The sequence below is a fragment of the Melitaea cinxia genome, chromosome 4 (assembly GCF_905220565.1).
Source record: "Melitaea cinxia chromosome 4, ilMelCinx1.1, whole genome shotgun sequence".
Lineage (NCBI taxonomy): Eukaryota > Metazoa > Arthropoda > Insecta > Lepidoptera > Nymphalidae > Melitaea > Melitaea cinxia.
This window is the reverse complement of record NC_059397.1, coordinates 5722127-5794215: the sequence shown is the minus strand read 5'-3', so window position 1 is coordinate 5794215 and position 72089 is coordinate 5722127. Positions and strand designations below refer to the sequence as shown.

Here is a 72089-nt window from a genome sequence, read left to right as displayed (position 1 = left end):
GCGACGTTTCGATCCTTTATTGGACCATCATCAGGCATCTATAAAATATAAAATCATTGAAGAAAGCTGTATACATAAACTAATCCACAACAACAACCAAACAAAAAGAAACCAAATCCTCAGTACCTTTACATACGGTAGTCAAAAGACATCTCCCCGTCAAAGTTCTTTAAGTAAGATTCTAAATTCCAATACATTATATATTATTTTTTTATTTTAAGTTATATTCTAAACTGTAATCTCTAAATTTTGAAAATTTAAACTACAACATTTGAATTTAATAGGTAACAATATGCACACTTTTAAGTTATTAAGTTTTTGATTTTACAATTTCAAGGCATCAAATTCTCCGAACTTGACTATTGAACTGCATCTAAAACACCAATCATATATGTACACACAAAACCATCAAAGACTGACAATATCTACACAACGATCAACAACCAACATTTTATATTACCTTTACATATGTTAATTAAATTTATAATTTTTTTTTCCTCCTATTTTGGTTCCTTTAATTTATATTATTTCTACCCACATGTATTTTTCTTCAATTTTATATATTAATTTTTATTATTCATTATTTAAATTGTTAAGATTTAAAAAATATTAGTCATTTCCTATCAAATTGTCATTAAAATTATGTCATTTAAAATTGGCTAGTTACAAAATTTACATTACAATTTATATTTTGTAGTTATTGCTCTTTACATTTACATTTTGTTCTCCAATTTCTTGTATTTTCTTGTCTAAAACAACAAATTATACATAAGCCATAGCCGAACACGTTACATTGTACAAGAAACAAACTACCCACTACCAGTGTACTAAATACGGATTTTGAACTATAATCATTGTAATATAAGCTTTTACTCACATATAGTCGCATCAATACATCTTTGTGATTATTAAATTACATCCTTCAATTTGTTTTTTAATTTTAGTTTTTTGTTAACGGCCGAAAACACGTCACTCCACAAGGATGTCACAACTGTCAAAAAACCCCTCGTTATGTCTGATTGAACACAGATGTTACATGCAAATAATCATCAAAATGCCAAATGTTGCCACTTACAATTCAAAATTATTAATTTTCAAAATTATTACTTATTTTCAGGAAAATTCCATACATTTACTTATATTATATTTCAGATTTATACTTTTTTAAAATATCGTTATACAAAATGCTCAAATTATTTGTGTCTGTTCTTTTATTCACTGTGTTATTTACTTTGATAAAAAACATTTCACTAATATTTCTTTTAAACCAATTTCTTTCGTTGTCTAATATACTTGTATTTTCAAAATTAAAATTATGATGTTGGTCAAAATGATGGGATGCTAAAGCAGTCTTATTATCTTTTGCGGCGTTAACATTTTTACAATCATTCACATGTTGCTTGACTCTCGACACAAGAAATTGTTTAGTTTGTCCTATATAACAACGGTTACACTCACAAGTAATTTTATATACCAACCCACTACGTTCTTCTTTTTTTAAAGGATCTTTTAATTTAGTATAAACACTATTTATCTTCAATAAATTATAGAAAGCTAATCTTACATTTGTGCCTATAAAACATCTGTTAATTTCATATGACAGTCCTCTAATAAAGGGAAACCGACAATATGTGAAGGAGTTTGCGACTCTAATGTTATTATTCAAACGATTACTTACTTCCTGTCTAAATTTTCCTACAATCGCGTTAATGAAAGACTTATTATATCCATTTTTTAACAACAAGTTACTAATAATTTTATAATTTTTTTCCCAATGTGCTTCATTACTTAATTTAATCATTCTATCCAATAACCCAGTAATCATTCCTATCTTTTGTGCACGTGGATGGTTTGATTCGAAATTCAACAGTCTACCAGAACTTATCGGTTTGATAAACCAGTCAGTAATTAAACACCCTTCTCTTCTTTCTATCAAAATATCAAGGAAAGAGATGCGATTGTTTTGTTCTATTTCTAAAGTAAACTGTATGTCTTCATTAAACCTGTTAAATAAATTTAGAATATTATCAACTTCACTCTCGGGCACCGCTGCCATTGTGTCATCTACATATAATTTAATAAACGGAACTTCAAATGGTAATGATTCTAAGATTTTACTAATTGCATAATTCATAACCATATTTGCAATAACGGGGCTAGCCGGATTACCCATACTACTACCTTCTATTTGTGAATAATACTGACCTTCAAACACAAAGTAACTCGACATATAACAAAAATTAATCAATTCAATTAATATATCTTTAGGAATTTTGACAAATTGTTTGATACTATTCCAAGTTTCATTAACTACTTCTAATATTAATTTCTGTTTTACATTGGTGAATAATGACACTACATCTAATGATACCAAAACATAATTACTTTCTAATTTTACGGATTTACTAAATTCTACAAATTCAAACGAGTTCCTAACATTAAACTGATATGTATCTACCAATGGAGCTAGTTGTTCATGCAAATAATGTGCTAACTTGTAACTGGGTGAGTTTATGCAGCTAACTACTGGTCTCAATTTACATGTATTCTTATGTGTTTTCCTCAAACCGTAGATCCGCGGAGCAACCGTGTACCTCGACGTCAACCTTTCAGCACGTGGTTTATCAATTAATTTTAATCCCATCATCTTCTTGACTATATTGTTACCTATACGCTCGAACTTGTTAGTGGGGTCTTTATCCATTTTCCTGTAAGTTTTCTCATCATTAATTAAATTAAACATTTCCTTCCTATATTCTTCCCTCCACATTATTACAGTGTTATTACCTTTATCTGATCGTGCAACAATCAAATCTTGTCTATCTTTGAGGAACCGTCGTGTATACGTTAAATTTTTTCTAATTATCTGATGTTTTTCATTCAATTTATTCTTTTTATAAAAATTTGAAATGACATTAACTACTCTGGATCTTAAATTATTTTTAATATTTTCTTCAGTGGTTTCACAATTTTCTACCTTTACCGATGCAATACCATACTCAACGTCCTTGATAACCGTAGGTAGATACTTCATATTATTTTTTGTCTCTACCCCAAATTTAGGTTCCAATTTCAGGATACTTTCTACTTCTGTTGGTAACCCTATATTTGTAAAATTAAACACCTTGTTATTTGTATTGTCCAAATTATTTCTATTCAATTTTTCTTTTACTAAGTTCGATAATTTTTTAATGTTATTTTTCTTTATTTTGTCAAAAAGTTTATCAAATCTATTGTTATTCATATTTATACACTTATCCAAGACGTCTCGCGGTACCACTTCGCCAATTAATTCTTTTAAATTTTGTATTTTTATCAGTAGTTGTTCAATGTCCCATATTGTTACCTTTATTTCAATATTTAAAAAAGAACGATGAAAATTCTTTATTAATTTATCTACTTGTTTATTGTAAGGGTGTTTTTCTAAAAGTAACGGGTATGTGCATTTAAAGTTTTGAATAATATGTTTCGGTATAACCTTATTGAGTCTACATTGTAATAAAAAAATTCGTCTATTCTTTAGTGAAGCTAATTTTACTGTGCTATTGGCCCAAACCTTAATATGTTTTACAACTTTTTCTCCATAATTTTGTTTGATGTTATTAAAAAATCCCCTCGGTAAATTTTCATTATTTATCGTTGTGTCCATTTATTATAAATATTCTTTGACGATTAGCAGGAAAGTGGACATAGGGTGCCAATCAAACCACCAATTGCAAATTCATGCGACGTTTCGATCCTTTATTGGACCATCATCAGGCATCTATAAAATATAAAATCATTGAAGAAAGCTGTATACATAAACTAATCCACAACAACAACCAAACAAAAAGAAACCAAATCCTCAGTACCTTTACATACGGTAGTCAAAAGACATCTCCCCGTCAAAGTTCTTTAAGTAAGATTCTAAATTCCAATACATTATATATTATTTTTTTATTTTAAGTTATATTCTAAACTGTAATCTCTAAATTTTGAAAATTTAAACTACAACATTTGAATTTAATAGGTAACAATATGCACACTTTTAAGTTATTAAGTTTTTGATTTTACAATTTCAAGGCATCAAATTCTCCGAACTTGACTATTGAACTGCATCTAAAACACCAATCATATATGTACACACAAAACCATCAAAGACTGACAATATCTACACAACGATCAACAACCAACATTTTATATTACCTTTACATATGTTAATTAAATTTATAATTTTTTTTTTTTCCTCCTATTTTGGTTCCTTTAATTTATATTATTTCTACCCACATGTATTTTTCTTCAATTTTATATATTAATTTTTATTATTCATTATTTAAATTGTTAAGATTTAAAAAATATTAGTCATTTCCTATCAAATTGTCATTAAAATTATGTCATTTAAAATTGGCTAGTTACAAAATTTACATTACAATTTATATTTTGTAGTTATTGCTCTTTACATTTACATTTTGTTCTCCAATTTCTTGTATTTTCTTGTCTAAAACAACAAATTATACATAAGCCATAGCCGAACACGTTACATTGTACAAGAAACAAACTACCCTTATTATTATAAACTTACTATTTATAAACTACTTATTATTATAAATTTTATTAAATAATAAATGTTTTAAATTTTATTTATTGTTTTAAAATATTTTGAGCAAAAACTACGAAGAGAATTATTTCGTTAGAAAATATACCATATATTAGATACGTGGAATATCAAGCCACAGTCTCATGTGTTATTATGGAAAGATTAAAATGTAAAAGAAATGATTACTGGTATAAGGCTGCTTGAAAATATATTAACTTTTTTTTTCGGTTTTAACTTCTTATTGTTTTTACAAAACATTTCATACATTCAAACATTTCAGACATTTGATTACGTACCTACATACACAAAATGTGTAATGTCATGTATATATATGTAACTGTATCTATGTGTATATATTAATCTGTCTCGTCTGATCGCTACTCAGTTAGGAAACCTCCGTTGCCGTTCCATGATCGTTAGTGCTTGACATCAAAGGAATAGTTCCTTTTATATGTGATAGGTAGCGTCAGATCATTTGTCAGCCCTTATAGACGTTCGAAGGCTTTGCTTGCAGTACGCAAAGCCGTAATTAAGTGCATTGCATTGATATTAGTAGCTGTTGCAGGACAAATATATAATAGATCTTTTATAAAATATTTCAAGAACCCATAGATCTTCTTAATACAGCCTTGTCGAAAAATTGGTTCTTAGGACTTTCATACAAACTTGCAAGAGTCCTTAGACACCTTTAATCCGGCTCTTAAAATCCGTTCTTAGCGAACGATTACTAACTATAAACTGCCTCCCTACCAAATTTCATCTTCATACGTCGCAAGGGATTTTTGAGATTTCGTGATGAGTGGAATGATCTAACGATTTCATATAAATAGGTCCATGTATCAATATTTTGATTTCCGAAAATCCATATCAAAGATATATATTTCCGTCGAAAGGCAATAAAATTTTTGATTTGATTTAAAAATATTTTAAGTTTAAATCGTGAATTGTTTATCATAAGTATGATCATAAGTACTTAAGTATTTTACAATATATGATTTTTCGAAACTATAAACACAAAACACTAATTTATCTTGATATCAACAATTTAAATTTATTTCGAAACACTTTTCGAAATTGATATATATACATTACTTTAGTGTCAAAGTATTTTAAAGTGTCCTTTTCAAATATATTTATTAGACTATGAACTACTATTGTATAAATGAACAAGTATTGTAAAGTATAATAGTGCACTTGACAAATAAAAATGTCCTTTACGTGCATCGACATAGAGAAACTTTTTACTTATCAGCCTTTTAATTAAAAAAGCAGTGTTTTTTAAAAATAAAACCAACTCTTCGTAATTAAAAAGACCGCTTTTCACTGTCAACCCTAACCTGATTTCCGGCTCTTAGTCTGAAGCCACGTGACACCTTTTTTATAACACTGAGAAATGCATTTAGTCAACCCGGCAAAAGAATTCAGACGGATATGTCAGATTCGCTGGCCTGAAAGATGCGTCTGGAAACCCAATAAAATCCTGCGGTACCCTCATCCTCGCTAAGGAGCGTCACGAGATCGCTTAAACCAGTCTATGATATACCACAGTTGAGATGCCTTCCAAGGTTTCCTTCGCCTAAATAACTCTCAGCCATTTAGAGTACCCTCCCGCTATTGTGGCAAGTGTAATAATGTAACGTTTTTGCATCAGTAACTCTTAAAATATAATTTACTTCTTAGGTAATCAAAAAGCTACTTTCGGTAACAATTTTTTTTTACTTTTAACAAACTATTCGTATGACTTATTATCCGTTATAACCTTACAATATACAAAGAGAAAAACTCTATAAATAGCAATGATAAATAATGAAAACTTTTATTATTGATTTTCTACTCTAATATTGACACAATAAAAGTAAACTAAATTCAAACTTAGCATGATTGCATGTGGGCATTATTTTGTAAAGGAATCTAAAATGTGTTTATTTATGCTACTAGAAAGGAATCATTTCCTTTGAGCTGAAAATAGCAATCGTTAAAGGTTAATTTTATTATTCAAGAATATATTTAATGTAGTAAATTATAAATTTCAATTTACGTACAAATACCACTTAAAACTTAGCGTGGGCCTGTACCAAGCTTCCCACCCTGAAGCGATGAGATCCGCTTAGATTAGCAATTGAAATGTATTCAAGTTTACAAGTTCATAAGTAAAATCTCTTACCTCATTTTAAATTGGAAAATTAGGCTTCTTTACGAATAAGTTTGTTCCCGTACCGTTGATTTAACATGTTTACCTCCTATAAACTAATTTCTCGTTCATTCGTAATCGTAATGCGGAGCTATCAATTTCTAATTCAATGTTTGTTGAAATGGAAATATTTATTTATGTATAATGATTAATATTTGGTTTATATAGTTGCTAATTATAATTATAACTGTGTTTTTCTGGTTTGGATTCATGAAAATCTCTAAATGCTTAGTTTACTGTGCTATTTAAGCTTCTAGGGAGATGTTTACTCTTACCCTCCTCTCTACTAAAATGATTGAAGCTTTGTTCTTTACGTTGTTTTAAAGGTTGGAGATCTTTTCATCGTATTTTTCTTGACTGCTAAGTATGAAATGAATTTTAAAAACTAATTTAACGCTAGAAGTCTCTGCTCTGGGAGTTAACCGTACATCTCTAGTGATTTAAGGGTCAGAAAATAATATAATTTTAAGGTTTCATTCCTTGATAATATGAAATTAGAATATCGTGTACAGATTTTTTTATTATCTGATTGACTGTAGAATCTCGCAATAGTAGAATTTATTGCAATATTATATATATATATATATATATATATATATATATAACACCTCTACCCGTTTCCGAGATTAATCTTTTATGTATCTGTATCGAATTGATTTCCATAAAAATGTTCATAATCAACGGATTCATATAAAAATTGATATATCAGTCATATTAAATTATTAGAAGGTTTTCATTTCAAAAGAAATTTCAAACTAAGATCCATTAAACCTTGCACATAAAACCATTTCAGTATTATTCAGTACAAAGTGACCTGATTTCGTATTGAATGGGATGTATTGATTTACCATCACTGAGAATATTTAGCCGTCATTGTGCCTCAGTTTGTGATCAAAACGTCAGCGAATTTCTCGCATAATAGAAATTATTATGTGATTTAATAAATCAGATTTTAGGCTTAGTGTTTTGCGTTAAATTGGATCCATTCCAATTGTTGCGTTCATAATTCTCTGTTGTAATGTTAGTTTTTGATTTTATTGCTTCTGAGAAATAGCATACAATATATATTTTGTGATAAATATGTGTAACTGTGTGCAATAGTGTAGGTCTGAAATTTTCTCATTTCTTTTTACTCTTTCACATACCTTGAAAACTAGTCACTTTTATACTTGTTATATTGCCAAATTATAAGTAATATGAATTACGAGAAGAGTATATATACTTGGTATCAATCAACTACATACGTACTAACTGCAAAAATCAACTTTCCTGGGAGACTGACGTTCGCTGAGGCTATGATTACCGCTAACGTTTATCTGCTGCCTTAAGCCGTAAAACTCTAACATGGCGTATTAAAATATTTACTCACACATAACTGAAAGTTAATTTTAAAGATAAGTTTCAGATAGATGTTTATAGGTATTGCTAATAGGCATTACAACACCGCGAAAATACTATTATACGATTTTACAGGGAAGACAAAAACATCATATCTTTTCTTATAAAAGATTTGAAAGTCAAATTTTAAAGTACAAACAGACTAGCGCAACTGACGAAGATTTAAACTATTTATACAAAAACATAAATTACCATAAAAGTCAATCATCTTATATAAAATTCTCGTGTCACATTGTTAGTTACTACAATACTCCTCCGGAATGGCTGGGCCGATTTTTATGAAATTTTGTGTTCATATCGGGTAGGTCTGAGAATCGGCCAAAATTTATTTTTCATACCCCTAAGTTAGAAGGAGGAGGGAGTTAAGGGGTTAATAATATGTTAATAGATTTCTTATAAGAGACGTATTGACTATCCCCTTAGATTGTCCACCCCTAGATATAACAACGCTCAGTATTATACATACGGAAATTGCTCGTTAATTAGACAATACCCTTTCCTCTATCAATACAAAGCACTTTAAGGTAGACATTTATTGATATCACTCATCTAAACCGTATGTATAATGAGGAAAATCCTCCATAGTTGGAAGCATTTGCCTCATTACCTCGAGCGAAATCCGTCGTGAACGGTGCCGACCGTTCTTCATCTCATTCCACCGGTATTACCTTTAAGTGTGATCCTTTGAGCTGTTAAGACGCTTATTAGCACCCAACGTCTAGATGTAGCGTATAGCTAGGTCATCTTACTGTAGTTTAACCCAACACTTTAGGAAACTTACGAAATTATGATGAATTAAATGAGGGCCTAAATTAAGACGCTTAACACTAATTAATTTTCTATTACAATGTCATTATTTAACCCAGGTTATTTCTATGGCTTCAATTACATGTTATTTACAGTCCAATTGGACTATACACCCATTGAAATAAAAGGAAGATACGAAAAACATTTACATTCATACTACTCGTTCGATTGATACGAAAGTGTATTCTCATCTGCATTTTAATACCCGAGTATCAATGTTTTAATCGTTCGCCGAGTATTTATCTGTAAATACTCGACAATTGATTGAAACGTGGAGATATAGAAATAAGATGAGAACAGCTTAACCTGTTCTCCGTGGCACAGTAGGGATATTCTCAAGGACAGACCAGAAATAAATATTTGTATAAATATTAATATTTACTCCGGGGGATCGAACGCACGACCTCAGGTGTGTAGGCGCTAACACGGCACGCCCACCACTTAACCAAAGCGCTCGTATGTCTCTACACTTCTATAAAATATAAATTACAGACTGAAACGAAACGTACACGAAAAGTTTTCCTTACAACATGTAGAGCGTGAAATTTTTGTAAATGTAATTATATATAATTTTGATTAACTTTATGTTCGTATACTACAAAAGTAAAAGCTTAAATTAGGACGAATTGTATAATTTCGGTCCGTAGGAAGTTTTCAATTCCAAGAATAATAATAAAATGTTTATCTTGTATATATTATAATTTGAACAATAACATATACATACAAATATATTCTGATTCGTAAGTTTTAATCTACAAATAATTGGTAATGGGGACATTTGTGTCTGTCTTATAAATTTATTCACTTTTAAACGCCCAAAAATGTACTTCCTATTTTAAGGGATATTGAATTGAAATGGGAGGGATAAGGTCGTCCATTTGAGTTTAGCATGCCTTATTTTTACTTGTTAAATAAGTTTAAATATTCATCTCATGGAAATTCGTGTGGTAAGTAAAATTAGTAACATTTCGTGCTAATCACAGATCTGATGGATTGAACTCGAATACTTCTCCAAGTAAGAGACCGTTACTGTATAATAAATCTCAATATAAACATACATATGTATGTAATGAAAATTTTATTTCTCATTTTGACATAAATAAGTAGTAAGCAAACTTTTAAATGGCAATGCTGAATTATTTATTTAGTCATTATTTTACAATTCAAGCAGGTCACTAAGTTAGCAGATATGTAGAGACCGTATTCCATTTAGCTTTCCCGGTAGCTAATTAATAATACAGTTCACGACGACTAAAGTTCAACTAACACTTTTTGTAATAACTTTCATAAAAATTATGGTTTGAAAGCTTGCCACATTAAGAAATACTAAATATAACAAAAATTTTTGACCACACTACTTTCAAACAGACTTTTCGACTACATTAAATCACATAATTCTTATAAGTAGTTTCTACATAATTATAATATTATCTAACAGATTAATTAAAGAGATATGGAAGTGTTTAAGAAATATTTACTCTTGACATAATTATGTCAATGAAGAAAACTCGATAAAGTTGGGAAGACGCATTGTAGCAACTGTCATAGCACTGACTTTTACGTTATTGGTCTTGGTTTTAATACCCGCTCGTGATTAATATGTATATAGGTATATACAGAAGTGTCTAATAGTCTGGTCGTTTGACTTTGCATCAGGTTTATGCAGACACAGTTTTAGCTGCTACAACAACAGTCGACAAATAAAATTTATGTAATTTATTTGAGAATTTATTTATATTACTCGGTCGGTCTCCCCACCGTGCCTCAGAGAGAACGTTAAACCGTCGGTCCCGGTTGTTATCATGTACCTGATAGCGATCGTTACTCATAGTAGGGAATATATCCGCCAAACCGCATTGGAGCAGCGTGGTGGATTAAGCTCTGATCCTTCTCCTACATGGGGAAAGAGGTCTATGCCCAGTAGTGGGATATTACAGACTGAAGCGTAAGCGTATTTATATTACATTTTATCCACAAAATATTATCTATATGAACTTAATATAAAATAACTTATCATTATATTTTGTTGTAATGAATAAAATCTGAAACCACAGACTTTTTCAATCATTCTTTAACAAATATTAACGTAAAGTAAAAAATAGCACGTGTAATATTGTTTCAGAAATGAAATAATGAAAAGTACGAAACTTTACTTAACACATTCAATTAAGAATGTAATGATTTTTTATTACATTTATTACACTTTAAATTGAGCCCAACAATAATACAAATAATAATTTTATGAGGTGTCTTAAATATACTAAACAATCTGACACTAACAAACTAATTAATATTTCATTGTGATTTACTTTAATATAACTTAATTTGACTAGCCCAAAAATTAGCTATACAAGTCGGCTGCTACCTATAACACAAACATTGTTTACTTTAGGAACAGATGACCGTATGTATACGTTGTAAAAAGAAAAAGTTAAATAATTATAATTTATTTAGAATTGTTTTATTTAATAAATTGATGGATAGAGAAACCTATCCAGCGATAATTAAAAAGTAAAAAAGAAATCAAAGAAAAAAATCGTAAATTCTAGTTTATCTTTTAAATTCACCAAATGGAACAAAATAAATTTTTACTATCAACATATAACGTAATTTACACAATTTTTATGATATAAAAGCTTGTCGTACAAGTAATAATAAATATAAAATACAAGTAAATTAAATAACATGATCATTTTGATTTTAAGTTTAAAGATTCAACACATAATGTACTCGTATATGCGATGTGCTCAGAGATAAACGTACAATTAGAAAGATAGAGAAGCTACCCGACCTACATCGAGAACAATAAAACTATAATTTAGACCCACATAGATATGATCTCAATCTATTTTCCCTTGCGAATTGCGAAATATTAGAAACGTTCTGTTTAGTCTTATCTAACGTTATTTACAGTTCTAATTAACAACAAAAATGGTTCTTCTCTTATCGATAGCTACCATTCTTTTCTATGGGGATAATTAGAGCTGGCTTTACGTCTTTTCATTGTGCTTAGTTTATACCTCAATTAACTCTGCGAGCGTATGGTCTGATACGCCCAGACTAAGATAAATTGATTAATATCTTAACACCGAATTGTTACTGTGTTTCTAAATACTACCGCGGAGGAAGGTAAGAAAGCATGGATTGCTATCGCTTTTTACGAAGCTAAAGCCAGTTCTTCTGACGAATCAGATAGTAATAACGATATTGACATACAACTTTCCTCGTTTCGTTGCCGTTGCAGTTTTCGCCAGTAACTGCAATTCCAACGAGCGGTGCTTAATGGTTTATAATTTCGCTTTAGTGGATTGGAAGTCCTTTTACTTTATCAATCTTGTAATTTACCCGGGAAAAAATCTAACAAGTCCGTATGCACTCAGCAATAAAGCAATCGACGCTGTATACAAACTTAACTCAAATTTTTAGGACTAATCGTAACAGAATTTTTGATAACTGGCTTATCAGCGATCCACTATCGTTAGATTAACAAAAAAAGTAAATATACTGTCAGTTTCTCCTCGAAATCCAATATAGACCAGAAAAGAATCCAATAATATTTTGACATTATGTTATGTCTATTAGAAGAAAAAATATTTATGTCGACATTGTTTTCCTATTTTTGGTCAAAAAGTGACGAGCATGTGCTACGGCAATAACTTTAATTTTAAATTGTTAATTTACTTAACTCCATTAAAAAGTAGCATTATAAATTATCAATTAATTTCAACCTTAAATATAATTCAAAATAAAAGTAAATATCAATATAATATTCAATCAATTGCTGGGCGGCGTTTGGCAGGCTTCTTCGAGGCTTTACTTCGCCAGAGAACTAAAGTAACCGACATAGCCCACAGAATTAGCAAGTTGTAGTGGTAGTGGTAGTGGCTGGTCGGTCACATGTGTCGCAGGGCCGATGACCGTTAGAGCAGACGTGTCCTGGAGTGGAAACCGCGTCTTTGCAAACGCAGTGTAGGACGTCCTCCGGCCCGCCGGACCGGACAACCTGTGTAAGATTGCTGGTAGACATAATGAAGATTGCGGAAAACTGGGATGTCTGGCGCAATCTTGGGGAGGCTTATGTCCAGCAGTGGACTGCATAGGCTGAACTGACTGACTGACTGAGATATATATATTATTTGAAGATGCATTGGCGCTGTTAATTTTACAATTGGCTAAAGCGCTAGTGGTCGCAGGTTCAGACGACGCACTTAGCAAATATTTATATAAGCCATATATATGTTTGTTTTAGTCTAACAAGGATACGGAATTGACATCTTACTGCCGATGGATTACTGGATTTTAAATGTGACACGTTTATTTATTATTATTAGTTTCGATGAAAGTACAAAAAATATAACAATATTATACTTAAAATCAGCATTCTAGTACAAAAAGAAACTCTTCCTGTGAACCAGGTTTGATGTTAATGGTGTCACAACACCTTTTCCCTTTTACCTATTTTGCTGATTCAAAGATCGAACAAAATTCTCTTCAAAAGTCAACGTCAATTTTGTTTAGATAAGTAATTCGTCCCGATTTCGAAGCCTTCTCTATAATAATACCGGATTTGTCGATTGTCGAATTGATTTAGGGATAATGGGAATTCGCCTGGAACATTCGATATTACGGAGACATTTGATAACTTCTCGTTAGTGTCATTTTCATTTTTTCGATTTTTGTATATTATTTGACACATAATACATATAGACCTTAGATAAGTATAAAACATAGTCTTTTTCCCATAAAAATAGTTGGTCTTGGCTAACACTTAGGTAAGCCACGCCCCTGAACAATTAAATTGTGCTTGAGTAGAACGCCTGTCTGAAAAGCATACTTCATGTGGTCAATTTAAACACAGCTATAATGTAAATGAAATAGACTATATATTTATTTAATAACTAAGTCACAATACCACAAAAACAGTGACTGCTAAGCAACAACGTTGCATGTCAACAACAACTTAAATAGAAATAGTTTTACTATTTTTCCTTTACAAATTGAATAAAATTCTGTGTTTTAGTTCAAATGGATAAAGTTCGAATTCGTTCGACGCGCATTTCGACTTAAGGCTCTGACCATTTCCTCCTAAAATCTGATCGCTATCAGAATCATAATATCGTAAAAAGGAAAATCGCTAAGCATTTAATTTATATGCTAATTTACTGTTTTTATGATACGACCTTAATCGTTAATAGGTTCTTTCAATTAGTCTAAGTTTGAAGATAAAACCAGTGCGTATATTTGCTATAATATTATATGGTCTTTAAAACGCACTTTAAGCCTTTCTAAATACCGCTGAATTTTCAAATGCCATATTTGTTTAAAAATTATGTCGAGGGTAAAGAGATCAGTAGTGATTCTTTAAGTATTATCAATAACATTAGGATACAATAATACATAACATAAAAAAGTTATCTATTTGAACATTTTTATTTCTTCATAGTCATTAAAATATTATTCAATAATAATTTTGCGAGTAGCTACAACATAGAAATAAGAAGATGTCTTGCCCTGACCACAAATAAAGAGTTACTGTCACACGAATCAAAATTGCAAATTTAAAAGTACACGCACACATGAAATTACTCGCTAAAACAAACTTAACATCAATATATCATCGTGACCGTATTCTACCTATCATAGTAAACAAGAATAAGAGTATTTAAATCACACTTTAATAGGTAAGCAAGCCTTCCTTCAAACCATAACATCATTGAATTATGACAACGTTGTAATTACTTGAGAAAATTGACAATATTAAAACGCTATCAATATTACCATCAGTAGAACACCGTCGAGATCGTATCTCGCTCTCATCGTCGAGCTATTGATTGTGTTTCAGATGATATCCCGGCCGACGTCTCATCTGCCGCGTTAATCAATCAACTTACCTTGAAAATAACTTCGCTTATAAAAACATCCAACGAGAAATTGAATGTACTGGAAAAACTAAGTTATGCGCATAATTCATCGTCTTATCGTTCACTTTCATTTAAAATTTTAAATTTTTTATCTTCAGTTTTTCATGGAAGCTTTTGATTGGTCATGTTTACATTTTGTTTTATTTTATGGTGTATTTATTTTTGTATCACAGTACCATAGCAGGAAAAATAAATTAGCAAAAATATGTAAATAATGGACAATAATAACAATGATCTAGGTTAAGCCTGCTTATAAAAAAAATAGTGTCTATAAAATATTACTTAATATTTTTTTTTTAATAATCCATATAATATGTATATAATATGTATTTAATTTTGTCTTTCGTAATTGTTTGCAATTAGGATTGTATACAAATCGAAAATAACAACACATAAGAAGCATTCGTCGTTTTAGTGTATTTCTAATTAGAAAAAATAGGAAATCCAATTTTTTATTTCAACGTTCTTTTCAAATTTGTCTATTTATATAATAAAAAAAAGCAGACGAATCTATTTCAAAACAAAAAAAAAATACTAAATATTTAAGCGACAAATAATAAAATAATTCCAACTTCACCGGATCGTAGAAGTGGCCTACAGTTCTATGCGTTGAGCCAAAAACCTGACTTGCGCAGTGGGAGTTCAAAAACTCATTTCGGATTTATGTCCAAAGTTAAAAACGTCCTAGTTTTCTAGCACATTAGTATTTATACCCATATATGAACTTTTATACGTCCGGTATTATTCCGTACTACACTTAACTTCGAACGTAAAAAAATGATCATCAAAGTTTATGTTTGTTTTGGGGAACGTCATTAACGTAAATCCGTCAACGCGTCGATAGCTGTTAAGTTCGTACTAATATGAGCTGAAACTATAAAATTTAAAGCCTTCATATTAATGCGTTGCGTCATAACGCGCTGACGTTGGACCATTATTAATTGTGTTTTAAACACCAGAACAACGCAAACGCTAAATAGCTCAGGTCAATCAATCAATGCTGTCGCGATGTCCAAAACCCTCTGAATGCATAAACGAAAATTAATAGCACTTGTTAACGTATAAATATTATTTTAATAGCTTGTGACTGAAATGACATTTAGGTGATTTTAAAAATTTATATCTACATGTTTCGGATTTTTTTGATGCATTATATATTTTTCATTGTTATTGCAGTCTTTAAGTACTAAGAGTTACGTATCCTAATGCTGTAAGCATATTAACGCGCTACGACAAAGTTGACACAACTGCAATGAGTGGTCATCACTTCAGCATATCGCAGTCCACTGCTGGATATAGGCCTCCACAATTTCGCGTAAAAGGGCGCGAACTCATGTGTATTGCCAGGACTGGCTTTGTCGCACCAAAGACACAGTTGCCCGTCTTCGGTTTGTGTATTTCAAAGCCAGCTGTTGGATGGTTATCGCCATCGTTCGGCTTTTTAAGTTCCAAGGTGGCAGTGGAACTGTTCTATCCCTTAGTCGCCTCTTACGACACCCACGGGAAAAGAGGGGGTGGCTATATTCTTTACTACCGTAGCCACACAGCAGCAAAATACATATAGTATATATATATATATATATATATATATATATATATATATATATATATATAGACTAGCTGACCCGGCGAACTTCGTATCGCCTAACAGTCGATTCTTTAATTTTATTAATTTTTTTTTTTTAGAATTTTTCTCTCCGTAAGAACCATCCTCGTACTTCAAGGAATATTTTAAAAAAAGAATTAGCGAAATCGGTCCAACCGTTCTCGAGTTTTGCGCTTAGCAACACATTCAGCGACTCATTTTTATATATCTTTTTTATTATATATCTTTCAAGTCACTACTCTTAAACAAACAGACGGTTAGAAAAGGGTTGTCTTATGGTTGAAATACAAGTCGTAATAATAGGTTGGGGAAAAAGTATTTTCTTGTATTGTCTTGTAAAAAGTTTCAATCAAGTCTTTTTGGTTTTATTATTTGTAGCTGGCTGGTTTTGGTGCCATGAAAAGGTAACATTTTAAAAATTAAATTAAAAAGTAAAAAAGAGTTCCCCACCACTTTTTACCTGTTTTCCTGTCCGCCAAAATGGTTTAATCCAACATACACACATCTACAGTATAGGTACATGCCAAAAATAGCGTTAACTTGTGGAGGCCTATGTCCAGCAGTGGACTGTGATAGGCTGAAATGATGATGACATGTATTTGTTTATTTTCTGGGTATTTGTCCTTTTAAGTCTTCTGATTGTGCGGACTGGTTATTATCATAAGCATTGATATCGATTATTATTCTTTATGTGATAATTATTTGCTAATGTGTAATGAACCATCATGCAAAATTGAGCTTAAGACCGTATTAATAAACTTCCTTTCGAATCCCTTTGCCGTCATTTCAGTGTTAACACGCTATTGCTATTCAGTCAGTAAGCTACCTCAGAACTTTTGACTGGGTGAACTGTTTTCGAAGATTCTTATTTTAATAAAAAGGTGTCATGTGGTCTTATTTAAATTTAATCGAGATGTGAAAAGTACTTTTCGAGCTAGTGCGTATTTACTTGACTATTTTTTTCGTCGACCTAAGTTTTATTATACCTCACAACTTTACTGGGTGTAATGATTTTGATGATTCTTGTTTTAGTCGAAAGCCGATCATTGTCTTTTGATCCCATTAAAACATTTTCGAGATCTGATGACTACTTTTGAGTAATCTTTGATAACGCGTACTTGACTGCTTTTTCGTTTACCTACGTTGTCGACTACTTGTCGATATAATTGAAGTCGATATTTTTCGTTTGCGAGCAACATAATTGTATATTTAATTATTTTGCACTGATATGTATAATATAAAAATAGTGCAGATGCCGAAAACAATATTTTCATCAACACATGAAATTTTTGGCAACGCGCTTGCGATGTTTTTCGGGTTGCAGGCTTCAATACGCTACGGTAACCAGCTACCATCAACTGGCCCATACGCTCATTTATCCACCATGTCAAAAAATATCAACGTAGCGGCAGTACAACTACCATTTTATCCTGACTTGGTGCATCTAAGTTATGCAAAGTCTTTAATCAATATATGGTCGAAGTGTTTTTTTTTTTTTGGTATAGCGAATGTGAAGTATTGTCGCAACAACGTGACACGATCTTAGTATTATATTGTCGTGTAGTCGTAGCATAAGAACCGCTCATATAAATTCATCATAAAATATAATTCATATTCATCGAGCGATTTAAAGTGTCAAAGTATGAGAGAGTGAAAACGTAAAATTGAATTAAAGCCATCCATCAAAGTCTTCAAGAGAATTATTCCTGTTTTAAAAAAAACGTGACGTCGCTTATCCATGTCTCAACGTCCCTGGCGAGAGGTGGGAAGTGAGAATATTAATGTTATATTGTATTAAATTTGTTGCTTACGTACTGCAACTTGTAATCTCCGTTATATAGGTATATATATAACAAAGATTACGAGTATGTAGTAGTAGTATATATAGGTATATCTTATATATGTAAAAAACGGCTGGACCGATTTTTACGAGATTTTATGTGCATATCGGGTAGGTCTGAAAATCGGCCAACATCTATTTTTTATACCCCAAGTTATAAGGGGGGGTGATTAAGGGGGTTAACAACATATATCAAAACAACGTTTGCGGGGTCGGCTAGTGTACTTGTATATATTATAACATACACACGGTCGTCAGCTCCTATGGTAAACAAGCTAATCCTTGTGTTATAGATAACAGCCGGCTGATATAGCGATTTTATTAAAAATATACAAAAAAAAATACATATATATTCATACAAATATTTGAATGGAATACACATCCGGCGGAGCAAAAAGCACGGCCACTCTACAAACTGTGCCAACGGGCTAGTCAAACAACACAATTATTATTCATTAAAATTTATTATTTCAACTTTAATTTAAATTAAACCTTTACTTTTAACTTTTATGTAATAATATCGCTATGATTTATGTTTAAAATAAATATGTATTTTAGCGAATCCTTACAAAATTCTCTTTGATATCGACAGTAAATATATGAAAATATCGTAATGTTTATTTTAACTAAAGTAAAGAATTTTTTTTTAATTATGTAATAGTAACGATTTCTAAATTATGTCATTTTATATGTATTATTGTAATTAATTACATACTACACACGCTACACTTTAGTGCTGCCTTATTATTATTATACTGTAAAAAAAAGTAAAATAATTAAAAACATTCCTGAGTTAAATTAAGCTTGTCGTTTGGCTGGATACTTTGACAATGACAGAACACGTTCGTTAGAAAATTCCACAAGTTATTCCGACATCATAACTACGCTTGTATCACGGCGTGTTGTTCAAATGAAAAAAGTTGTGCCCTCGTCGCCACGTTCCTTCAACGGCTTTACTTGAAGATAATACAAACTTAGTATTCACTCACACGAACTTATTGAACCCTAACTCGAAAAGTAGCATACGTGTGTCTCCGTTCAGAAATATATACGTGTGTCTCCGTTCAGGAATACTTTATGTAGGTATAAAAATACGTTTTGTAGGTACAAAACTACATTTTATAGGTACAAAAACCTATTGTCACGTACAAAATTATCAAAGGGATTTTCAATTTATTTTTGTGTCACGAAATTGTTACCGATTCTTTGATGTACCCATGTTATCTATATAGTGATCCAATTTACCTAAACTTACCTCCCATCTTGGCCAGCGAAAAACTGACACATCACTACGTGACTGAACCTTTGACACAGATTATAATTTCGTATCATGAGACAAAAGGATGTTTCGAAATTTGAAATTATCAAAATAAAGTTCCAATAATAGATATTATGCAAATATAATCTGTGTCGGATTGCCACGAGTGGATTAAAATTATTAGTTATCCCTTAAAACAATGGCTATTTTGTATGATATGTCAGCGTTAATACTTCGATAATATTTTACTTTAAACAATAACATTAACGTTATTTGAATGATCTGTGTTATATACGAGATAAATTTCAATATGGAGTATTTACTACTCTCTATTGTTGTTAATTATAATTGAATAATATTTGTACAAACATATACTTAAAGCCTCTAGACTACAGAAATAAGGTGTAAATAAAAATTTGTCGATTTAAATCTGATCGGATCTGAATATATTTTGTGATTTATTTTTATTTAAAAAAAAAATCTTGAAATTTCATGAAATTCCAAATTTATTCACTTCGACTACAAACGTTTTCTTTGTTATGTCATGATATAAAAGCATTCACCCTGTTCCTATACTGTTATATATTTAGCCTTCCTCGATAAGTACTATTTGCAATACAAGCACTAAGAAAACACTAATAGCTCAAATTACCAAACAATTTTAATACATCGATAGCTCTAAAACGTTTTAAAAAGCGCAAGTTTTTTTTTTTTTTTTTTTTTGTTAAATTGATACATGTATCCATAACAGCAATACGTGCAATTGGTTTTAGTAACAATAATTCTGAACAAAGCATATGAAATCCCATCGGTTCCGAGTAGTTGAATTGCTAAAATATTTTATTTCGTCGCTGTTGTAGTTAGCCGGCAGTGCGACCGCAACTCTCGATAGCATTTGTATAACCGTTAGCCATTGTTTACAAGTGCTTTAAATTATTGCGGAATTTTACAACAAAACAACACTTTTAAAGCTTTTTCAATTACTCACCCTACAGTCGTTATCTTTGTAATTGTAACAGTGTTACTTCGCCCTATCTCGACGTATTATACAAAGATCTAAATTGCTTTTTTTCTCGTGTAATAACACAGCGACTTCGACCCCGGATTACTCAAAGGCAGCCTTTATCTCTAAGCGATTTTCCGCCTTGACTCTTTGGGGGTTGTGTCTCGAATATTTTCTTTTTCAGTTAAAAAAAATTAGTATTGGTAGCACACAACTATAATGTCTTACATACGTTCTGAAATTCAACTAGACGGTAAATACTTCTTTTTATATAATAAATATTTTATTGATAGAGCTCTAGTTAAGTTTTTACTATTAATCTAAATAAATAAATAACCAATTAACACAGTTTCAACTCGCCTTTAATATGTTTTGCGCAATACAAAATCAAAACCAAATTCTGAACATCATCAAAATATCATTTATACAGTCTCAAAATTACAAAACTTACTTCAAAGCCTAAATAGTACTAACTCTGATAATATTCACTTCACTTTCAAATTAAATACGAACACGTAATTAACGCTATCCTAATAACTCTCCCACTCCTAATATAATATTACAAAACTCTTGAAAGGGAAGGGTTACAAGAAGTACGCCCGAACACCCACGACCTTTAATGTGAATATTAGTTATTTAAATATACCGAAAATTTTAATATTCGTCGAACTAAATTTTAAGGACTTTATTATTTTGTTCAGAAACCGCTAACATGCTTAAACTTTATTAATAACCTTCAATTTTCGATTTGTTGTTATAAGAGTGCCTTTGTTATTCATATATATTCATACGATGAAAGTCACATAAAAAATCCTTTATACGATTTTCTAGTAAATAACTTGTTATTCCTCTAATTTAATATTTTGTTACTACGTCTTATTATTATTAATCTGTGACCTCTTAATTTTTCTGTTACAAATAGGTTTTTTTAAGTATAATAATAAGTTTATCAAAACTTCAGAACGTTTCAAGAGCAGTTTTTGCAAAAAAGAAATAACTAGTTTAAAGCGTTTGTGTACTCGTGTAGCATTAAAAAAATACTTTACAATTTTTACCATCACTAGTATTTTATTACTTAAAAATGTTTGCCAATACTCATTCTACTATATTATAAAGCTGAATATTTGTTTTTTTATTATTTCATCATCTACCTGAGCAACGACATCGGCTTAGGAAACCTACTTTTTGACGAAAACACATTTATTTTTATTGTTACTATGAGTATGGAAATCGTCGTACCGTATGACTAATACTGCTGCTTCATCCTTTCGATTCGTATATTTCATTAATCACCAAAGTATTAGAGTATCAGATTATCAAATTCGACAATATTGTAATTAAAATTTTGTAATAAAAAAATATCAGCAGATCTCTAAAATTTTCTCGAGTAGAAATTTTAACCCGTGTAAACTCACCTGATAACTGTTTTCTTTATGAGATTAGAGATTTGTGTGTCTCAATAATTAGATTTGTACTATAATACACTTATTTAGTATTAAGCTAGAGGACAGCTATGATTTAAATAATAGTACACGTGAATCTTTCTTTGTATGCTATAGTCCACAAACGAGCAGCTTTTCGAATGTATTTGCAATTGTTTTCATGTCGCTTTAATTTGCTGATTATAGTAAGATTATTCTTAATCGACTGTGCCCTTCTGCCACAAGTGAAAGCCATTAAATTCAAAAATTCATTATTTTTAGAAAAATTATTAAACGCCCACAAAAACTGGACTTCTGTCTCTAAAATATTTAAAAATGGCTAGCTATAGCCATTATAATTGTTTCATTAATGAATAATTAAAATAACGTTGTACATATAAATTACGTCGTTAATTATTCATACTGCTACATATCTATTAGATAATATAACTTATCTATTAGATAGATAACTTGTCATTGCTGCTTTTCTATGCTACTACATTATTATTTAATTTAAAAACGAAAGACTATGAAAATTCTAAAGCATTTTCTTATGTTGCAACAAATTTTTCCAAAAATGTAACACATCTGCTACGTTTATATTTACACTAGCTTCTGCCCGCGACTTCGTCCGCGTGGACTCCTCTTCAATTGGTTCGCAATTCGCCTATAGCCTTCCTTAATAAATAGGCTATCTAACACTAAAAGAATTTTTCAAATCGGATCAGTAGTTTCTGAGATTAGCGCGTCAAACAAACAAACGCATCAGCTTATAATATTAGTATAGATATTAACAATGTTTGATGTACAATAATTATGGCTTTGTTTATTTCAGTAACACGTAAAATGGATTTTGTTAAATGCCAATGCATATCAATTAACTGTGTTTTAAATAAATTAAATGTTTGAGTCTAAAATTGAAAACAGACATGCAAATTATTTGTTAATTTTAAATTTAGTAATAACTTTGAATTATATTTTACATATTTATAAATTATTTGAAATATTTCATGTATATTTATTTGTAAAACGAGTCTATTAACTTATTGAAACGAATTATTTAACTAAACTTAAATAATCAATTTTGAAAACAGATACTTAACAGTTATCATAAATGAATAATATGAAAACGAAATGAGATATATGTAATAAATATATATTTAAAAATTAATAAACGCTAGATCTATTATAAGCGAAGTGTTTAACTATATGTACATTAGAATAACTGCGAATTGCGAATATTGGTGCACATAAAATTATATAATGAGAGTTCCGAAGCTAAACTTTCCTATTACGATAACGTGGAATGAATTTTTCACCGAAACGGTAATAAATCAAGATGGTGTCTGCCCATTACTCGCGCTTGTTATTTTAGTGAAGACAGTCCTGACATTCATACGTTGAAATATATAATAGAAGCAAGATATTCGACTTTTTTTTATATCAAATATTCGTAACCAAATTGACGTAAACTGTCAATTATTTTACCAAATTTTATATTTTGTTTTGTATATTTAGCTTGAAGCGCTAAACACGTACATATTAGTTTAAAGCATTTGAACAACGCGTCTAGCTAAAAATATAAATACTTTATATTTTAAATTTGTTATAATAAGGTTTTAAAAAGATAGATTCTACGTCCATCTGTTTTAGGTCCGTATTGTCGTCACTCAATTCGTATTGTTACTAGTACTTAGTGACTTGATGATTGTTGATCTCTGTTATACAAAAAAAACACTAATCCATTTTGACTCATTACACTTTTTACATTTTACCTTTTTTTATTGTTAGTTTAATATTATATAGTTATCATAAAACAATGTTCGTCAAATAATGCATAGTTTTTTAAACAATTTTCATCAAAGTAACAAGACACAAATTTAGTACTTAATTTTGGCAACACTTTGACAACGTACAAAAAAACAATGACTATCATTTTTCGGTTATTATGTATACGTAATGATTGACGGCTGACCGAGTAACCCATTTGTTTGAACCGTAGAAAATATATCGGTGATACAAAAACTGTTATATGCGATAAATTTAGATCATATCAAAAATGTTGTTGAAAATGGGTTTTAAAAAGACTTTAAAAATATCAATTTATATTTTAAAATTCGCAGATTATACTATTACATAATCATTTGAAAACTTTAGTCAAAGTTGACAGAAACTTTGTTTTTTATAGTTGACAAATATTTTTCCGTCGACATCGTTAGTTCTTTTATATCTAAAAAGTTAATTAGTTGAAGTGAAATTCCGTCGGGATGGAGTAATGTACATAAACGAAAGTCAAGGAAAATTCAAACTAAGATTTTAGCTAAAGACTAAAGAGCACCTACACAAACTAAATCTATTACAATATTGCCGCAGAAATACCAGTGAACCGGCAATAAATCAGGGTGACATCCTTACCCATTCGCGCCGTGTACGAAAGACAGCGCTGACATTAATCTGTTCAGAAATTTAAGGGTCTGTCCCTTGTTTGCAGCCAAGGTAAATTAAATATGTAAAATTATAATGATTAATGCACTCGTCGTTTAATATGTTAAATCAGTTGGCTGTACTCAACGCTTAAAACAATATTAATGGTATATTTCTAGATATAGATAGCGAGAGAACGAAAGTAACCGACGTTGCCTACATAATTAGCAAGTTGAAGTGGCAGTGGGCTGGTCATCTGTGTCGCAGGACCGATGGCCGTTGGAGTAGACGGGTCCTAGAGTGGAGACCGCGTCTTGGCAAACGCAGTGTGGGACGTCCTCCGGCCCGTTGGACCGACGATCTACGTAAGATTGCCGGTGTAGGCTGGATGAGGATTGCGGAAGACCGGGATGTGTGGCGCAAACTTGGGGAGGCCTATGTCCAGCAGTGGACTGCGATAGGCTGAAGTGTGTGTGTGTCTAGATATAGGCATACACACACAGACACACACACACATACACACACACACGTGTGTGTGTTTAAAAAACCCTGTCAATAAAACAATCATTAAAATTATTTTTAACATTCTGAATGAATAAGCGCAAAACTACCTGTTTCATTATTTTACCCACCTTACCCAACCCGTTTTATTATTTCATTATTGAAACTATAGTTCTTTCTACATTTTTTCATTCCTTATTTTTAAAATTATGATATAATTTTTTTTCTTGCAATCAAAAACAATAGAAAAATAAAAATAAAATAATTTAATAACAAATATTATATAAGAGCAAAGCAACGTGCAGTGCTCCCATTGTCAAGTAATGTCGATTTTGTGAACGTCAAATGAAATAAAATAAAAGGCCAATAAAATGTCCGTTGTACTCCCCGGTGAAACAGAATTTCCTTTATAATAAAAATTAAAAGAGTAGTATAAGAATTTACCATTATATTATATTATATATATTATTATATTTAATTATTGAAATCATATGTACTTATTTAAATGAAAATGACATGGCAAAGATTTACCATCGTTTGGTTTACTAATATTTCATGCGGGACATTAAACTAAAGTTATAATTATTAAACAATGTCCATTACTTAAATAGTAAGGGAATTTACTCTCTGTTTTTTTTATTATTATTCTGAATATATCTTAAAATTAGCACATTCAAAGAAATAGCATTGCCAGCTCATTATGATAATATTGAAAAGGTATTTTTACTTAAGTCAACAACAAAATTAAACCGGTGTATTTGGTAGCGCTGGTTATATCAGAGCTTCCATTGGCAACTTGATCCAACGTGAAGCCGAAGATGTTGTCTTTGTTTGCAATTATACTAACGGGCTTACCTTCGCAGAGTAATACAATGAAAACAAAGCGTCGTCTTGGCAGGACATAATCTAGTAAACGGACGCTATATATCCAGGCTAACTTATACGGAGCTTGCTCTGTACAATATGGTATATTATCCTTAACAATGACGAAGACTTATATAAATATATTTTTTTACTTAACACGTTGAATGTTAAAGTCTTTTCAGTGTTGGTCAATATTTAGAGATGGCACAGCAATAAATAACTTGGTTAAAATATAAAGTAGTCTGACTAAAGAATACAGAAGAACACAGCTAAATAGTATTTTTTTCCTATGATGAGTAAGATACTCAATGCTCCTGAAAAGGTCGAACGTTGGCTCAGCAACATGCTTTCGATGCTTCTGATGTTTCAGGAGCCTATAGACTGCGGTAAAAGTTTACCATCAAACGGAACGTACGCGCATTTGCCCCTTTATTGGTATAAAAATAGTGTGTCGTATTATTTTGTTGTTCGTACTATAACTAGACATAAAGATAAGTTAAAGTTAAACTGAACAAGAGATTAATATCGCCGGGAAGGCACCAGCAATTAAACACGAGCCGCTCAAACAAGAATTACACGATATGAACAAAGCAAATATAGTTTTAATGTGCGCCAGGAACTATCAGACCATGACACAGCGCTACACAATAATGTACTTCCTCCTTTCCCGGTTGGCATATGTGTAAGATTACGTGGATAGTGCTATATAAAATACGTGTATGTTTAACTGGAAGTAACATTGGTCGACTGCTCAATTATATGATAAAAGTTAATAAAAGCAGCTGTAACTGCTCGTGACCTCGATAGCTCGAATTTAACTGGCCATTGAAAAACGCCGTATGTTAAATTTTTTTGTGCGAACGAATAAAATATGCAACAAAATCATATCGAGCTAACCGCTCGTAGAATCGTTACGCCGATTTATTTTAAAATAGTTACGGCTATTTTTCACATTGGTTTTTTTTTTCAGCTTTCAGCCTCAATCCTGATTAGGCTTAGCATTCGTTTGCTATTTTCAGTGTAGCTTTTTTTTACGAATCGTTGTTAAGTGTCAGTTTGTAGTTTCTGCATTATGTCCGTTTAAATACACAAAATTATTTTACTTTTTATGTATTAATGTAAAACAACTGGGACCTTTTCGAATGTCAAGTAGCTACACATTTATCTTTCCAAAGCTTTCCAAAAATATTTTTAGTCTTAGTTTTATTTTTAATTTAGGTTTTGGTAACGTACTAGAAAGATTTTATTTAAAGAACTTTAATATAACCGTTTTTATAAATCAAAATCAAAAATAGCTTTATTTAAATATGCTTTAAAAGCCTCTTCGAATCGTCCTTTTACAAATTATATTTTTAATTATTTTTAAAAGCGAAGCTACCAACGGTTGGTAATGTAGATTCTACAGGCAAAAACCGGCAAGGAATTTAACTTTTACTCTTTTTTAAAAGAAATATAAAATGTGTTTTATACAAATTTGGTATATAATATATCTTGCATGAAATACAAGCGTCACTAAGTCCACACATCTTTATCATATATGTAGGTAATCCTGCACCAAATAATAAGCTATAATAATTTATTTTTAATACATACATTAAGTTTATTGTCACATAACTTCAATATCGTTTGTGGGACTTTATTATACATGCAAATACCATTACCCAAAAAGGAGAAGTTTAGTTTGCGCAGTCGGAAAATTGGAAGCTACGATTGTGTTAGTTCTCGTGTTTATACTGCACTTATTACTATTCATATCAAAACAATCGATACTCTTGTGAATATACATAATCTATAATATAAAAATGAGTCGCTGAATGTGTTGCTAAGCGCAAAACTCGAGAACGGTTGGACCGATTTCGCTAATTCTTTTTTTAAAATATTCCTTGAAGTACGAGGATGGTTCTTACGGAGAGAAAAATTCAAAAAAAAATTTAAAATTTCCTGAAAAAGTCTAAAAACAACACTTTTCTATACTCCCATACAATAGATTTGTGATAATACTTAAAAGTAAATTTGAACTTTAATACCATACGATAAAGTTTGTGTTACGCGATACGAAGTTCGCCGGGTCAGCTAGTATTGTTATAAATCTATTGCGACGCAATTGTTAATATGTCTACCTTTTGAAAAACATCCCGTGAAGACTGATCTCGAATCGATCGTAAATGCCGCGAATAGCGCTTTTTTGCAAGATAACAGGCCGTAAGACATAACACTATGGAAATAGCTAAAATATATTAAACGCGTAGTAGCGACGTCGGTCAGTTGCCGAACTTTGCTAACAGCGAATGCTTCGGAGCTGAGTCTACCATTCAAGGATGATAAATGAGAATTCCTCTGAACATTCGAATCTAAATTTATCCCTAAGAAAACTATTGTATCACTGACGATATATCCTACGCCTATTGAAATTTATTTCTAAATTTTAATTTAGATGCTTAATATTGGGTGCCGCAAACAAAGTCATAATTTAGTTTTTTCCTATCGATTTTAAGAGTAAAGGATGTATCCATGAGCCAATAACACTATATCACAAATATCCTTAATATACGAGTAAAATGGCAGATTATTGATATATATTAAAATCCTAATCCTATAATGACCTATCATCGATCCCTTTGGTATATCAGTCTTTCCATTATAAATAGTGGAAAAAGTTCAGGAATTCAACGTTGACCATTTGTAATTTTGTAAAAAATTATATGTAGAGCCAATTTCACTATGAAAAGAATTATTGATATTTATTTTCAAATGATGTATTATTGTATTACATCTCTTACATTATTATAATTATAAACCTCTACATGTCTTCTAAAATTAGTCAAAAGACATTATTGACAGTAATAATCTTTATGCAACACTAGCTGTGCCCGCGACTTCGTGCGCGTGAAATTTAACAAAATAGTTATTGTTCAGTTCGCAGAGTTATAAAATAAAAATAAAAGTAGCCTGAATTACTTCTTATTACATCAGCTATCTGCCAGTGAAAGTCCTGTCAAAATCAGTCCAGCCGTTTCAGAGATTAGCCGGAATAAACAGACAGACAGAAAGACAGACAAAAATTATAAAAAATGTCATTTTGGTATATGTACCGTGTATAAATACATATGCATTTAGTTAAAAGCGCTTATTTTAATATTACAAACAGACACTCTGATTTGATTTTTTTGTATAGATAAATACAATGTATGAGCAATAAATAAAACTGTAGGTTTTAGGTTAACGTAATCCTTAAAATACGATTATATGTATTCATTAATAAGATTATTAGACGGTGCTTCTCACTTACCCATCACGCCCATAATTTAATTAGTACGTTAATCCAGGCTAACGGTAAAGCGCTTTTACATTGAGCGAAAATGAATACACCATTTTGTTTTTGATATACAATCACATCACAAAGATTTTTTTGTATACAACATCAAACCAAATATCTAAGTGTCCCGATATCGGAGCTTCTATTAAATTGGAATTTTTATAAAGATTTATCAGTCAATGAAGAACAATCTCACAATAATAAAAAACCTAACAGTTCGTCTCTCCGCGTAGTCTTCTATCCATTAAATACATATTACTGCTATATTATGTTCTAGAGTTGAATTGGAGACTTAATTCAAGGTGTAAAAGATTGACGAGTCACATAAAAGTGCACAGAGCGTACAGAGTTAGTTTCTGAATATGCTTAAAATGTATATTGCTTTGTAGTCTTATTACGATTATAAAACTTCTCCTAATAAACCATAAGTTTGATGGAATTCATCCCATTATTTTTTATACCAAAGGTAAAAACACAAATTAACAACACGGAATAATAAGATTGCAAGTTTGCTCAGCAGAATCACAAACATTACGTAATAAAGTTATTCTACGTAGAAAACATCTTTGTTGTATAAGCATTATGGCTTTTTTTTATATTGTGGAACATGAGGAACACAGATACAATTGTATTCTCCTTCCTCCATATCCTCAGCAACAATATATGATCGTGCCAAATGAAATAAGTCCGGCTTCCACAATGGAACGACTTCATGAAAAACTATTTTACATTTCCAAGGCTAATATTTTGTGAGAATGGACTTTATTACTTTTGTTTTATATCTTTTTATACTTATTGTATTATTTCCTTATGTATTATAATTTGATTACTGATTATGAAATCTTAAAAAAGAAGATCTGAAATCATTTTAGTTACTCTTACAACTTTTAATTTAAACTATAAATATTATTAAAAAGAAGATAAAAATTTGTTTTACTACTGACAATTATTATTGTATAAAATTTTATTTTTATTGGTTAATTGTATTTATAGACGCCTGCAACTACCTGCGTTTATGTCACTAGGTCGGCAAACAAGCGTACGGCTCACGTGATGGTAAGCGATTACCGTAGCTTATAGACACCTGCAACACCAGAAACATCGCAAGCACGTTGCCGACCCTACCCCTCAATCACCCCAGGAGCACCTCCCCCCTCACCCCCTGGTCACCTTACTCACTACAGAAACACAACACTGCTTGAAAGCACTATATTTAGCTGCGATCTTCTGTAAGGTCGAGCTACTTCCCCCTTCCGACTGCTCCAAATTTTGAGAATAAATCCCGCTGTGCCTTACCTCACTAATTACGTTAACCAATGCTGTTTAAAAACAAAACCATGTAATTTTGTAAATGAATATTGAAGACTGGAAATATACCTTTTCTTTCAGTGCACGTATAACGTATTCAAATGAGACACTTAAAGTAAAGGAAATAGAGTTCATTATCATATATATTTGCGTATGTCGGTCCACTACAAAGAATTATCGCTACGTTTAGCCCGTGCCACTTAGGAGCAAAAGGCTTGTGTATTTTTGGAAGTGCTTTTTACACTTTAAATGTCCATGCGGTGGTTCCGCCATTTTGACTTCGCTACTTATTAGGTATCATTTATTTTATAATATTGTTATTATATATTAGCATAATTGAATTTTTATAAAGTCTCTATTATTTTATGTACATTAAAGTAACGTATTTTTGTGAGATCAACATAAATATCAGCCTTTAAAAATAATAGTTAAATAACTATGCCAATAGTTAAATAACTGTGCCAATTTCTTTGAAAAGAATTTAGGAAGTAAAATGAAATGAAAAATATGTTTGAAAGTAATTTATTTCCGAAACTTTCAAACATAGGAGATATTCCTAGGTTGATGTTGTGTAAATGCGTATTTTTACTTCGTGTAATATGATATGAAATATAATTTAACTAAAATAACATGAAATAATAATTTTCACAGTAAAAAAATACATGATATAGGTACTCCAGATAAAATGACAAAGCCTAAGCCGCTTTATATTATACTGATAAAGTTCGTAAAAATGTGGGTCTTTTGTGTCAAAGTGCAGGAAATTAATTTATTTTCAGCTTAATGCAAAATTCATATATTTTATTTTAATTGACTGATTCTAATTTTCTAGTCTAGTGATACATTTTTAAATTCTATAATTATAAATATTATAATTTTGACAATATAATATGATATTTTGTATTATTGCTGTGATTTTATTATGTCTTTCTAGAAATACATTGACACAGAAAGTATATCTAATCGCCTTATTTTCAAATAAAGAAGATTTAGCAACAAAGTACTTCAATTATTATTATTATTTTATATGCTTTTATTATTCGTACTCGTTTTTTTTGTTATATATTATATTTATATGTAATATTTAAATTAAATTAATACATTTACATACATGTCTCATTATTATTAAGAATATAAAAGCAAGCAAGAGGCACTAACATAAATCAGTCTAGTTTTATGTTTTCTTAAGTCTAGCGCCGTAGGTCCACAGTTCGATAGCGTTCAGTAATTGCTTGTATGCTTGAAGCAAATGTTTGTTCCGTTCTAAGCATTGTGTGTTCATTCTACTTTAGATCAGGCAATCCTTGTTAGCATTTAAACGCTTCGAATAAAGTTTATTTGTTAATTAGATCCATGGCTTCTAAATAATTTATACGCGTAAATAAACTTTTACAATACATTATTAAGTTAATTTATAATTCGAAATATTTAATTCAGTATTTGTATTAATTATCTTAGTGTTTGTTATAAAAATCAGGAACATTATATCTTTTCTTGTATGACAACTGTTAAAGTATCGATTAATCTGACTGGCTGGAATCTTTTTTAAACACAGTTACCAACTCATACAGTCAATGCATATCTAAAATATGTAGTCTGTGCTAAAAAGTAACTTAATACAAAGTACACATAAACTTATTTTAAAACATTTTTTACCAACATGTACATGTTTCCTTTATATGACATCTAATAATATTTGTCTTAACATGCACCCCAGTAAAATATAAGGTATTATAACTTACATTTATTACAACAAGCATATTGTCGTCATGACTAATGGGTACGGTTATGGCTGCCACCTCCCACCTGACATGGTATTTCATTTAAAGAAACACCGTCATGAGCCGAATGTTTGTTAATTTTGTTCGCATGTAATTCGTTATGATAAATGTTTAACAGGCTACGTAAGCTACATTTTTGTACGTTGAATGAATAAGCGTAACATTGATTTATTATGAAAAAGCAAAGGCTTTTACAATTTTCTATTTTATAAGTAATTTTATAAAACTGAAAAGTCTGTTCTGATTTACTGTTGTAAATATAGCGTTGTGACTCATTTATTCATAGCATAAAAGTGGATAAAACTATATTCAAAAGTTGATATTGAATTATTTAACAGTAACATAAATCGTGTAGCAAGTTAAATAGCTACGATTTTTGTAGACCGTTCGTAGCACATTGAATGATCGTAAATACGACTGCAATAGCTTTTTTTTTTTCGTTTTCAGGAACAATCACATAAATCGTACCGTCCACTAACGGTACTCACTTTCCGGTGGAACTACGCGGTGCACGGCCTGCAACCAGCTGGTTACCATCTCGTCAACCTGCTACTTCATGCTCTAGTCTCACTATTGTACTATAGGTAAGTGGAACACAGTAATAAATAAACACGCCTATCATTATTTATTGTATTTTTAGGTAAATATTTTAATAAAAAATACTATCGTAATTATTGGTCAACTTTTTTAATTCGAATATTGATTAGAGTTTTTTATAAATCTTTCTATTGTTTATTTTTGTTTTTTTTAAATTCCTTAAAGTACAATTATTTGTCTTAGTTTATTTTATTTATCTAAAGTTTATTACTCAACTAAAACAATATCTTGCGCAAAAGATGGACTCAATTTTTCCAAAAACTTGTAAGTATCGCAATTTTTTTTTTTTTTTTTATTCCTTCTTGGTCGTGCCAAATGCTTTATTAAACACCAGGTAGGAACGAAGTGCCTTCGGGTAGTATAGAAGTAACACAATTTGAAAAAAAAATGTTGAATTTTATATATATTTTCTAGTTCTTGATTTTTTTTTTTTTTTTTTGTTGATTGGTGTTTAATTAAGTACATAAATGTATTTAGGAAATTTAGTATTTCAGAAAATAACAAATACCGTAAAATAAAATAAATCAAACAAAATAATAATAATAATAATTTAAACTATTAAGTATAAATAAAAAACATATGTCTTATATTTATTTTTGTCGACAGCATAAAATTACATAAATAATTTTAATAAAAGTTTACTAGTAATATTTTAGTTTTACAAACGTCATATTATACAGTCGTATGTCGATATTACGTCACTTCCGTTATATATTTTTCTTACGGTTTTAGTATCACATTTTTTTCAGTTCGGTCGCCCAGCCAAATGTCAAGCCTGCTGTAAGGAACTTCGTTCCAATAATATCTAGTTGTGAAGAATATAACATACTATCCAAGCTTGTTATTTAACAAAGCCCCGATTTTTTTTATATATACCGGAGGATTTCGAGATAAGAATTTTGTTTATTATCTGGGTATTCAACTATTAGCGAACCAAATGTCTTTGCAAGGCTTATAATTTTTCTTTGTGTAGAATACTATTAATGTTAAAAAATTAATTTTGATAGACTTATAAGGTAAACATACAAAAAAGTTCGTCTGTTCATAAGGTAGGCAAGTAATGCCTGTGTTTTAGGTGACACCTGGTTAGTATAGATACATTTTTATAAACGATGCTTAAATTAATAAGACATAAACATAAATAAATGTATATTACAACGAGGCTCAGGAAGGAAATCTAAACCACAACATCCGAAGCAGAGAACAGAGTAAATACAAACTTCGGCAACAGGGTAGTCTATAATGATTAGTTAATCATAAAAAAGAATATAAATATACCTAAAATACCTTTGGATAATGCAATCAGCACTAACATATTTTTGTATAATTAGATGTGGTGTTACCGCCGTATCACGGGTCCTAACTATTCAAATGAGTAATTCAAACTGTTTCAGATGCGGCGCAGGTGTGTTTGAATACGATTATGTCTGTCATTAACGATTTAACGCTGCCATCAAACCTAAAGCCTGCTGGAATAGGATTATATATAACAAATTTTATCTTCAATATTCAGATCAAATGCCTACATTATTTTGGAGAGGGTTTGGGGAGTTTTAACCATTTTTTTTTATATCAAAGTCAACTATAAAACATATTTTTGAATGAATACAAGTAACTATATGTAAAAGTATCTATTGTATATAGTTTTCTAATATATATTACATCATTAACAGCACTAATTTAAGCAATAATGTATGTAATATGGAAGTAAAAATCTGTGCATGAAATAACAACGTGATATTTTATGAAAAAACCAAACGAAATGTGTCGAATTTCAATCCTAAACTTATGAGCAAAACTAAATAACGCAATCAATATCCAATACTTCTTTTTACGAATTGGACTTAATTGTGAGATATGCATAGACTGTTAGATACATTTTTTTAATTGGAATTGAATATCCATAGGCTCTGCCCATTCTTTTTATTATACATCATACTTTAAAATTATGCTTCCTAATTATCCTACAGGTAATTTATTAATTAAAATTACAGATTTAAGGTGATGTGGCTGCCTAGTAAAGGTGGGACACAGACCGACGCTGATAGTGTTTTAGTTAGGAAATCTTAATTTTTTTTATCTGTGCAATTTTCATTATTATTGTTTTGCATATAGCCTAGCACTATGGGCGTATACTGTTTTTATATTTTTTTTATATATTCACATACACACATACATGCACACATAAATACACATTACACATTTCACACATATACTGTTCTGACTGTTAGATACTAAAACACTGTTTAGGTAAGTGCAGTTTATGTATAATTTCAATTGAAAAAATAATTAATATAACGAATTCTCCTAGATTCGATAAAAGTCCAGATCTTAGGAAGCAAATAGGTTGTACGTCTTGTGTATACTTATGTATAACCCTATTGTAGAACAATATTATAACCTACGTAGATAAGCTTAAACCGCTAACATCTAAGTTAGTTGTAAAAATTTATACCAAGATCTCCAATGTAGTATTGTAAAGTTTAAGTTTGCTTTATATATTATATAAAACCTACATATATACAAGACCAATTCGGCCGACAGGTCTTAGAGGCGTGGCAGTAGAATAAAACAATATATGTCACATGTAAATCTACACAATTCATCTGGTAATTCTCATACTATTTATTCAACGATAAAATTACAATTAATTTTATAATATTAAATAATTAAAAAATACGACTTGGCGTCTACGTCATAAATATGGACGTGTAGGTACCTTAAACTTTTAATTAAAGTACTAAAAATTATACGACGCTACTGCTAATACCTACCGCGAAGAATATAAACTGAGGTAATTGGTATTCCTGAAACTCTATAGAACTTGTATACTTGTCTCCATATTTAAAAAGTTAGGTGTCATATACTTAATAGCTTAGAAATTTATGTGTCAATAAACACTTTTTTCCATTTTTATCTCCCGTTTTATTGGGTTCCATATGCGACAAATTCCAACAGGAATCAATTATAAATTATTTGCGGGGCATTCAACTTAGTTGCGTATCTTATATTTGTATCTTTAAATTATATTCAATAAAGTATTTGCAGTTTAAATTAAAGTACAAATAAGTAAAAACCTCACATCAAGGGGATAAATTACTGTGTGCTATACATTCCCACGTATCTATTATATACAAGCACCTAAATACTTTACAAACATAATTTAACTTATTAAATCAAAGTTCCCACTTACATATTTATAGGTATGACATATATTTAGAAGTGTATAACTTTGAAACATGTATAATTATAGTTATAATTAATCCTTAATACGCCTCCCCTCTCTCATAGTTACTACTAACGATACTCGTTATATCCATCATGTTAGCCCGGCTTACGTTCAAATTCCAATTTAGTAACTTCGGGACATTAATTCGCCGAATTGCCGATTGATTTTCAATCATTACGGTCTATGGCTAACCCTTTTTAACTAAACTGATCTTATGACGTCAAAATATATTTGATAAAAGGAATTTATTTCAAGATTTTTAGTAATTTGCGAATAAAATGTTTCAAATTGATGCTGACAGTATGAAAAAACGTTGACAATAGTGATGATTTTGTTATTATTGTATTAATAAAATTCATTTGCTGAATTGTGCACACGCGCTTAACTTTTGAAAGACAAACGACGGACGTTATTACCCAGGACTGAATTTCAAATTGAAAAGTTCTCTTTATTTAAGATTATCTATTTTCCGAGGAAGGCTATATTTAAATACCATTTTTTTTCAAATTAGTGCAGATGAAACCACAGGGCACAGCTAGTTGTATATAATATTGTAAATTAAATTTAGTATACGATAACTCATTTGTGAGGCCGAGGTCTACAAGCTGCTCGATAGGTACTTCATATTTGCGTAAGTCGAGATTAATTAATATTAAAGTCCAATCACAGCTGCGTCGTTAACTCTTAATTGTTAATTGAATCGGGAAACTTTTAATTGTTAGAACTCAATAATACAGTCATTGGGAGCAGAGCTGGAGTCGTCTGTTCAATTATTCAGTACAATTTCACGTAATCGCCTGCTTTCGCTTATATTTAACAACAATAATGCTTAAGTTTATTTCTTTTTTATGGACTTTTTTTAACATAATAACAATAAAATTGGGTTGTCTGGAAGAAATGGCTAAATAGCCATAAGTCCGCCCATTGTACTTCACAGTCTGTAAATATTTTTTTTAAATGTGTTTATTGTTTAAAATGTAGTTTTGGTGTACAATAACGTATAAATAAATAAATAAAATTGAAGAAAATTCAATGACTTACAATCATGATCGATATAATCGAGGTATCACTACTGATGAGGAATCCAAACTTAATGACGTTCATCAAAAAATATAATCTTCTCTAAATCGAGTACATTGGTTGTACTTTTGGTGTTTCAAACCCACTGCTACAGTTTTACTAAAACCTAAAACTCCGCTGGTCAACCAAATGTCGATTCATATATGTACCTATTTATAACGGAGCTGTCTTTTAAACAGTATTATATAAGACATTCAAGTGTTTATAGTTAAATTTTCACTTTTTTATTTCTTTTCACTCTTTTTTGATATCAAAAAAAAGTGTTTCTATCACCAAAAGAGTTTAGAGAAATAAGTCAATATTAATGTTTATTTTTTTTTTTTATATTTTATTGCACATTTATAATTACACTAAAGAAAATAACAAAATTCTGACTTAAATACTTACTTTATTATAAAGTTTAGTGTTATCACTTATAGTCACTTTTCACAGACAATAGAGAAAGTATTGATGACATAACTCGGTAAATAGAACAAGTAGCTCAGAATTCTAGCTTTTAAATACAATAAAGAATGTAAACAAATGATTCAGTTTACGTATGATATACCGCATTGGTACGTTACCTTATAAACTTTACTTAATCAACCCCCTACTGTTTCTTAATTAAAATAGGTACTCGATGTATCCGTCGGCTTAACAATGCTTATGGCTAATATACAATTAGGAGGCTTAATTAAATTTAGTACTCGGATAGCCACTATTTTAAAGTTTATGACCCGATTTGTAACGTTATCGGATTTCTCGTTTAATGTATTATTTTTTAAGGATTCAGTAACTAGTAAAAAAGCGGTTTTAGATAATGACTAAAAAAATGTATACGTAGGATATATTTAAAAACAAATATACTTTTTTTATATTCGGGTCTTAAAATACACATATTTATTTTAACAAAATGACATTCGCCATATATTACAAGTCAATACAAATAGATTACGATCATTTAGTTCAGCAATATTACTTCTATCAATCATGGAGTCCACAAAAAACTGCATCGTAATGGCCATTTTGACGAGAGTCGGTTAGACTGATGGGAAAAATTTACTTAACGTTCGATATAATTAAAAACAATAGTATTTTTTATAGACTTTTTAAAACTGTACTGTATTAAATATTACACAAGAATTAAAGAAGAATATTTCAAATAAGGAATACCTACTAATATTTTTATTGTAAATAAAAAAAAAACTATATCGAGCGTATTTACACTTGAAATAGTTCTTATTTATTTTGTGAATATTTCTACAATTGCACAAAATAAATGTATTCATCCGAAGAATTTTCAGTGATGAAATATGAATTTAATAAACGTTACACGAACTGCAAAAAATATAAACTACACAGCGTAAATATTTATGCGAAGATATTCAGAGTTTTCAGCGGGAAGCAGCCAAGTGATCAATTTAAGCCAGTTTAATCAGGCAGCCTCGATCCCTTAGTTACTGCTAATTACAATACTCTCTGTCCGCGACTTAAATCGGCTTACGGTCGATACTGATTTGCCAACTTACTCCATTTAATGATTTTTGTGAAATCTATACATTTGTAAACGTAAACTCTCAAAATATTTGATAATTCAACAAATATTATAGGATATTAGTCGTTGGTGTGTCTGAGTTCGTATATTTCAAATATATTTATTCTTCACCGTTACAAAGTCAAAAAAATCTATTTAAAAACATTTTTAAGCGCCTTGAGCGCTTAAAAATATATATTTTTAGCACATTCTACTAAATATTCTTTTCACATTAAGAAAATAAACGTTTCAAAATAGTCTCTGAGCTGTAAATAGATTAAGTGGTATTCAATGGTACATTAGAAAATTTACTAAACGCAAGTACATTTGAAAATTTACTAAACGCAAGTACATTTGAAAATTTACTAAAGTCAAGTAAAAGGACCGATAAAATTAGACACATAAATCGAAGTTTAGGAAATACATAAAAGCAAATTTTTATTTATTACTTTTGAATACGATTCGGCCTGTAACATCCCACTGCTGGACATAGGTCTCTTTATGTAGAATAAGGATTAGAGAATAATCCAACACGATACTGTACTGCGAGTTGGCGGATTTATACTCCCTACTATGAGTAATAATCGCTACCAGGTATGATATGATTACATCCGGAACCGACGGCTTAACGTGCTCTCCGATGCACGGTGGGGAAACCCACGAGGACAGACATCCGAACCGGAAAGAAATATTTAAAAAAATACTAATCCCGAGAGGGAATCGAACCCGCAAACCGTCGGTATTTAGACGCCTACACGCACCACTACCTACACGCACCATTACCTACACGCACCATTACCTACACGCACCACTACACTTAAATAGGACCTAAAACTGTATATAACTTTATCGATTTTTATTTTTATTTTTTTGGACGTCAAATCCAACCTATTCTCTTACGTATCAAATTACATTATACATCAAAAGAGGTAAAAATCATTGACATAATTTCGCATATCTTGAGCTAATGCAGAAGTGGGATCTGACAAAATATATTCGAAAATGTAATGTTGGAGTGTTTGGTTACAACACTTACAACACCTGAATAGATGTCGTGGCTACCCAGAATTGAACTAATTTCATTTAATTGTTATATCCATAGCTTTGCTCTTTTTTATAGCTCACAAACATGGAATTGTTTACTTAAAAGTTTTAATGTTTCAAACTCCAATCACATTAGCGTATCAGGCGTAACCTTTACCCCTCGCATTATTTGCAACCTGGAAATTTTCCTACGGACATGAAACTTATAATGGAACTCCTTTTAAATTCATGCCTACCTGCTGTCGTCTGCATACGAAATCCTCGTTTATTAACGAAATCCCAATTTAAAGCCGCAAAACACGTCTAATGTTAAATTATTTGTTTACCGTGGGTCGAAAAAGTCCTTAACGAAAACGCTATCTTTAAATCCGTTTGAAATAAGAATTACGAAAACTCCCCAGTCTCGCCAGAGCAGACAAATAAGAAAATTTGTTAGTAAAGACGAGAAAAAAACTCTAAATCCGGAAATCATTCATAACGTAATGAAGCGAAAGTCTCCGACTGCGTCTTGGGTATTCTTCGAACAACACAATTACCGTTTACTTTACAGCATTCTGTGGGTTGCGGGTGTAACAATATAGCCTATTTTTCTTTGAGCCGTTTGACCATTTCGCGCTATAAGAGGTCCAAAGTCCAGAATGCGAGGGTAACTTTTTGCCGCAAAGTTAAATTAGTTTTTCATTACCTCTAACACCGCTGCCGATGTCATAACTCCGCCCCTAATTATGTCGACCCTTTGTCTTATCTTTGCATGTGACTAATTAATTACGTTTTGCAATTAATTTACTCGTAATAACGAAGTATCTTTATAGCAAAATAATTAAGCAATTTATTTATGTGATATTTAATTATTTGCTGTACTAGACAGAGGTAGGCTATGATTAAACACGTCGAACGCAAAGCTCGTTATTTTAACGTCACCTTTTCACTTAAAAAAAAACTGTGGTTTATTTTAATTCTTTATCAAAACGTTTCTTAATTAATTTAATTTTTCGATTTCCAAGAAAATCGATAACATTACCATAACACGCATAAAATGTGTAATTTATCAAATCGTTTAAATTAATTAGATTAAATATTTTAGCGGCATATCTATCAATATAGAACCAGTTATACTAAAATATATTCCAAATAAAAAGTTTGCAATAAAATAGTGATTCATATAATATACAATTATACACAAATGAACCTTAGTGGATATTCAATAGAGCAATGCAGTCATTCAGGAGATACCTGACATGTCTGCAATGCTGACAATTGATTTGTGCCTTCGATCTCAATGCTTCGATGGTCATGTTAATGCTGTCTGTAAATTACAGTAGAACATACAGTCCAATGAACCTGAATGGAGCAAGTGTAACTAATTTATATACAAACGTAATAATTCATGTTACACACTCAACTCTCGAAGTAATCACTACAAAGGCACAAAGCAAAAGCCTACCGGATACAACGGCACAAATGTACATTAAATATTCCTAAACCAAGCTATATAATAAGTATTTTATCTCTGTACAGTGCAAACGTCTTTAAAATCGAAGTGACATTTTAACCCAACAGTCAAACAGCAAAATAATGTGAGCTTTGAGTTGTAAATTTCTGTTATTCTCCTGCCGAAATGTTTGTTTTAAAATATACTATTTTTTAAAATAGCGTAGTTAATATTCGCCGCTCAATCTCCGTCTACTGTAGTATTTAAACCGTATATAATCGTGGAAAATAAATACATAAATGCTGACACCACACAAAAAATCTACATAATAATTGTGTTTGCAGACAAACAAGGAAAAACCGACTTCAATTATATCGACAAATAATACAACGTAGGTAGACAAAAAAAAATGTCAAGTAAATACGCATTATCAAAGATTACTCCAAAAGTTGTTATCAGATCTCGATGAAATTTAAATATGACCACATGATAAACACCGGCTTTCGATTAAATTAAAAATCATCAAAATCGTACCACACCAGTAAAAAGTTATGCCGAATTTCGAGAGTTTCCCTCGATTTCTCTAGGATCCCATCACCAGATCCTGGTTTCCTTATCATGGTACCAAACTAGGGATATCTTCTTTCCAACAAAAAAAGAATTATCGAAATCGGTCCATAAACGACGGAGTTATCCCCGAACACACAAAAAAAACATATATACGGTCGAATTGAGAGTGAAGAGTCATGTGAATTGTTTTCATGTGTAAAGATCAAATCCGCGAGCGCTAGTACATCAACCAATTGCTGTGACTACTGCGCCAACACACTTATCACACCAATTAAAAAAATAACGTAAATTTTACATGTAATGCCGATTTAGTTCGCGCAGCGTTTTCACATTGGTAACCGGATAATCAGCAGAAACCTCATTTTCCAATGTTGGAATGAATAAAAACATTTCACACAAATAGAATACACAATCATAAAACAAACAATTTTAATTTCAATATAAAAATAAAATTCTAATTCAAATATATCGTAAGCTAGATAAAGTCATATTAACGCCTTGTTGAATAATCTATTATGTAATAGAAAAAAACAGATCATAGAATGTAATGTAATGTAGAACATCAGTATGATATCAGTCAGGCAGATCGGCTAAGCATACGATGAGGATTGATTGATTGTTCCAAGATTCCGCTTCATGTAATATCCATGACCGTATATGAATAACACAAATGGAAATTTCTGAACAAAAAGAAATACAAATAAAAAGTAATTTGCTAGCTGTACGTTTATTACTTCGCGGTGGATATTTATTACATTGCAAGAAATATATTTACATTTTGTCCTATGTATATGAATATTCAATTACGGTTAAGTACTTTTGAAAGTAATTTATCTCTACTGATATTACTAGTATTAAAAAAATGAAAGGATTTTTTCGTTTCTGATCTTTAAAATGAAATTGACTTACTGGGTATAATATATTTACTTTGTTCAATATTTCAGAAATTATTTAAAAATCTAAATTGTCGTTAGCTCGACAATGTATAAAAAATTACAATGTCATTTGATGAGTAAACTTTTCATATACAGAATTTTATTTCCTGCAACAGACATTCTATTTGAGTTAAACAACGTAAATATTACACGAGATATAGTGCAGTATATACGGTGTACATTAATCACAATACTGGCGTCCTCTCGATTCCTGAACTCGAAAACTCGTAAAGGCAAAGACTGCGAAGTCGGAAACAATCGGTGTGTGTAATTTCAAAGCCGTCGTTTCTTTGTTAATTTTTATAACTCAACTTTTAAAAGTAGTAAATTATTACTAATAATGTATAAATTAAAGCTGTTTTAATTTCTACACATTTAATTCATTTGCTAGTAATAATTTGGTTCGTGAATTAATTTAATTTTAGCATAGTATCCTAATGAATTCCAATAATCAATACACATTTTATCCTTAGTAAATTACACGCTTCGATTCTACGCAAGTTAAGTTTACCCTAAAGTTCCTAACTACCTTCGTATTATTAAATCAATAGCACGCTAAGTTACTTCAATTTCGGTATATCCTTGCCGCACTCTAAATCAATTTCGTTTTTACAAAGGAACTGGTCACTTTGTTTATAAGAGGAATACTATACAACAGAGTTTTCGATTTCTATTGCATTACCATTATTCTATTACAATCGGTAAATCAACAATTCATTCAGATTTAAGCACATTTTTCATTTATAAAATGTAACGTACTTAAAATACATAACATTGCTTACATTTATTCAGCAACTAGCTGTACCCTGCGCGCGTTCTTACGTCTTTTTTTGGTCGTACCAACTCAGAAACCTTTGTGGGCTCATGCACAACACTTTGATGAAGATCATGACATAATCAAATGCATAGTTTACGATTCTATAAAGGACATACAGACAAACATTCATTTTTATATATGTAGAAGATTATAATTTATTCAGCAATTATTCACCAATGATACATTTTTAGAATAATTTCCGGAAGCAGAAAATAAACTCAAAGCTACTTATTACGAATGGTGTTTGACACATAAATCTGTTTAAATTTGTTTTTATTACATTATTTTTGGTTGTTTTCTGCTACATTTGTAATCTTATATATTTTAATATTTAAATATAAATGAAAGTGTTCATCGTCATCATCATCATTACTTCAGCCTATTGCAGTCCACTGCTGGACATAGGCCTCCACAATTTCGCGCCAAAAATGGCGCGAACTCATGTGTTTTGCCCATAGTCACCACGCTGGGCAGGCGGCTTGGTGACTGCAGGTGTCTTACCGAAGACGCTGCTGGCCGTCTCCGGTCTGTGTATTTCAAAGCCAGCAGTTAGATGGTTGTCCTGCAATCGGTCGGCTTTTTAAGTTCCAAGGTGGTAGTGGAACTGTTATCCCTTAGTCGCCTCCTACGACACCTACAGGAAGAGAGGGGTTGGCTATATTCTTTACTGCCACACAGCAGAATAAAACTATTGTTAGGAAAAAAAACTAAATTAAAAATGATTTTCGTTAGTAAATATCTATGAAACAACAAAGTTATATTTTGTCAGTATTAAAATATATCACAATTAATTGTAAACGTGTCAAAAAAACTTAAAGTTAGCGTCAGTCCACTGAAAAGTTCGTCTTGAAATCTCTTAAGAAATTCATCTTCGTAAATTGAAAAAGCTAGTAAAACTTTGAAGCGAAGTTGTCCTATTCGTCGCTTCAAGTATTCTATTAGAAGTTTGTATTATATTTGCGCGATAAAGTTGCAACACTGTAAAATTCACACGTCACACAAGTATTACGGGAATACGTCGCTGAAAGGTGTACTTTCGTTCATTATTCGCAAACTCATTACACGCTACCTATAAATGTTTTTCGCTTTGCAAGAGATTTCACTAGTTTCGTAAAAAGTCGCTAACGAGTGCTTTAATTCCGGACGAAGTTCGATGTTCCTCGCACGGGGCGGCGCACGGATCTCAATTAGTCAGTGTTTCAGGTCTGCGGAGGTTGTGGCCGGACACCGCACGGTGTCACCACCTAGCAAACTTGACCAATTAACGTCCCTTCCTCTAACTCGCTCCTAAGCAGACTCAAACTTTAGACAAGTTACAGTTTGGAACTTTAATATATCTCACTATCCGTATATTTCAAAGTATGTCTTATTTATTACATTTATTACATCCTCGAAAATACTTAGTTCTTTCTCATTTAACATTAACATGACTGTTTCCGTTAACGCAACATTTAGGCTACGTAATGTTTTCTTTTTATACATTCGCTCGGTTTCACACATTATTAAGCACGTTACACACCATTAATATCCATTTGTTGTGATTTACAAGATTTAAAAATTCAACGAATATTATATTTTTACACGGAGCATTAAAAGATAAACAGGGTAAATATTGATAAACATTTTACAAATGCTTACATCAAATGTTATGTTACTAAATTTAATATGATTGATCGTGATGGATCATAATGAAAATTGAAAACTAAAAGTATTAAGTTGAACGTACTATTTTGGCTAAAGTTGTAAATTTATTTTCTTTCATTCATTTCATTATTATTATATTTACATAGTTTTTTTGGAATCTTTATTTAGATATTTTTTTAGATCTGCTCTAATTAATTATCACTTAACTATCAATAGAACAACGACGCGAATGTCATTATATATTTGAATATCTGCAATTGATTTTCATATTCATCACACGTCACTGAAATAGTAAAGGGTCCAAAGGAGAAAGTAGTCTTGATTGAATAAATCTCTATCAATTTATTTATTGCAAAACCGTACCCAAAACCTCATACATAAGATCCAATATATGTACATTTCATAAAATATAAAAAATGTGCATTAATATTTCTACAAACTATCCTGACCACAGACCACAACTACAAACTGTTCACTTAGTATGTTTTAGTTTCAAACTTTTACGATTTATATTACCCATATTTATGTGTGACGGGTCTGACTCTTTAGTACAAGGTATGTTTTATTTTAGCTCGACATTTTAACAGAGTTGCTTTCGACCTCACGTACTGACCCCATAGTACATCAATGTGTGTAACGTTTATTAAATTTAGTTTTCTTTAAGATTGTAAAGCTATACAAATAAATAAAATTGGAGCGTCTGTTTGTAATATTAAAATAACCGCTTTTTTTACTAAATGCATAAGGATATAATACATGGTACATATACCAGAATATCCAGAATAATCTGTCTGTCTATCTATTTGTTCCGGTTAATCTCTGAAACGACTGGACCGATATTAACGGGACTTTCGCTGGCAGATCGCTGATTTAATGAGGAGTAACTTAGGTTACTTTCATTTTAGAAATTTATTTATTTTATAACTCTGCGAACTGAACAATAACTTTTTTGTTAATTTTCTCACGGACGAAGTCACGGGCACAACTAGTTAGAAAATAAAACAAATTGCCAAATGACATATATATGCTTTTATGTGAACATAATCTACATGAAATGACTCATTGATTTCTAAAATAATGAAAAAATAATAAATAATAATAAATAAATAATAATAATAAATCTATTTATTTAAATACAAAGATATACAAATATAGTAAATTATAAACAATAACAGGCAAATAAGATTAAACTATATAACCAATGTGCGAGTATGGCGTCCGTTCAAAGTTAAAGTACGAACATTGCATATTATTTACACAAAAATGCGTTTTAAAATTGAAACTGTAAACATCAATTTGACTTCTGAAAATTAATTAACTAGGTAATAGAGAAAGTGGGTCAAACTCAGACTCCTAAACAAGCACATTTACAACTATTCATTTCATGAAAGTGGCGGGCGCTATGCGTTGGGACTACAACCGCAAAAGTTTCCTATCGACCTCCAACGTATGTCTACGAGTAAATTCTTGTATCGTAAAAAGTAATTCTATTATGTACTCGCGTACAATTGCTACTATATTCGCCGATATAGCATTTCGTGAAAGTCAATTAAGTTGAAAGTTTGGTCATCTTTTCTTTTTTATCAAAACGACAAATGGTTATATATTATACAGTTCTATAAAACCGAGAACATTGGTTTGGCAGATGTGCATTGTAGTATAATATTTTTTTTTTTACATTTTAAAAATAAACTTACAAAGAAAACATCAAATAGGTAGGTATTCGCTTCAGCCTGTAATATCCCACTGTTCGGCATAGGCCTCTTTCCCCATGTAGGAAAAGGATCAGAGCTTAATCCACCACGCTGCTCCAATGCGGGTTGCCGGATAAATAATAAATAGGTAGGTATGTACATAAGTATCTGTCGCCTTAAACTAAAAATTGTAATTTATTGTAGTTATTCTTTGTTGTATACTTACTACAAAAATTAAAATTTAGAGTAAATATCATCTATAATACTAATATTTACATATACAAGTATTATGCGACATAACATTTAAACCGCATAACCGAATAATAAACCAAATTAGAAATATGTACAATTCTAAGACTAAATAAAATAGTAAAAAATAATAAAACAAGAATTATTATTAATGAAGAAAACTAAAATTGGTTAATAAAAAATATTTAACATTAAATATACAGATACAACATTATCACTAAAGATTGTTTATGTACAAAATGAAAGTTACAAATCACAACAGCTTACACAATCCGTCATCCCGGAAAATGTTTAAGGAAGGTATTTACAATCCAGGGCGCACTATGTGGGGCTCGCTGCATTTTCTTTTAAGACGACATAAAACTGAAGCGTGCTACTTCCCTTTGGGTATTTCAACGTTTTAGTAGTTGTGCCACATACCTTAAAACTAACAAAAACACAAGCATACTCTTCTGTTGTAATTATTACTTAAAACTACCAGTATATCTTAATATAACATATCTTAGACTAACTTTAAACTACGATTATGTAACTAGTACACGCTTAAATATGTCGTTTTACAAATGCAAAGAAAATTGCTTACAAAGCTAAGGAGTACACTATTACCGTCTTTGTCCGTCTAAAGTAAACCTTTAGTTTGTGTATTGGGTATATTTTCACACCACACGTTTTAGTTCCGTTATTATAACTCCTGAGAACCTTTCTTTTATTTAAGAAAATGTATATTGATTTGAAAGGTGCGTTGTAATTACACTCTAGTTTGCTGTAAGTAATGTTGGCAATCAACTCTGCTGGCACTAAGACTGGGACGCTGTAACCACAAGCTCACGATCTAATGACTTTTGCTCGACCACCAACTCTTGGTGTAATATACTTTATTTTATATTGGTATTAATATATAGGGAATACTATATCCGGATATATTTCATTATACATTTAATTTTTTTAATGAAACCTAAATATTGAAAAAAAATTATAATTATTATTATAATTAAATTAGTTCGCGGATCCTAGAATATAATAAAAAAAGATACATAAAATTATCTCATTGATAGACATTTAAAACATCAATATCAGTTCAGAAACTCCAATTTCTCTTCATGTAAATAAATATAATATATAACAGAGATCTCTTCTATATCGGGATAAGTCCACCTTTGCCATCAACTTTACGTGTAATTTTCTGTATATCTTTTTTTTATTGCAGTAAAGTATATAATTTTATTTATTTATTTATTTAACAATTTATGTACACTAGGATAGCAAAAGGAAATAGCTCTTATAAACAATGCTGGTACAAAGGCACTACTTATCCCATGATGGAATCTCTTCCAGTAGTCCTGCCACAGCAAACTTATAAAACAGTCGCAAAATTAGCGTGTACAATCTAAACATATAGATAATAAAAATATAATATAAATACATAATTATACAATATATAAATGCACACATAGATAATAATGTATACACACGTAGATACAAATAATATGATAGTTATACATACACGCATACGATACATAATATAATACATACGATTATATATTTCAATACGCATAAGGACACTTAATTAAATTGATTTTAGACTAGGATTGATTAAGGTTAAGGTGAGAAGTTACTCACTCTTTTCTTAAATAAGCGATAGTGTTTTGCAATCGCGAATTTCATATGGTAGGGAATTCCAAAGTCTAACGGAATGTACAGTAAAGGAGTAAGCAGTGGCGTAACGTGGTTGTCGGCCGCCCGGGGCGGAAGAAAAATTTGCCGCCCTATTATTTAGTATTTTTTTTTTGTAGTAGATTTTATACATATTTTTATTTCAACAGTAACAATGCCATTAAACCCTTATTGGCTTTGACTTGGCATATTTACATTCGAAGTTCTAAATTTTAAAACTCACAATAAGAAAAGAAATATATTAAAATATTTGTGTGTGCTACAATCTATAAGTCAGTTAGATATTTCAATTTAATGTATACTATACATTAGATACATTATTATAGAGAGCTTTTCGGCAAAAACAGCCATCATTATTTTGCATTGTACAGGTTATATCTATACATCTATACAAATAAAAAAATTGGAGTATCTGTTTGTAATATTCAAATAACCGATGGATACAATACATGGTACATATACCAAAATAACATTTCTAGCACTATTTTCAGAGTAAATATATATATATATATATATATATATATATATATATATATATATATATATATATATATATATATATATCTATAATATAAAAATGAGTCGCTGAATGTGTTGCTAAGCGCAAAACTCGAGAACGGTTGGACTGATTTCGCTAATTCTTTTTTTAAAATATTCCTTGAAGTACGAGGATGGTTCTTACGGAGAGAAAAATTCTAAAAAAAAAAATATTTTAAATTTCCTGAAAAAGTCTAAAAACAACACTTTTCTATACTCTCATACAAAAGATTTGATTGAAGATAATACTTAAAAGTCAATTTGAACTTTAATACCATACGATAAAGTTTGTGTTAGGCGATACGAAGTTCGCCGGGTCAGCTGGTATATATATATATATATATATATATATATATATATATACTATTTCATATATATATATATGCGGTGTTGGTCTCGACACAGACCACTTCCTGGTCATAGCCCGAATACGTGGCCTCTTTAAACGATGGCGCCACCGAGGCCGAGCAGAGGGGCCGAGCCTACGAGTGTTTTAGCCAGAATAAAAGTGGAAAATCTACAAGGAAAAGAAAAGAAAGATGAGTATGTAGAGAAACTGAAAGAAAGTTTTAAAGGCATAGAAGAGATAGGTGTGATTGAGAATTTGTGGGAGACTTTTAAGAAAGGGGTCGTGAATAGTGCTATTGAGGTGTGCGGGGTAGCTAAAAGAAGGAAAGGAAGAAAGAACTATAATGTGTGGATGGATAAAGATGTACAAAAGGCTGTGCAAGAAAAGAAGAAAGCGTGGTTGGATTGGTTAGCAACAAAAGCTAACCAAAAGGTTCAAAAGGCAACGGATGACGAGGTAAAGGAAGCAAGAACGAAGTATAAAAGATTGAAATCAGTAGCGAAAGAAGTTGTGTCTAGAAAGAAAGAAGAACGAAAGGATGATTTTGATAGGAGGCTCACTGAAGATTTCCAGTCAAACATTAAGCTTTTCTGGAAATCCATCAAAACAGCCAGAGGAAAAATTTCTCCCTCGGAGCTGAGCACAATCAGGAGTCAAGATGGGAGCGTTATAAATGGAGAAGAATGTGTGTTAAAGAGATGGAAAGAGTATTTTGAAAGTGTGTTTGAAAGAGAGGAAGTGCAGGTACAACATCCGGCACCTTCCATTGAGAGTAGTATAAATGTCGATGAAAGTGAGATAAGCATGGATGAAATAGTGAAAGCGCTGAAAAGTATGAGATTAGGTAAGGCTGCAGGGTATGACAGGATCACCGTCGAGATGCTGAGGGCTGGACAGGGTATAGTGGCTAGCCAGCTGTACTGCCTTTTCAATTTGTGCTGGCGAAATGGGCAAGTACCGGAAGACTGGTGCAAAGCCGTAATCGTGCCGTTGTATAAGGGAAAAGGGTCACGGCAGGACTGCATAAATTACCGCGGTATAAGCCTTCTCAGCGTCGTCGGTAAATTGTATGCGAAAGTGTTGATTGAAAGGGTTGTGAATGAAACAGATGAAAAAGTATGGGATGCACAAGCGGGATTTAGAAAGGGAATGGGATGTACGGATCAGGTCTTTTCCTTGCGGTGCATAGCCGAAAAGTTTTTAGCAAAAAACAAAAAGGTCTATTGCGCGTTCGTGGATCTGGAAAAGGCCTATGATAGAGTGGTGAGGAATGAATTGTGGTCAGCATTGTCCGTGTACGGTGTGAGCGGCGCACTCATGCGAGCACTACAATCTCTTTATAGGGATTCTAGTGCTTGTGTGAGGATAAACGGGGCATACACTGAATGGTTTAATATCGAAAAATGTGTTAGACAGGGATGTGTAGCGTCACCGTGGCTGTTTAACTTGTTCATGGACAATTGCTTGACAGAGTTAAAAGAGAATGAAAGTGGGTTGAGAATGGGTGAGTTACTCGTCAAATGTCTTCTCTATGCTGATGACCAAGTACTACTTGCGTCCTCGGCCGAGGAGTTGCAGGAGATGGTAACTGCTATGAGTGGAGCTTTTGTTAGAAAGGGAATGAAGATGAATGTAAAGAAGACGAAAGTGATGGTGTTTGAAAGAGATGAGGTAGTGACAGACTGTAATATCGTGATTGGAGATGAACAAATTGAACAGGTGAATGAGTTTGTGTATCTGGGTTCGAAGTTTACAAGAGATGGAAAGTGTGAGAGTGATATTGAAAGAAGAGTGAATGCAGGAAACATGGTGAACGGAGCTTTGAACTCCTTTATGAGCAGTCGGAAGGTGTCTAAAAAGGCTCGTTTGGCTGTGCATGAGGGGGTGTTGCTTCCGACACTCATGTACGGAAGTGAAAGTTGGGTATGGCAGAAGAGACATGAAAGCAGAATAAATGCAGTTGAGATGAGAGCGTTAAGAAGTATGATAGGAGTTAAACTGAGTGACAGGATGAGAAATAGTGAGATAAAGAAACGGTGTGGTCTGAAAGAAGATGTAGTGACAAAAATTGAGAAAGGTATGCTGAGATAGTTTGGTCATGTCGAGAGAATGAATGAAGAACGACTGACGAAAAAAGTGTATAAGGCGAGTGTGAGTGGAAGTGTTGGAAGGGGTAGACCTAGGCGGACATTTCAAGACCAAATCGGGGACGTCTTGAAAAAAGGCCAGGTCAAGAGTACCCTAAACCGACGAGCATGTATGAAGGGAATAATGAAAGTGGATGAAGCGAAACAAGTATGTAAGGATCGTAGCAAGTGGAAAGAAGTGGTCTCTGCCTACCCCTACGGGAAAGAGGCGTGATTATTATGTATGTTATGTATATATATATATATATATATATATATATATATATATATATGAATAATAGAGATAGTTCCAGGAAGCGTAATAAAATAAGCGTAAATTTCCTCCTCTTTCAAGATCTTATATTCGATATTGATGAAAAACTAAATACCTTTTTATCTTATTTTATTAATAACAAACGCAATTTTTTATGTGCTAGTAAACCCTAAGAAAACATTTTTCTAGACGGCATTCCGAATAGAATGAGCTATCACAGATATTTTTAGGAGCTTTATTTCTATTAAACACGTTTTTAAACTTTTTAACTAGACTATTTGTACGAAACCCTGGGTACACGAGTGTAAAACTCACACATCGGCGGTTTTTTTATTTTAATAAATTAAGCAAATTAATGCAAGTTTGAACAACACATTAAACATTCCAACATACAATTACATAAATATAATATTTAATACTCACACAGTTGAAAAATTCAATTTTGCACAAAGTTGTTGAATTATTTCACAACCACTACACGTACTTATTTGCACAAAAATAACAATTTGGAAAGCGTAACATAATCAAGATACGAGACGATGTGAAATGGACAACTGACGATCCATCAATAAAATCTTCTTCGAATTGTCAAACTTTTTCAAAGAATCGTGTACATCCCCGTACCTTAAAAGGACTGCCCCGTAAGTGAAATAAACTATATTCAACTTAATGCGTATACAGGATGCAAGGGACAGCTATCCCTTAAAGGAGTTAAAGGATAGCTGTCCCTTACATCTTGTATGTAATAGAAGTCATTCTCGCTGATCATTAGTCATAAACGTGTAATTTTCACAAGTAAAGACATTGCGCGTCGCTCATTCAAAGAAAAGGGATTCCCCGACTTCGCCACGAAATAAGTAATTAAAAATTCCGTTCTCCTTTCAATCGGTTCGAATTTGTAGTTGCGATAAAAATAATGCAACAAAACATGGTTTAAATATTTACAAAATATTTTTATTATTTAAGTATTGTTAAATTTTGCCGCCCCCTAAGTTTAAGAGATCTGCATGGAGAATCATCACTGTGAGAGAAAGAAAAGCGGTTCCGTAGATACGAAGGAGAACAAGGATTAAAAAGAGTCTTAAAAAGGACACAGTATTCTAAAATTTCTACGATGGCGGATAATTGATAAATTACATACCAAAACTGTTTAAAATTTTAAATAATAAAAAGACACTTTCGAAAATAATCACCTTGCATTACTATATAAATAGGTAGATAAAGTTCACTCGGCATTGCGTGATTAGTTGTAGACTGACCCAGTTTATTTTGTTTCAGAGTTTGCGCGATGTTCCTCCCGGAATTCGCAAGTTTCGTGGCGGCCATCTTGTTTGCGGTGCATCCTATACACAGCGAAGCAGTAAGTGAACAATCATAAACAATTTTTAGCCAACTTCAAAAACGGAGGAGGTTCTCAATTCGACTGTATTTTTATGTGTATCAGTGTAACCAGTACTTAATTTACCAGTAGGCTGAGTAGAGTGGAGGCTAAAGCGACAAATTTTTGGGTGCGGCTAATTTTGTTTTTAAAACATTATTATGTAATAAAGGTCAGACTTAGGCTTATAACTTTTTCTGGGTGAACCGATTTTGATCATTTTTTTAATCGAAAGCTGGAGCATGTGATGTGGTCCTGTTTAAATTTGGTTGAAGAAAGATTTTAGGAATACTTGTTGAGTTATCTCTAATAAAACGTACATATTTACTTGCCAATTTTCTCCTATACCAACGTCGCATTACTTATAGATGTAATTGAAGTCGGTTTTTTTTTTTCGTTTGCCAGCAAACAAAATTATAGAGCTTGAAAATATACTATTACCAACAAAAGTTAGAAACAAAACAGCCAATGTCACGTATGATGGAGAAGACACGAAGGAAAATAATCGAGTGTGGGTTGAGTTTGCAAACTCATTTAAATATTACAGACAAAACAAGAATTGTTCGGCTTTCCGTTGTTAAACCTAGATCAACGCAGTTTTAATTATTTATTGACCCCTAGTCTGACACGTTTAATAAATATTAATTTAAATTCACGTGTATGAATCCACGCGCTGTCAGAACGTTTGACACGCGCGCTTGTCAACGTATATATTTGATGTCATCACAATCAATACATAAAATAAAAATGTAACGGGTCGCTGTCTGTTCATTTAAGATATATGAGAAAAAATATTATCGGGATCTTTATTAATGCAAATAGCACCCAAAACCATTATTGTCAGAATTTTTGTCTGTTTGTCTGTGCTTTTGTTCACGCTAATCTCCAAAACGCCTTATCCGATTTAGAAGTGGTTTTTACTAATATATTGTAGCAACCTTAGCTTAACATTTAGTGTCTGCTTCATGTCAATCGGTTCGTAAATAAAAAAGTTATGCCAATTTAAAGAAACACGTTGAACATGTAAAGTCACTATTCCATGCGGAAGAAGTCGCGAGCCCAGCTAGTAATTAATAAAAATGAAGTACAGTTGTACTGCCATATATTTGAAAACATACCTACAGAAATTATTAGATTCTATCAACAGTTATTATAAAGATACTGATAAATGAGTACAAAGTCACTAGGTATATATATATATATATATATATATATATATATATATATATATATATATATATATATATACAATCCAATCAAATTCTTTTTACACGTAAAAGTTACGTTATAATTATTTTCTATATTTCAGAACTTAGAAGTTTAAACATAAGACAAAAAAATAAATTATAGCTTTCCTAGTGTATAGTGTTAGATAATAAGCAATTGTTAATCACTATGAAAAAGTAAAAATAGTTCTTTAGAACTTGATTTATCTAGATATATAGGATAAATGGGAGGTTTGTAGTATCTTTGGGTGTATAAAGTTTTCTTCCGAGAATTTTGTCACCAGCTGTTTCTCTCTGGAAGAGGGTGTAATGACACGTTAAAGATCCGTAATCGTGTGAAGGGACCTAAATCATAAAAGGACCCAATCAATTAGAAATGTGGGTAATAGGCAGACGTAACCCTTCAAAGGTCCTGATTGAGAACGCAGGCATTAATTACACTAGCTAGATTACTCTTAGCCGTATAAAATACTAGATTAGACTGACGGATTCCTATCATAGAAAGTTTCTTCGGTTTTCATAACTTTGATAACTGAACCTATTGAGATTAGTATATTGCCATTATATTGTATATTGCATTAGTAATATGCCGAACATATAGCGTACCTATAATTACAATAAAAATATCTATTATTATAAATACTCGTATTTCAGTTACAGTTTTAATCCAACTTCATTCTATTTTCGAAAATGATATAAACCATTTATATTACATGTTCTGTTGTTATACATTACAGTCAGATTTTAATATATATTTTTTTTACTATAAATGTAATTGAATGAATTGGTATAAAGCTAATTAAATCAGACGTAAATATACTAACATTCGTTTTTAACTTACGTTTTTACAGTGTCTAGAATAATAATAAAAACTGTGAAATGTTAAAACAATTAAAAAGCAATAAAATATTCAAAACCTTTTTCGATGTCAGTTATATATCTATCGAATCTACATGTCATTAATATGCAGGGGAATAATAATATAAATAAAACCATTAAAACATCAATTCACTGTAGATTCGTCAAAATTTACTACATTTAAATCTGCATTTTTCATCATATGTATAGGTACATATAGAGATGTTGGGTTGTAGCTTTTTTTTATTAAAAATCTTAAGTATGTTTTAAAAAAATTTGAAATTGTTTTAGATATTTCGATTCATATAATATAGCGTATATAATCTAATACACTAATTTGAGCAAAAATATACTACTCATAAGGCGCAGTATGGATTACAATTGGATTTATTTTAATCCGATAAATTCTAAAACATTCATTAAAATTATATGACGTTCAAGAATAATTATCTTGATGTGCATGATGATGCTAAGGACACCTTACGTATAAAAGTTGTAATGTATGTCTGTTCCAATTGCTTTCCAATTACCTACCACATTGCACGTGACCAAACCCTTATAAATGTTCTTTTATCTAAGAGATGAATAATTTCATCATACATTGCTTTGGTATATCTCAAATGAATTAAGCGGCGTATTCGATGAATGCTCTCAGGTGGCTTGGTGTACTTCGATCTTTTTAACAATGATTGACACTATTATTTCCACAATATGTATACAAAACCTAATCAAATTATACACTTAGCATTCCTAATAAATCACTCTGTTTGTCTGTGAAAGTGCATGAAAATCCTCGCTGTAGTGTTTGAGTTTACCGCGAACAGATAGACAGACGGAAGGACGCGACGAGGTACATTATTTTATAATATGTACCTATATATCACCGTTATCGTCCAAATAAAAAAACTAAAACTAAAAAATACTGCTATAAAACCAAACTTGATTTATTTTCGTTCCATTAAATATAATTTTGTTATTATTTATATTTTTATTAAACAATTTGAGTTATTCAACCATTTGAAAGTAATCACCGTCATAGCTCATATTTTTCTCGACGCTCTTTACATTTATAAAACAAATTACGACTTTGAGCTGAAGTAACAATACTAATTACATCTTAAAAGACGGTATAATCAATTTTCCTTTACAATAGAACCAAATAAAGCACAGTGTCAACTCCACCGTCTAACCGAGCAAAAATACAGGCGTAGTTCCTGCCATAGTTCCGTAACTTGTTTATTTTCCGAGCAAAACTGTTTGTAATGAAGTCGTAAGAGGACATAGCTAAGGCGCCTGCCGTCGCCTCGTGCTCTAACTATGTTTGCCGTTTATAGACTCTCTTAAGCTTTAGGACTTGTAGGTGATTGGAAAAATTACAAAATTTTCAACTTTTTTATACATTGAGAAATTTTAAAGACATTCTCTATTATACAATTTAGAATAGGTAAGATAGTACGTCCTATATAGCAATTTCTAGTTTATTCAATCCACTCAGCATCTCACTAAACGAGTCTCCAATCGAATAGAATTTACATCTATCTCTTAGATCCGTTCGAAACATTCTCATTATTTTTACGTTTTAAAAGGCGCCTTTCTTTCTTTTTTAAGGAGAAATTTTAATGGACCCTCACAACTGTACCCTCCTTATTACTAGAGAATATTACAAAAGTAACTCGAAGCCCGATTGAGCCGGATTTCTAAGAGGTTGAGATTTGTAAGCTTTTGCTGGCATTTCATTAACTTTTCACGAGAAAATCTGAAAGTACCTATTTTGTTTCACGTCAATTCATTTTAAAAATTACCTAAATTTTTTATTTCCTCTTTATATTTTTGGTTCCTGTTTTAATATACGAAACACGGTTGAAATAAAATACTGAATATAAACAGAGTCTCTTCTTTATATCAATAAAGTATTTCTAAAATTATATTTGTACTTATCATTTCTTTACAAATACATTTAAGAAATCTGAACAGCTAACGTAGACAAAACATATTAATCACACAACGATCTAGTATAAACTAATAACTAAGGATGTAAGCTAAAGCGATTTAACTCTTTGTACAGGTGACAGGTGTCGTGGGCAGGGCAGAAATGCTGTCATCCCTGTTTTTCCTCGGTGCGCTACTCTGCTACGCGCGGGCGGCCAGCAGGAGACGGTACACAGGTACATTCATAATCCTGTTGTCGCTTTCACGCTTGTGGAACTTGAGAAAGTTGTACTAAACGATGTGTTTTATTTGATGGATGTATCAAAACTTGATGTGTTTATTTATGTACCATCTTATTTTTTATTTTTGAATATAAATTAATCAAGAGCACTTTCGAATCGTTATTTTAATAAATCACACACATGTTGTCAACTATTTTTTTAATAGGCAACCCAGGTACTACCGGTTTAATTCAATAAATTCAAGTTTCAAGTAACAAGTAAAATTTTGCCGTTTTAAATATTTGAATAGTTTGACGTCTCCAAGCAATTAGAATGTCATTAAACCATTTTCCGGAAAGTTGTATTCATACTGAGGATGTAATTCAGGGGTCAAGTTATAAAGTATGAGAACTCGTAAAATTTGCGCAAACTTTCTCCGAAATCCCTGTTAGGAAAGGTTAGCCGAATGTGTACGTTACCTGTGCTACAGGAATGTAATTTCGTTAAGCTCGCACGAAAGCTCAAATGTTTCGGAAGCTTCCACTCAACGTTCATTTTTGTTTTAACTCTGATCTGACTTGATGGGGTTAAAAACTGCAAACGAGGTCGGGTCGAATTTAATCGTTAGACCGTGATTCCGTAATTACCAAGGGTCTTATTAAAGATTAATCAATATTTTTGTAGGACCTTTTAGATGAAAACTCTCAACATTAAACCTTAATTTGTCTGTCTTTAATGTAATTATGTACCTAAAGTCAAAACGCTTTCAATTTAACAGAAAATAATAGTTAATAATAGTAACAATTTCTTATAAAGTTATATAATTAGATTCTTGCTAAATCTGTAAAAGTAGTAATAAGTAAATAGAAGGGACAGTATTGGCGCACAATAGGACATATTCAATACTCTTGCCTTAGATAAAGTGCAGCCTTAAGGTTCGTATTGTGTCATTGAAAGGCCCTGCCTCACTCAATCTGCCATTGCCCTGCGGTTAAGTAGGTGATAAGCGCAATCTTTGCGAACTTTGAACTGACTTGCTTGAATAGTAGCCAAAAATATATTCATTTTGTATATACACTTCAAAAGAACAAAATAATTAAACGCTTATAATGTTATTATATTGACATAGAAATCGTTGTATCTCAGTGATTCTGTCACGAAGCAAGCAATACTCGTACATATATTTGTAATAGAGTTCTCAAAAATCGCTGTAACGACTTCTGGAAAATTTATTTCTGCCCAAGTAAGCATATTAAAAAAATTTAATTAATTAACATTTATCTATAAATATTTATAGGCAATTTTATTTTTGTAGTATATATTCTTATTTAAATGTTTTCGTAATATTATCGATGTCATGTAATACTGTAATAATATAAAAGTTGTCTGTTTGTTCCTTCAGACTGGCGCTACGTTGCCGCGTGCACGACCTGTGTCGGCATCGCTATGCTGTGTAAGGAGCAAGGCATCACAATCACGGCAGTCTGTGTTGTCTACGAACTATTTGTTGCACAGAAGGTAAATAACTTTCAAGAAATAGTTAAATAAAATAAAATTTAAATTTATGACTTTACGGTAGGTATCTACACTTATACGGAATGCCACGATTGTCATTTTGAAACTCCCGATATTTTGGACCGTGGCATTAACGTCTACGACGTCGCTGAAATATCTGGAACACGAAAATGATATTCACGGTAAGTAAGTCCCGTAATGTAACAGAAACTAAAATCAATGGCGTACGATTAAAACGATTATTAATCAACCTTCCATTTCACTGGAGAGGCGGACCTTTGCCCATGTACAACTTAAACATGGAAACATCAAATGCTAAAAACAACTCAATAAATTCATTGAACTAATAAAGCCTGATTCATGCTCTCGTGACATTGGACTGTGTACTAAACTTTGGAAAATGTAGTTGTAGTGGATTTAACATACACATATGTATATTAGAGTGGATTGAGGCTACAAACTAAACTTTAAACCGGAACAAATGGGTTTGGAACATATTGTGGTTTTATCCATAAAGTCGAAGAGAGCGTGACTGTGTAGCACTTACGTACGTATAACTTGTAGCTATACATGTACACTTATTTCAAGGATGCCAACAATTAACCTATTAACTATTAACAATTAACCTATAGTATATATTGACGACGCGTTAACGAAACGGTCACAGCATTAGGCTATAGCTATGGTGCTGGCAGTTGCGGGTTCGATCCTGCACATGGCATTTGCAGTGATCTGGATGTTTTTCTTGTGTATTACGTGTGTTTCCGGATCCCCGATATAAGAGTAAATCCTAGTGAGGGGCGATGAGTGTGAGGCATTTATTATTGAAGTAAAACTTCTTTACGCACGCTTGACTTGCACCTGGTGGCTAGTAACCTGGTGATTGCCTGACAAGAGCGTTACAAAATATGCGTTACTCGTTATATTTATTTATCATTATTCATTCAAACAGGTTAATTTTACGTAAGAAAACTAATTTATATTTGAATAGCTATGTTGTATTACTGTAAATAATAAGGTTAGATTCTTTAATTACCTACCGATCCACAGATAACGATACAAGATAAATGTAATATTTTTTAAATCTTTCCTAGCGTCAACTCAAATTCAACTGGTTTGTAAAGAATACTCCATTACCTTAACTACTGTTCTGAGAATGTCATTATACATCCCATAACAACTTATATCTTAGAAGTGTCAAAACAACAACGGTAAAACCGTGAGTGTAATACAGTTTATATAATAAGATCTGTACCCTTTTTTTTTTTTTTTTACGTGGGGAAAATCCATCATGGATACCCTCCAGCGCGGGGGCGCCAGAGGGTTATGTCAGACTCCTACTGACTAAAAACCACCACGTGTGAGCAGTCATCCGCCTGGGTGGGGCGAGAGGGGTCGCGCTAGCATTCGCCACCTCGCCTCAGCGGTAGGCCCGGACAAAGCTTCCGGGCCCCGGCATGATGATGGGGTGGCCTCGCTCACAACAAGGCCACCCCCAGACGTATGGGGTCGTGTCGTCCGGCCGGCCGAAGTCCCCCGACTATCGGCCGCCGACCCCACTATTACGAGGGGGGGAGGAGGTGGGCAAACCGCCTTCTCCTTGCCCCCGTACGTCTGCGCCGGAGTGGGCCAGCAGAGGCGTCTTCCTCTCTGGCCCGCTCCGCGGTCTCCTTCTGCGTCATTACCTCTTCGCAGAAGAGCAAGATCTGTACCCTGTAGCTTGACTTGTATACAAAGTAAATATCGTAAAAATATCTCGATAAACCTATCGATAGGTAAACAACACACGAGTAGACAATATTAACTTAACTCTATCAATCTATGATTCTATCTACGAGTATTTTAGCCTATGTTTAGCCCTGAACAAAGGACGTCCATCTTTTCAATTCTTGTCTTAGATAGACAGATATTTTGTGACAAACATACGCTTTAAAAATTAATACGCTTGTTCCAATTTCATATTATCTCATTTACCAGCGCCGTGGTAACAACACGGGAAGATCATGGCTCGAATATTGGGGGAAAGGAGGGTGGGGTTGCGCGTGTGGAGAGGCAGCAAGACGCGTTGCCACAGTATGCTGCGCTACGTTGGCACTTCTAGCCGCTAGGTTACATGTGATGGGCGCGCAATTACCGGTCTTCACGAGATTTGACAACCCCGCTGGAGCTTCTTCACCCCCAGCCAGGTAGGAAATGTAATTTTACACTCACTTAATATCTCTCATTTAATATATAAGGTTGCAAATTTGTAAAAAAAAAAAATGTAGCGTCTATAAGAGTATCGTAGCTATGTATATGTACGTCGTCTATATATGTAAAAATTTGAAACGGGCTAGGATTTTTTTACGTGGAATGTGATCTATATTACTTACAAAAAAAAAAAAAAAAAAAAAAACCCCTTTTGAAGAAACACAGTTAGGAGTAGTACCTAGTTAGGTATATAAATGTATATAAAATTTACTGTAATGAACTATTTGAGTACTGATCATTGTTATATATCTTGCAGACATTTAACATTCGCATACCTGCCCGCTCTCAATGCCTGGCTGCTAACTCTGCCAGAAGCGTTATGCTGTGATTGGACGATGGGGACCGTGGCCTTAGTTCGTTCCTGGAAAGATCCAAGAAATTTAGCCACTTTAGCATTGGCCACAACTCTGATAGCTGGTGCAATACATGCACTAAGAACGCGCAGTTCTGCTTTGTCAATGGTATATTAATTAAATAGATCTATCTTGTCCAGATTTTGAAATTAGCAGATATTGTCTTATTCTAATAAAAACTTTAATTTATTTTAGGGACTGGCATTATTAGTCCTACCATTTCTACCAGCCTCGAACCTCTTCTTCCCTGTCGGTTTCGTGGTTGCTGAACGAGTTCTTTATATGCCTTCCATGGGATGGTGTCTGTTAGTTGCTCATGGGTGGCGATTAGTAGCTCAAAAACGGGCAAAGTTAGCTGCAGCGGCTCTTATATTCCTTCTTATGGCATTTAGTGCCAAAACTTATGTAAGAAATTGGGACTGGAAGACTGAATATTCCATTTTTGCCTCAGGTCTCAAAGTAAGTATATCTACCAAATATTTTACATATATTTGCAAACTGATGCATTTCTTATAAAAATCAATATTTTCAGGTCAATCGAAACAATGCAAAGCTTTACAACAATGTTGGTCACGCTTTGGAGGCAGAAGGAAAATACGGAGAAGCGTTAGAATTCTTTAAAACAGCTGTCAGCGTACAACCAGACGATGTCGGTGCTCATATTAACGTAGGCAGAACTTTTAATCATCTAGGAAAGTACCAAGAAGCTGAAGACGCATATGTAAAAGCAAAATCATTACTACCGAAGGCCAAACCAGGAGAATCTTACCAAGCAAGAATAGCCCCAAATCACTTAAACGTTTTCCTAAATTTAGCCAATTTAATATCGAAAAATGCCACAAGATTAGAAGAAGCGGATATGTTATACAGACAAGCCATTAGCATGCGAGCCGATTATACACAGGCGTACATAAATAGGGGTGATATTTTAATAAAATTAAATAGAACAAAGGAGGCACAGGAAGTATACGAAAGAGCTTTGCTTTATGATAGCGGTAACCCAGATATATACTACAATGTAAGTTTATTTGTACTTTTGTTTTTTGGGTTGCTATTTAGCTATTTAATGGAATTTAAAATCTTTCGTCCTATTATGTACATTTTGTGTGCACTATATTTGAATATAAAAGAAAATTTTTTATATCATTACATAGTCCACCTTTGCCATCAACTTGGTGTGTAATTTTTCTGCAATTTTAGTGCAATAAAGTATATGTATAGTATAAAACAAAGTCGCTTCTCGCTGTCTGTATGCTTAGGTCTTTAAAACTACGCAACGGATTTTGATGCGGTTTTTTTTAGTAAATAAAGTAATTCCAGAGGAAGGTTCATATGCATAATATATGCATAATATAGTCGAGGAACACTGATAGTTTTTGCAACCGTACCAAGTCGGGACGGGTCGCTAGTTTTTATTAAAACTTTAACAACTTTATACAATAATTTTAATACGTAATTCATCATTTATTATCCTGATTTATTATTTATCCTTAAAAGTAATATTATAGTAGCAAGTCTTCATCGTACAAACGAGAGTCTTGTATTATTATTATTTGATATTAATAACTACTTTGATATTTAGATTGAATTAGAAAAAAGTGTCATTCTGTTAGTGTCATTTTACTGAAACGCATTCAACATTTTAGTTGGGTGTAGTATTACTGGAGCAAGGGAAAGCCTCCCAAGCACTCGCTTACTTGGATAAAGCATTGGAACTAGAACCAGAACACGAACAGGCGTTGTTGAACTCAGCGATATTACTTCAGGAGTTAGGTGCTGCGGATTTAAGGCATCTCGCAAGACAACGGTTATTAAAACTACTTGATAAAGACGGTGAGTTTTTCAACATTATCATTAATTTCAGTTAAATGCTAACGTGAATCGGGTTTTCTACGGTCTCGCGAATATAGTATATGCCTTATAATGTCAGAATTTTTCTGCTAAACATTTTTTAAATAAAATCAAAATGCTTACAAAATCAAATGCTTGGACAAAATAAGCATATTTTAAATTTTACGAAATGGAAGTCGCCAAGTGATAAACTAAATATGATAGATGTATGTATATATAAAAAAGAATAAAATAGCAAAATCATATTTAAAAAAATTCTTATATAGATCCTTTGCTTTTTAAATAATTTTACCCAGTATTATTGCCTGATTAACTGTGATTTAGAAAGTTTAGCTTTGTTTAAAAAAAAAGGAATATTCTCAGTATCCTGTTTACATATTTCAAACGTAGTACTTTATTTATTTATTTATTAAGGTTTGCTTGCAGTTGTTACATTTACGATACATGACAATTTTAATTTTATCATAGACTACATACTTATTTAGTTGTCTTAGTCTGAAACTAAATTAACAAAAAGAAAAATGACAATGTTACTTTCTATTTCAGCTACTAACGAGCGTGTACATTTTAATCTTGGCATGGTTTGTATGGATGAAGGCGACGCCGAATGTGCGGAACGCTGGTTCAGAGCAGCTGTACATCTTAAACCCGACTTTAGATCAGCTCTGTTTAACCTGGCGCTGCTTTTGGCTGATAGACGAAGACCTTTAGAGGCTGCGCCATTTTTAAAGCAACTAGTCAGACACCATCCAGACCACGTAAAGGCATTAGTACTCTTGGGAGATATTTACATCAATTCCGTTAAGGATTTGGATGCAGCTGAAAGCGTGAGTGATTTAATTTATTATCTATACAAAGAACAGTTTTCTTTTATACGATTAAATAAGTTCTTAACTTTTGTACAGAAATAACGCAGGCAATAAAATAAAACATTGGTACAACGTATTAGTACGATTCATAAAAGCGGTAACCATAGAGATGTAACCATAAATGTCACCCTGTCCGATTGATTTCAACGGTCTACGCTGATGTAATCGCATGAACCGTCTTTTTCATAATAACAACTAATATTTATTAAAATTATGCCTTCGATTTTCTCATTAAGAGGGTATCTGGTAGTGGCTGGATGGCTAAAGCCTGAGATCGTGCTTTGTGGCGTACCCTGGGGGAGACTAACGTCCAACAGTGGACTGGGCAGGTAATTGTATAGGCCATACTACAGATGTTTATCGTGATTTGGGTGTTGGTGCTTGTGTCTTTTGTGCTACCCGACCCCGACATCGGAGTAAATCCTAATGGGGGCTCGTTGAGTGTAAGGCGTTTATTATAACTGAGGTAGAGCACAGCAGGAAATATCCTGTTCAAAGTCTAGACAAGCCCGACTGGAGAAGTACCTCGACTTTCCAGAAGATCACAGCTAAATAATACTCCTTTCCAGCAGTTTAGTGTTCCTATGGTAAGGTGACCAGAGCTCTTGAATTAGGGGTAGAATCGACAGCGCGCTTACAACGCCTCTGATATTGCAGACGTCTATCAGTTACGGTAATCACTTACCATGAGGTGAGCCGTTCGCTCGTTTACCGATCTAGTGGTATAAAATAAATTAAAATATTTATTATTTATAATCCGCAACACCGAGTTAGCGCAACGGTCACAGCCATGGATTGTACCTGTTGCGCTGGTGGTTGCGGGTTCGATCCCCGCACATGACTTGTGTCAGCTCCCCACCATGTCTTCCCACCGTGCCTCGGCGAGCACGTTATGCCGTCGGTCCCGATTGTTATCATGTACACCTGATAGCGATCGTTACTCATAGTAGGGAATATATCCGCCGCAGAATATATTCTCCTACATGGGGAAAGAGGCCTATGCCCAGTAGTGGGATATTACAGGCTGAAGCGTATTATTTATAATGCGATCAAAATTCCAGTGCTACCGTCGCATCCTGGAGCTGGAGCCGGACAACGTGCAGGCGCTGCACAACCTGTGCGTGGTGGCCGTGGAGCGCGGCCGCCTCGCCGTCGCCGAGGAGTGCCTCGCGCGCGCCGCCGCGCTCGCCCCGCACGAGCACTACATACAGCGCCATCTAGCGGTAGTGCGCGCGCGACGCGCCTCCGCCTTGAACACCCCCGCTGGCCCCTCGGACCCCCCGTCCGCTGCCCCCTCCGACCCCCCTCCCCCGCCCGCCGAGGTCCGCGCGCGCTGGAACTACATCCCCCAGCAACCCCCCGACCCCCACGAGACCGACCCCTCGTAGCGAAACACCGACTGCACTGTGTAAATAGGACTTTCACGTCGACCGGTCGTTATGTATCGTTTGCTGAAGATCAGGGTATTCGATTTCGTTCTGTATCGAGGGACACGATTTTTTTGATACGTTTCGATTGGTAGGGCTGCAATGTGTATGGAATAGGTTTTTAGTGATCTCGTAGAACGGCTTAATTTGCTTATTTTTCTCGATATTAGTTAACGGCATTTAATCTAATTATGTATATTTATATGTGTAGGACATGTTGGAACGAGCTTTCGTCGGGTATACTATGCTAATGCGACTACTTGACCACCGTTGGGATGTACTAATGGTCGCCCGAATTTAATGCGTAATATGTAACCGTTCATTGCGCACTAGTCTTCTAGCGTTTTATAAATCGAATAGTGGCAATGGCATAGTTGACCATTATTCGTCATTAGCCTGGTATACGGATACTCATTGTGTGTAATAAAAGTCAAATAGAATTATAGAAAAGACTTAACTGTTTTAAATATAAGTTACGAATTGTAAAAGTATGTAAAATTGTTTTTAGAGTTTGGTACATGAGAAGATTTCTATTATTATTTTTATAGTGAGACTATTCTATAAAATATACCATGTTATTATAAACTCAGAGTCCTTTTCAAATCATATAAAAATAATATTTCGACAATTTCGGTTATCAATATCTCGTAATCACATTGAAAAAACCAATAATTACTTACTTATTTATACCAACTTTCCATTAAAATCTAAATTTTATTGCCGAAACTCAGTTTTAATAGCGTTATTAAATTATGCGTTTAAGTAGGTAAATAGAATTATGTTCTAAAGCGAAAATAAAGAAGAGATTTTTTATAAATAATAATTCCATATTAGAACGCGTATCCAATGATTTATATGTAATAGACATAACGCTGGATCGACAATCTACTTAAGATTGCCGGTGGAGGCTGGGTGAGGATTGCGGAGAACCGGGATGTATGGCGCGAATTTAGGGAGGGCTAAGTCCAGCGGTGGACTGCGATAGGATAAAATGATGATGATAAATGATGGACATAATGAGATTATAATAATATAGTTTAATATAAGAAAATTAGGCCTTATTTTACCACTACAATAATCAACATCAAATATGTACGTACATTTTTTTCATGTGCTGTATGTAGTTTTTCCAACAATATAGAATATATTTCCAAAATCCGGGTTACAAAATGGCAACATAATAATATTACATTTTGTACTTATGTAATACCTACGAGTTTGTAAAACAAAATTTTGAATAAGTGTTATAGAACAGTGCCATGTCTTATAATTTAGTCAATGATGGTACGACCCGGGTTTTGTTGCGAAATAAATTTATTAAAAAATCCACCTAATTTAGGCCAATTATTTTCATAAAAACCAATGTTATATTTATTATGTAAAAATTAAAGTGATCGACCGTTATTAGAATAATTACGTAGATGTGAAAATGTAACGTTGTTAATGTTTTAAGATAAAAAGTAACTTTTGTAAAAACTGAATTTTTTACAATGTCTTGAAACATTCCTGATGGGATCTCCCGCGAGAGTAAGAATTCATAAGGACCCCGAATATTATAAACTATTTGTCGTCAAAACATTTATTTTTATAAAATAAATGATGTTTCAAATTACACATGTGTTTCTATTTTCATCACCTGCTATGTTAACCTTTGTCCCGTATAAATAAAAATAAATAAAACCGAATTGTGTCTTCAGAACGCACCGCACCGCACCAAACTATGATCATTTTTTTAATTTTCATTATTGTTAGGACAAGGTTTGTATGAAAAAAAGAAAAAAACATCGATATATTCCGGAAGATTTGGCATTATTATGAGTTATGACTAAGAAAATATTGAAAAATTAGTGTTATAAAATGACAAAAATTAGCAGAAATTTTGTTTTGCCTTTGCTACCTGGTAGCTGCCAAAGCCACTATTTTTAACTTCATATTTTGCCATTCTACCGGTATTGGGAACATGCGCTAACAAATATTCAGCTATTATGAAATAAAGAAGGTCTGGCCCTCGCGGGCTCTTGATCTATAACGTATGTTTGAATCTAATATACATTTTTAATCAGTCATAATATACCAGTTTAAATAATGCGATTAACTGTGTCTATGATTTTCAAAATAATATTTGAACATATCCATATGGAATATGTTATTCAGACGCATAGTTTACATAGAACTTTAGGATTTATTACTAATGATATAATATATGTACATAAAAGTTTATGTATATTAGCGTATTGTATACTGTAATTTTGTATTTAGAAAGCAGCGCTTTGCAATAGGTTAAGTAAACTGAAGTAAATGCATCTAATATGTGATAATAATTGTGTTTGCACGCAAACGAAAAAAATTAACAAACGCTAGTGCGTCAATCGTCACTACGATTTTCGAGGGTTTCCCTCGATTTCTCTGAGACGATGGAATCATCAGATCCTGGTTTCCTTATCATGGTACCACACTTGGGATATCTCCTTCCCAACAAAAAAATTATGAAAATGGGTTCATAAACGACGAAGTTATCCCCGAATAGACATTAATACATATATGGTATATACCTATACACATGCATATATTGTCGAATTGAGTAAGCCGGTTAAAAAAGTATCATACAGAGGTTCCAGAATTATCTTACCGCTGTTAACAGAACTTGTAATCGTAAAACCTTTATAAATATTCTACTCATTACTTTATTGACAGAGTATATATCTTATTTATTTTTAACCGACTTCAAAAAAAGAGGACGTTCTGAATTGGGCTGTACTTTTTTATATTAAACCTCATAACTTTTTACTAGGTGTTTTGACGATTATCTTTAAATTCGAAAGCTGGTGCTTATCATGTAGTCCCATTTTAATTAGAGCTAGATTGAGGTGTATTTTTGTGTCATATTTATTATACATTATTATATACGGGAAGACGTAAAGGATATTTACCGGGTTCGAGCAAAGAAGGAACAGCAAAATCCATCAATTGTGGTGGAGTCCTCGTCCGCAATGGTAAAATCGGATATCCTGCGGCTAAGTAGTTTTCAATATAAAAATAATTGTGTTTGCTCGCAAACGATAAAAAACCGACTTCAATTACATCGACGAGTAATAAAACGTAGATCGACGAAAAAATACTCAAGTAACTGCGCGTTACCAAACATTACTCAAAGTAGTTATTAGATCTCAATGAAATTTATATGTGACCACATGACAAACATCAGCTTTCGATTAAATTAAAAATTATCAAAATCGGTACACCCAGTAAAAAGTTATTGCGGATTTTCAAGAAGTTCCCTCGATTTCTCTGGGATCCTATTATCAGATCCTGGTTTCCTTATCATGGTACTAAACTAAGGATATCTTCTTTCCAACAAAAAAAGAATTATCAAAATCGGTACACCCAGTAAAAAGTTATTGCGGATTTTCAAGAATTTCCATCAATTTCTCTGGGATCCCATCATCAGATCCTAGTTTCCTTATCATGATACCAGACTAGAGATATCTCCTTTCCAACAAAAAAAGAATTATCAAAATCGATACATCCAGTAGAAAGTTATGCGATATAATACAACGTAGGTAGACGAAAAAAGCGTCAAGTAAAAACGCATTATTAGATATAGCTCGAAAAGTAGTTAGATCTCAAATAAATTTAAATGGGACCAATTGGCACACACCACCTTTCGATTAAAAGAAAATTTGTCGAAATCGCTCTACCCAGTCAAAAGTTCTGATGTAACATACATTTAAAAAAAATACAGTCGAATTGAGAACCTCCTCCTTTTTTGGAAGTCGGTTAACAAAAGGTAAATAGTGTTCTAAGCATCTAGGACTCCACACATCAGTGGATACACCGATATTCATCTGCGAAGAGTTGACTACGAAGGGTGCTCGCCTGTTCTACCTGGCCAGGGATCTAGCCATGTCCGCTCAGTACAAGTTTAATCGGACCGCATACGCCAAGGTCTATGTGAGAAAAACGGAAACCTCTCAAGTTGTATGCATGAAATACACCACAGGTTCACCAGCTGCTGCTCAAGGATTGACTATCTTGTGGGAATTTAACAACAAACAAACCTTGTGTAGGATTGACATATATACAGTTAATGAAAGTGATTTTGAAATTCTCTTTTCCGATTCTCATGTATCTAAACAACATATTCTACAGATATACTATTTTTGTCGTTAATATTTGTATTGTCTACCTACTGCGCCTATTGTCTAATATCATTGAAAATGTTGAAATTTTGTGTAACGAATGTTATTATTATTTATCAGTGTTTTGTGATAATATACTGTATAAAAATTATATATTAGCAGCGCGGTTAATTACTCTTCTATCGTTCTTAACAAACACACACACACATAATCACTTGCACGCACACATCCACAATCAGTCACACTTTAACACACTTATATACACCCGTACGGACATCCAATAAAGATGCATGCTATTTACTAGATTATATTCTGTCAACATATAGAGATAATCGAAAATCTCACATCAACTTTAAAAAATATAAAAAAATTCAGATATTTAAAAAAAATATTTTGAGGGTTCATGTTGCCTGCTCAAATCTATCTCATGACTATTAAAATCATTAGTTACATTGGAGTTTTGCTTTGAATTTTATTTAATTTAAATAAACTAGCTATAGTATACCGAAATAGTTCATTATTTCCCTTCAATCTCTATTATATTCAACGTCAATCTCACGTGATGGGGAGGGAGACCAGGCAAATCTCACCTAAGGGGGTAGGGTCTAAACTGATCGAAAAATAGCTCACGTAATTAATGGATGTCCCCTTTTCTACTTACACTTATTATACTTAGATTTAGACTATTCAAGCGGTATTTCAGCGAGTGGATAAGGTTAAATTATAAAATAAAAGAACAATTTTAGTGTAAAAGATTTACTATATTGTTTTGTACAGATCACAAATTCAAAACAGTGTCACCTCATTACACGCATACCTTACATATTTGTTATGTTTTCAATTTTATATAAAAGTTAACAACAGATCATATTAGTTTTAAAAATTGACAAAACGCCTTTAGTACCGCTTCCGCCGTTTCTTCTAAAAACATCAGATTAAAATTCGATTTCCTACAAGTATATGGAGTGTAGGAGAGAGTTATAATGTTATATGGGAGAAAAGTTGAAAGTGTCCAGCTGTAGCATACACACTTAAACAGTTCAAAAATCCTCCACCATCGCGCTGATATTGTATGAATTATAGTTCAAAATTCGACCGAAATGGCGCAAATATCACCAAAAGTATGATATAAAGTGAGCAATTACAGAGAATGTGAAGGTTAAGATTTACCCTGATGCTAATGTGGCGCCACCCTATTTTCATCCATTTCGACGGACACTTTCTGATATAGAAAGATTATTCTCTTCCCTCTACCCTCCATATACAAGTGGTTTAATTTACTGTAGTACATACAAACTTTTAAAATTTTATGGTCACTATAAGCACTTACTTTTACAAGACCTAGCGCGATGGTCAATTTTAAAATGCCGATATTTCGGGGACGTTACAGACGCCATAGACACGGGTGACTGAATATTTCGGGAGTTTAAAATCAAAATAGCAGTATAGGCCCGTTAAAGTAGAAGTGTTGCCAAACATACTTTTTATTTTACATTTGTAACTGACATTATAGTCATAATTATAACGCATATTCTGGTAATATTTTTGTTATCTCTAGCAACGTAATTCTGGTACTGTAATTGTGTCACAGATACTGAAATTTGGTTTTCTATTAAGCCCAATGGTCTATTAACGTCATTGTCACTATTTGAAAAAAAAACCTTATAATGTCAATCACCAACTTATTTGCCACTGGGAAGCAATTGCAATAGCAGATTGGCGATTTTATGTTATTGTAGCTGCTGTAGGTGCGACAAAACCCGCCCTACGGACAACAACCCGCCTGCCCAGCGTGGTGACTATGGGGAACAACCATTAGTTCACGCCATTTTTGGCGTGAACTTGTGGAGGCCTTTGTCCAGTAGTGGACTGTAAGAGGCTGAAATGATGAATGATGATGATGAAAATATCAAGAACATTTTTTCGTTCAAGTATAAAGATATTAATTTATTTATAATAATAATAATAATAAAAACAGTTGATTAATTTTAAAACAAATATGTTTTAATTTTTATTCTAAAGATCTAATGTTAAACTAGAAACAAAAAAAATATATATATATATTTTATATAATAAAGTTCCAAGTGATTGTTA

At 32.2% G+C, this 72089-nt stretch overlaps 2 protein-coding genes across 5 annotated transcripts; one reads left to right on the top strand and one right to left on the bottom strand.

Moving 5' to 3' along the window:
- Positions 1 to 704: 704 nt before the first annotated feature.
- Positions 705 to 3662, bottom strand: LOC123670046. 4 transcript variants are annotated; one of them, XR_006745862.1, is made up of 5 exons: positions 3557 to 3662; positions 2788 to 3102; positions 2542 to 2708; positions 878 to 991; positions 705 to 749 (listed from the first exon to the last, which is right to left on the bottom strand). XR_006745862.1 is itself a non-coding variant. In XM_045603555.1 (5 exons), the coding sequence occupies exons 3-5, from the start codon at positions 2702 to 2704 to the stop codon at positions 1010 to 1012; spliced, it is 540 nt and encodes a 179-aa protein (XP_045459511.1). In that variant the 5' UTR covers positions 2705 to 2708; positions 2788 to 3102; positions 3557 to 3662; the 3' UTR covers positions 921 to 1009. The 4 variants fall into 4 exon arrangements, 2 of the variants coding, with proteins under 2 accessions (XP_045459511.1, XP_045459510.1); XM_045603555.1 differs by lacking the exon at positions 705 to 749 and adding an exon at positions 1679 to 2003 and having other exon boundaries at positions 921 to 1015; positions 2496 to 2708; XM_045603554.1 differs by lacking the exons at positions 705 to 749; positions 878 to 991 and adding an exon at positions 1103 to 2003 and having other exon boundaries at positions 2496 to 2708.
- A 28541-nt stretch (positions 3663 to 32203) lies between these two features.
- On the top strand, positions 32204 to 65817 carry LOC123670194 (protein O-mannosyl-transferase Tmtc3). Its single transcript, XM_045603703.1, has 12 exons — positions 32204 to 32284; positions 32663 to 32799; positions 53258 to 53339; positions 57507 to 57606; positions 58994 to 59109; positions 61084 to 61292; positions 61613 to 61817; positions 61905 to 62168; positions 62242 to 62727; positions 63356 to 63542; positions 64107 to 64387; positions 65491 to 65817. Exons 1-12 carry the CDS (start codon positions 32204 to 32206, stop codon positions 65815 to 65817), a joined length of 2475 nt encoding a protein of 824 aa, XP_045459659.1.
- Positions 65818 to 72089: the final 6272 nt, after the last annotated feature.

Excerpts from the sequence above, each read along its gene's own strand:
- LOC123670046 (XM_045603554.1), bottom strand. The coding sequence starts at position 2,704 with ATGGATAAAGACCCCACTAACAAGTTCGAGCGTATAGGTAACAATATA. Across the intron at positions 2,004-2,495 it reads ATAAACTCACCCAGTTACAA|GTTTAATGAAGACATACAGT; the intron begins GTTAGCACATTA and ends TTTATTTAACAG.
- LOC123670194 (XM_045603703.1), top strand. The coding sequence starts at position 32,204 with ATGACTAATGGGTACGGTTATGGCTGCCACCTCCCACCTGACATGGTA. Across the intron at positions 53,340-57,506 it reads ATCCTATACACAGCGAAGCA|GTGACAGGTGTCGTGGGCAG; the intron begins GTAAGTGAACAA and ends CTCTTTGTACAG. Across the intron at positions 63,543-64,106 it reads AAAACTACTTGATAAAGACG|CTACTAACGAGCGTGTACAT; the intron begins GTGAGTTTTTCA and ends TTTCTATTTCAG.